General features: G+C 52.9%; 1 protein-coding gene across 2 annotated transcripts; it reads right to left on the minus strand.

Annotated features, from left to right (window-relative positions):
• Positions 1 to 1,273: 1,273 nt before the first annotated feature.
• Positions 1,274 to 58,559, minus strand: LRFN5 (leucine rich repeat and fibronectin type III domain containing 5). Of its 2 annotated transcripts, XM_055793649.1 has the most exons (4): positions 58,143 to 58,559; positions 9,811 to 11,218; positions 8,393 to 9,105; positions 1,274 to 1,703 (listed from the first exon to the last, which is right to left on the minus strand). In XM_055793649.1, exons 2-4 carry the CDS (start codon positions 11,196 to 11,198, stop codon positions 1,594 to 1,596), a joined length of 2,211 nt encoding a protein of 736 aa, XP_055649624.1. In that variant the 5' UTR covers positions 11,199 to 11,218; positions 58,143 to 58,559; the 3' UTR covers positions 1,274 to 1,593. The 2 variants fall into 2 exon arrangements, with proteins under 2 accessions (XP_055649624.1, XP_055649623.1); XM_055793648.1 differs by lacking the exon at positions 1,274 to 1,703 and having other exon boundaries at positions 7,566 to 9,105.
• Positions 58,560 to 71,246: the final 12,687 nt, after the last annotated feature.

Below are 71,246 nucleotides of genomic sequence, written 5' to 3' on the forward strand. Positions count from 1 at the left end.
GGTACCATGTTTTCTGCGCATACACAAGCTCTTGGGTGCGGGGCTCCACCAGCAAGTCTGGGGTCTGAATCACTGATGCCTTGGGGTGAACCCTGGCTGCCGCTCTCAGCTCTGCAGCCCTTGGCTCTGCAGCCATCAGGGCAGAAAGTGTAAGAGGAAACCCGAAGGGTGAGGTTCCTGGCTTAGCTCTGACCATCCTCCCATGGGCTGCCTTGTCCTGGGGAGATGCTGGTGTCTCTGCTGGTATGGGCAAACCACAGGCAAATTGCTCAGCCAGCTGCCGGGCTGAGGTCCATCATCTGCACAGCATGGCAGAAGCCACCGGTGGGACCAGCTCCCCCTTGCAGGGAGCAGCTGGGCTGAGGAGCCATGTCTGGGCAGCTCCATCTCCTGCCCTTCGCACAGCCGATGACAAGCCAGTCCCGCCAACAGTAAATATTTGTACTAGCTGTCATATGTTCTTCAGAAGTTACATTAAAGCTGGTTAATTCACTGTGGGTTTTGTAGAAGCTGTAATTATATCTGTAAGCCATATGGGATTCTTGACGAGGAAGAAAAGGAAAAAAACCCTAAGAAACCCACCCTTGGTCTTGTTTGAGAAGCAAGGCGCGACGGGGAGACCTGCTGTCACGCTGGGCTGGCAGCGTGGCCAGAGGTGCTGTTGGGGCCGTGGGAGGGCTACAGCCCCAGCTCCCCCTATGCCCCGGGCTCTCCCCTGTTAGAGCTGACAGTGCTAGTGGTGCTCAGTGACGGATGCTTTGCCTGTTTCACAGCACTCCTGGCACACGGAGCTGTAGCAGCCCATGGCGCCAGAACCTAGCATGTCCCAGGCTCCCTGCCTGGCACGGAGAGACGCAGCTGGCGGGGGGGCCACCGGGAGACCCACCCCGTCCCCAGCCTGGTCACAAGGGAGAGGGTTTTTGCAGAGCCAGCAGCCCTGGCACCCCAAGGACCACAACGGGCAGTGGCAGACAGGGCACTCCTTCTCCACTCAGAGCCCACGCTCTCGCCCAGCACCAAGGGGCAAAGCAGGTGGCTCTGCTGCAGCATCAGTGCCTGACCCGGCCGGTCGCCCTGGGCAGGCGGCACTGGGAGCTGTGGCCTGGGAGGGGGCACAGCTCTGCTCACGCTGGACACAGGTAGTCCTGCCGTCACGTGCCACAGTGCTGAGCCCAACCACAGGCAGCATGGGGCCCTTCCATGCCGAGAAACAGCCTCACGGTGACGGGCATGTCTGCTGCCCAGCAGAACCCTCCGGATCAACCAACATGCCCACACCATCATAGTAAAACATTTATTTGTTCAGGTGATATAAGCTACCATGTTTACAGTTTGTGAACTGACCACTGGCGACATTTAACATGATTTGGGACTGCAGCTGTTGCCACCAGATTTTTCATCATAATTTTTAGTTTTATAAAAACCTTGGACACCAGAAAAAAAAGGTATTTAGACTTAAAGTGGCAGATGGGAGATGGGCAATCTGTGAACGGGGGAAGACAGTTCCATCTGACGCAGCCAACCCCGACGGCCTCTTGGCTTCGGCTGCAGCTTCAAGTAAAGGTTTCGGTGGGGTGAGTGTGGTGCAACATGTTAATCTTCGGTGAGTTGGAATCGTATTGTTTTCTGCCGAGTAAGAACATTGGCAGCAACATTTTCAGGGAGCAGAGGAGGGCAGGTGTCCTGCAGATCGGCCCCAGCTTCTGCGTAAAGAGACAAAACAGAGACAGTGAGGGGACAAGGAACAGGATTTGGCCCTTCCCACAGCCGAAGCCAGCCTGCTGTGGTGCTCCACAGGGCCATCCCAGGCATGGCACCGCACTGGCAGCCCCAGAAGCACAGCAAGCGGGCAGCAGAGCCTGCCTTCACGCCCAGCACCCTGCCGGCTCGGGTGCCGCCAGCACAGCGGGGTCTGCAGCACGGCAGCAGAGCGTGGCAGCTACCAGGAGAAAGGGCTCATGGCACCTGGCATCCCCAGCCTGCGCTCAGCAAGCCACCGCCAGCTTCTACACCAGCTGGAAGTGCTGGCACAGCACGGCTGCTGCTGGGGGGAAATCAGACCACCAACAAAACCTCCCAAACTACCAAACCCAAAATGGAACCAGTAAAGCTCATTGTTCAAGAATCAGAGGATTTTCCAGTTTCTAGATTCACTTCTGCCCTCACGGAGGCCAAGCATTTTTCCCTGGCAGTGATTTCAACTCTTTGCACAGTTTCAGCGTTTTGCACAGGACTGAAAACACCAGAACGGAGCGGTGAGTGGGCACAAAGTCCGCCTTTGCCTTTGTGAGGGTTACATGCAAGAGAAAAAGTCACTGTGAAGAGAATGTGCAGATGTTTCATCGTCCTGCCCTGAGCTCCCACATTGGTTGCATCGATCCCTGGCGCCATGGACAGCCCCCAGGGTGGCCGTTTATCCGCAGGACCACTGCCTCGCCGGCGGTCCCACCGTGCCCGGCTTCGCTCCTGCCACCCCGGCACCGCTTCACTTACCTCAGGGGAATGCAAAGTTGCAGTTGCAGTATGTGAATACAAACTAGACAGCAGGTTTTAAACTCGTCCTCGCTTTGCTGTGGGTTACAGCTCCTGGCTTGCTACAGACTCGTTGGGTGAAGCCCAGGCTGCCGTCTGGCCCGGGTTCCCTGCGTGCCCACACCATGGGCAGGCTGGGGCTGCCCTCTGCCACCCCCTCCGAGGGCATCTGGGGAAACCAAGGGGGACGGGGCCACAACCCTTACTGGTTTTCCTCATTCTCCTATTCCAATAGAAATTTCCCCTGAGAAGGAGGTTGCATGGCTTGCATGCAAAACACAGTGGGCACCTCTGGAGAAGCAATACAGCATTCACACAGAAAACTGGTGGTCCAGGACAAAAAACAGCTCGGCACCAAGCTAGGCACACCAACCTGATCTCAGCTTCACGACAGGGATGCTTTCTAAAGTGCAGGGCTTGAAATGACTTGGGGTGAAACAGCTTGTTCCAGCACAACGAAAACAGGAGCTTACTCTGTTCATTTTCACACAGAAAGTTTCCAGCGTGGGGTCTCTCTGCAGCCAGTGATGTGCCATCACTGTGATGTTCCTTTTTTTCCCTTTTTAGTTTCCTTCCTTCCAAGCTAAGCTTCCTTCTTTCTACAGCAGCAGCCTTCATGCACAGATCTTGTGAATAAATCAATTATATTAAAGGTCTACAGTCAGCAAGACCAGTACAACTTGTCTTTTCCTGGTCTTGTGTTATTGATGCCGGTGTGTAAGTGCTGCAACCCGTACCACCTCAGCCCCACTAACCTGCACGCTTTTGTTTCGTGGATGTCTGCTCTGTTGTGAAAGCAACACCACAGACACAATCAATAGTAAAAGTCAGTATAGGGCACATGTATTCTTATTTACAGAGTGGATTTAATCTGACAATCTATGCCTAACAGGATGCACCTGCCTGCAGGCTCTGTGGCAGGAAAGACAAGGCTGCTGCCCATGCGGGGTGGGCTGGTGCCGGCCAGACCCCTCGGCGGGTGCCTGATGCCCAGAGGGACCGTTCAGCTCCAAGGGCACCACCGGCAGCAGGGGGGTGCAGCACTACAGAATGACTTGCAGGAGTTGGCACTTTGCTTCCAAGTACTGGATGGGCAGAGGTGCTGCAGGGGGTGACTTACCCAGCACGGGCCGGATCCGGCAGCACAGGCTCCAGCACCAGATCCTGACAGCCTGACACACAGCAAGGCATGCAGAAACACATTTGCAAAGGGAAAATATGGGATAGGTGTTTTCTGTAAGCAGGACCCTATTGACTTTGCCATGGTTTGCTTCTTTTCAACCCAAACCTTAAGCAACATTAACATTACTGTTACCAGGGGAAAGGCACTGTGTGATTTTGTGTCTGTTATTGCTGCTTTAGGACAATAGCACACCCCTGGTTGCAAGCAGCACCCTAGAACAGGACAGCAAATGTTCTTGAGCTACCGCGATGCTGACAGATGTTGCAACTCCATGAGTGGTAGGTACCTCTGAGACTTCAGTTCCTCTCGATTAATAGGGAGAGAATTGCTAGTAAGTGATAGCAGCTGTGACCATCACTTCTTCTGGCTGAATCAATTAGTGGGGGAAGAAAGGCACTCCCTTTACATGCAGGGTGCCTTCCACGGCTCTGGGTACAGTTTTGTAGTGGCACATGAAGGGCTGTGCTGAGACTGTTGGCCATCATAGCTCAGTGTCGCTCCACCAGTCCGGGATGCTCAATGCCAGGCGTCCACCTAGCTCAGCAACCACACTCAGGTGCCTAAGGAGTTACTAGGAGATGCTTTGTGCAGTCCCAACACAGTGACCAGTGGGGCTTTCAGGGTCCCCAGGAGTCAGGAGCATCCCTGTGCTGCTGGCAGCGAGCATCGAGCCTCCAGCAGCTTTGCAGCTGGTGGGGATGAGACAACCTCGCGGCAGCATCTCGGCGGGATCCCCTCGGGCTGGCAGCATGTCCCAGCATCAGCCACCCTGTGGCAGGGCATGCTGTGGGGCTGCCCCAGAGCAGCACATGCCCAGGAGCTATGCCCCGTCATGGGACACATGGCAGCCGTCACTTTTCAGTTCGTTCTTCGTTACTGCAGGGCTGTCCGGGTGTGTGGGGAGGGCTGTCAAACACAAGGGAACACGCTGGGAGAAATAAAGCCACATTGGCACCCAGAGCGGAGCAGTACCATATATTCACTGTAAAGAACATGCCCAGAACACAAGCGGAAAGGCAGCATAGAAAACAACTAACACAACAAACTTTTCACCCGACAAAGCCCTGGTTCTCCATTCAAACATCATTTGTACCAGCCCTCTTTAACACAACACGTATGCTCTGAGAAAAGGATTAGGAAAAGGTGTAAGAGGAAGCATGTGCCAGAAATTTTAATAAGAGTAAACAAATTTCTAAAGTAGTTTCTCCTTCTCCAGTGCTTGTGAAAAAAGACACCATCTCACTGCCAGAACCCCGGTTCATCTATTTTCAAGAAACATAGCCCGGAGCGGACCTGCAGGCGGGGCGATGCCCCAAGGGGCAGGTTTGCACTTGCTGGTCCAGGGCTCTGCAAGCTCCTGCCTGCAGCCAGGATGGCAGTGCCCAGTCAGCCACAGACTCACCGCACCCCCCGCTCCCCCAGTGCCCCCCCGGACCATCCTACGTGTCCACACCCACCACGGGGAACACTCTGTATGAGTTTATTGAGCTCATCTTCTCCTTTCTGAAGCATTAGGAAATGTTGGCATACTGCACGCTGAAGAAAGACGTACCAATGTTGTTTTGATCAAGGAATATCTCAGCACTTTTTCTGCCTTGAACTGTTGGCAACCTCTGGTTTTGCAGAACAGAAAGGACAGAGGATTTCCTCCTTGATAAGGCTTCCCACACTTTGACTGAATCAAGCCTGAATGAAATGCACACTTACTCCAGTGGAAACGGCAGATTTCATGCTCGGTGTATTCCCCAGGAACACTCCTCTCTGCCAAAGAGAGCGAGCTGCACGAGACAAACCCTCAGCTATCCAGGTCTAACCATTCCTACACTATTAGCAGAGAATTAAATCAAATGCAGGGACATATGGTCCTTCTAAGCTGCTTATACAGATGCACTGTGGACAGAACACTCGGCTTCAGTGCTTAGAAAATGATTCCTTTGAGTAAAAAATTAAAAATATAAAAATAAACCTCCCTAAACCACAAAAAGCTGTTAATATTTTAGCACTTTCACAAAATGTTAAGACACATTTACGTTCCATTTTAGACAACATATAAAGCATTTTCATTCGATGTTTTTAAAATGCACGATTAAAACAAAGACCTCAGCAGAAAACCTTTAAAGCTATCTCCGTACCCAAGCACAAAGTGGAAGTACTGTCTGCAGAGAGCAGCTCCTCGCTGGGGCACAAAGCACTTGTTTTTCCCAGGCTTGACAACGCCTCCATTGTCAGACTACCACAACTTGAACAAACACTCTGACGGCGCACTATTTTAATAGCTAGTTTCTGTGCGTACAGCCCCTTGAGAAGAATGGGGACTTCCAGAGAAATCTAAGGAGGGATTCTGTTGGTTTTTTTTTCCCCAGCAGGAAGTGGGTATTCTAATTTTGAGGCTTCCTTTCCTTTTTGGTCTCTGCATTTTGCAAGGGAAGTAAAAGGGCTTTCTAAAAAAGAAACAGCCTGTTCTTTTTATGTCCTTTACACCACCCCCACCTAGACACTGTTCTTCCACTACAGGCAGAAAAACCGCTGAGCAACCCACAACAAGGGCTGAAAGCAACCGGGGTCACCTGGCGTGTGCATCAGCCCCGAGCTGCAGGGCTCAGAGGCGGAGAGGGGGGGTTCCCTGCCACTGGGGGGTCCCTGCCACGGCTGCTCTCAGGCACACCTGCTGCCCTGGTCAGAGCCAGGGTGTCTTCAGGCATCGGCTTGGGTTACATTGCCCTCAAGAACAAGCACACAGGGTGTAAAATGTAAGTATTCTATCACTTTAAAGGCTGCGAAGCCCATATCAAACTTACTATTTGGCATCTGAGAATGCACTAATGTTGCAGAGATAAGCTGTCTCTCATTTCAACATGATGACCATACAAGCTTAATTAATATTAATTGTAGACTCCTCTTTCCGCACAACATGGGGTTTTCAATTGCTATCACCTACTGCCGTATGTTTATGTCCTTACATAGTGGCCTGAAATTACTCTATCCCACAGGCACCGCGATCAAACGGCAGGTTCAAGATGAGACCATCTTCCAGTCCCTTCATTGCGCACAAGGATTAAAGAGAACTGGATCTAACTGTAGAGTTTACACGATATATGCCCCCAAAAGTCTGGGAAAGGAGATGACCATCGTCATCACCATCACTGAATGGCTGGGTGCCTGCCTGCTGCAGCCCTGCCCTGCAGCACTGGGGTCGACTGGCCGGCCCCACTCGCTGCCCCTGCTCGCCTCTCTGTCCCACACCGAGGCACCTGGAGCTTGACAAGGTCACATCTCCCTGCCCCACAGGAGGTCTGCCACCATGCCTGCTGCTGTGGCTGGGGTGCAGGGCCGCTCCCGTTTCCCACAAGCTCCCCTTGCCCACAATTCATGGCACCGTGCACCTGCGCCGAGGGGAAGGGGACAGCCCCTGCTGCACTGACTGCCCAGGCAGGGCCAGCTCTGCAAACGGAGCAGCACACCGAGCCTTGCACCGGCTGGGAGCGACAGACAGATGCTTGCTCTGATCACTGATGCTGAACGGCAACATGTTTTTCCAGTGCTGCCACTAGGCAAAGCCATCACTGCGGCAGCCCCAGGCACTCAGGTGGCTGCGGGTGGGTGGCCCAGTGGCGCGGGATGAGGATGCTCAGGGACCGCGGGTTGGGTACCCTCTTGGGGGGACCCAGCAGCGGAGCCCTGCTGCTCTACCAGCATCCAACCCCAGTGAGCTGGACGCCAGTGGGAGTAAAGGGACCCCTCGCCCCAACATCCTCCTCCTCCTGCTCCAGGTCCCTGCGGTGGGACCCCCCGAGCGGCGCCTGCAGGCCCTGGGCACGGCTCCTGGGCAGGCAGTTACCGCGAGGCTGGCTGGTGTACGGAGTGAATATTTTATTTTACACAACATAACAACACAGCGTTGTTGTTTCTGTACAGCATCTGCCTAAAAACAAAGGCAACACCATTGTCACAGAAAAGAAATATACAGTATGACCGTTTTAAAAAATATTTTACTGATTGATCCAGAAGTGGTTATTTGTTAGCTTGGAGGAAATTTAATTTCCTTTATAAAAGGCTTTTTCCGTGAAAACTCTCTCTCTTGTTTTCTGCTACTGCAGAACCAGGAAGCCAGTCCTAGAGTAGGGAAGGCACTGGTGCTGTTTCATGCTTTTTTTCACCCCTTAATCTTTTTTTTTTCCTTTTTTTTTTTTTTTTTTAAATCTCTGAATGTTGCCTTCGGTTTTGCTATTAAATAAAATCAAATGAAAACTAAATAAAACCCTGTGTGCACTGGGTGGCTTACACAGAACCCTGCATGAACAAGCCATTAATCAGTGAGACAGCAGTGGACCTCCAAATCCAATTCCCCGAGAGAGGGAGTTTCACACAACGTTTGGTGTTTTGTTTTTCATTAAAATTAAAATTAAAATTAAAAAAAAAAAAAAAAAAAAGAAAAAAAAAAAGCAGGTCACACAGTGCTTTCCAATATCCACTCAGAACTGGAGAAAGTTGCTTTTCCACTATCCACATCAGAGCTGTCTGACTGGACTAGCATCCCGTTCATGGACATGCTCCTTTTGGACCGCAATCCGCCTGCACCCCAGGTGCTGCCGGGGCAGCGGGACTCCATCAGCTCGCCGCCCAGGGAGAGCCTGCGCTTGGCTCGGGATGCATCAGCTGGCAAAGTGAGGAACTTACTTGGCTTTGATTGTGCTCTTTTGTACGTGGGGGCCCCTTTGACAGAGTCGGGGGGACGGCTAGCTAACTGCAGGGCAGTGGAGTTATTTCTGTTAGTGTTTTGGGACTCGATACTGCTGACAGCTTCACTCTGCGGCTCGCTGCTTGGCTTTGGCCCCGGCTTTCGCTTCTGCTTCTGGGAGACAGAAGTGCTGGAAGTCCAGGCGGAAGGCAAAGCGGAGGTAGTGGTGGCCGAGTCCTGGCTGGAGCCAGTCTCTGGCGACTGCGTCACGCCGTCACTGGCAGCCTTGCAGCACTGGATGCCCTCTTCGTGCCCAACAGCCTGCTTGGACATCGACTGCGACAGCACCCCGCTGCAGCCCTGGATCTGAGCCCCATTCGTCTGCGAGTACACGTTGCTGACCTTGGTGGCCTTCTGCTGCCCGTTGTTGTTACACACCTTGTAGCGGATCATGAGGATGATGATGAACACAAGCACGGAGGCCACGATGATCCCACCAATGATGATAATCATGGTCCCACCCAGGAACTGGGACTGCATGAAGTGGCAACGCACGTAATCCTGCTCAGTGGTGAACTGCGTGCAGCCCACGACCCTGGTGGCCGTGAGCGAGGTGATCCCATCATCATAGATGGCCAAGACACACAGGTCGTACACAGTCCCAGCAGCCAGGTTGTTGACCAGGAAGGTTTTGCTTGTGGGAGGTATCATTCTGGGGGAGAAGAAAAGCAGTGTGAATGAATCCAGCCGACATGCAGGTCCCCCCCTGCCACGTGCTGCAGCCCCCAGCCATGGTGAGCATCACCACAGCTCGGCTCCCCCATCCCTGCCACTGCCCCTGCAGGACTGCTCACCATCCCCGCAGCAGCTGCTGCCCCATGTTTAGTGGCAAACGTGGGGCAGCAGTCACCACCAAGCCCCCTGGCATGGCTCGGCATGGCAGAGCCCCCCATGAGAGCAACCACGTCAAAAACATAACAGAAATTCCCAAGCAAAGGCAGTTTTGAGCAGTGTGACTGCTTTGCCTGGCGGCACAGAGCCTCTCCACGCTCTGCCCGCACACCAGCACAGACAGTGGCAGAAAGCGCCACCAGGGATGCATTTAGGGACACCTTTCTCCCCACATCTCCATAAAGCTGAGAGTGTTTAGATCCATTTAGCTCATCTAATTTTACAACCTTTCTGGCAATCAGATTAGTTCAGAGGATCAGAGGTCCATTTGGATCACCTAAAAATAACACCGTTTAAGGTAATTTCCCTATTTGTGAGTAGAAAACTGCACGCGCCTTTCCTAAGTCTCCCCCCACCTGGCGCCACAGGCAGGTGCCGGTGGAGGGGGCTGCCCGGAGCTGGGGGCAGCACGCCAGCGCCAAGCAGCCCAGCGGGGCCCCGCGCAGACAGGCTATGGCTGCCTTACCTGTAAACAAGGGAGTCATCGTAAGTACCATTGTACTGGATTTGGAACATACGTATCCCAGGTATATTCCTCTGAAAATTGAATTTCAGCAGAACGGTCGAGGATGTTGCTTCTGCAACAACCACCTTCTTATCTTGGCTGACTTTAGTATCCCCGTTGCTACTGCTCGCGTTGGAGCCCGACTTGGTGGATGTGGAGATATCTGAGGAGCCGGGGTCAGGCTCGTGGATGTGGTTCGTGCTGTTCAGCAAGTGGGGGAGTTTGATTATGTGCAGGTCCACCGTCTGTGTGGCCTCCCCAGCCGGATTGGAAGCAATGCAGGTGAAGGAGCCTGTATCCTTCACTGTTGTTATAAGGATGTCGAGCGTCCCGTTGTCATACACCACGGACCTCGTTGCATTTGAAATCAGTTTGCCCTCAGGTGAAATCCAATGGATCGCTGGTTCAGGGTCACCCCGAGCCTTACACCGCAGTGCTGCCCGCTGGCCCTCCAGCACCCGCAGCTCATGGGTGTGCCGGGTGATGAGAGGAGGCTCGCACAGGAACTCCTCCTCAGGGATTGACCAGAAGTACCGGCCAGACAAGAGCGTGGGAGAAGCACAGGTCTCCAGGTCATCTTCTCTCGAAAGACGCCTCAGCCACAAGAGCTCACAGTTGCAATGCAAAGGGTTCCCACCAAAGCTCAACGCGAAAGTCGAAGGGCTGATAATTCCTGAGGTTGCTAGTACCTGAGCTCGCTGGAAGAGAGGATCAGGCGGTAGCTTCTGCAGTTTGTTAGATGTGACATCCAACCTGGTCATCTTGTGGAGGTGGGAGAAGGTCCCCTTAGGAATATGATCAATCATGTTGTGGTCTAGACTGAGGGTGTGCAAACTAACCATCTTCTCCACTGCATCCCAGGGGATGGTTTCCAGATTGTTGTAAGACAAATCCAATTCCTCTAGAGCTAAAACATCATCAAAAGCTGTGGAAGAAATTGAAGTCAGCTGGTTGTTGTTAAGTATCAAGTGGTGAAGATTGGAGAGTCCACTGAACATGTCATTAGTAATCTTAGTCAATCGGTTGCTGTTCAAATGCAAAGCCCGCAAATTGCGCAAGTCGGCAAATGCGTGAGGTGTAATAAAACTGATTGTATTCCTGGACAGTGTCAGGTCCACCAGGCTGGTCATATTGGCAAAGTCTTTCCTTTTAATGTTTGTAACAAAGTTGTCTGCCAGCCGTAACTCCACGGTCCTCCTGTCAATGTTGGGAGGAACAAATAAGAGACCTTTCTTGGCACAAAGGGTGGCAAGGTTGGGAGACAAAATCTGACAGACACAGCGCTTCGGGCAGATCTGAGCTCTCACCGCTATGCCAATGAACAGCAGAAACAAAAGCAGTTTTTCCATTGTAGATCAGGTTCAAAAGCCTGTAAGGGAGAGCAAACGTCTGTTAGTCTCTGCAAGGTAAGCAAATGACATAATAAAAAAGCAAAGACAAACTATCCATGGTTAAATCATGAAACTGAGGTTCACGTAACTGTGTGTCATCCTCATCTTGTTACCTGATGTCTTGATCATCCTCTGTATCTTGACGTAAGTGTTCCTATACTACATTCCAGAAGAACAACTGAGAGATAGGTGTGTTTGCATATGCACAGATACACACCCAGATGCTTACATACAAATGACAAAGCAATTTGTTAGCAGCCAGTGGCTCCACACATGGCGTCAGCAGTGCCTCTCAGGCCCCTCATCCCCACCATGCAACGCATCCCCACTTCAGGCTCTCAGCCTCCCAACAGATGCTCCTGACCTCATGGTCTGCAGTGACTGCACCATAATGCCACTTATATATTGAAAATGAGGGATGTTTCATTGCTAAGCCAAAACTCTCAGCAGCCTCTAAATCATGGCAATTCAGTGGGTTTACAGTCATCTCCACCAAACGTTAAAGCTCTTAATGCTATTTTCAGAATAAACTCAGGAGCCAATTTTGTGTCGTTCAAAACCCAAAATGCAAATAGAACAAAAACTAAACAAACAAACAAACAAAAAAAAAACCACCAGAAAAGCCCCCACAACAACAGGGATCTAAAAAAAAAAAATGGAACATGGACTAATTTTAGATCATCACTGTTTTCCCAGCTGCCACAGCCAGCAGTGCTGCACTCTTCTCCCAGAAAGCCTGACAGTTCAATTAGCCTTATCTTTTACGTTGCCAGATTCAGGATCCATACAGAGTATGGAAACAAGGAAGATAACAACAGTGCCCACAGCAGCTAAATGAAATCATCTATCAGTGACTAAGCCAAAAGCTCCGTGAGAGCTGCAGTGCCGGTTTCTGCACAGCCCTGCGTCAGCATCCCCGCGCGGGCAGGCGGACACTCCTCCATGGAGCCGGCAGCAGGAGGGAGCACGGTCCTGAGGGGAAGCACCTACGTGTCTGAGAGGAAACTTGTGCAGTCGTAAGCAACAGAGCTCAGAGGGACTCCGCATCGGAGGTGAAGCATTCGGCTCCCTTTGGGACTGATAAAGTTATATGTGTACAGATCAGATTACTCAGATGCATTAACATCCCAGAAATGTACTAATGAAGCTCATCTAAAATAAAGTTTCACAGCTAGCCATAACCAGGAGTCTTGAATCATCATGGATATTTAAAGACATTTAACGTCAGAACAATTACTGCTCCTATTGTCCATCCATCACCCATCCATAGTGCCATTCAATCTTTTGCAGCAAGTTGCTAAGAGGGTAAGTGAAAATACCAGCCTCTAAACCCTGCTCTTCAGCAGCATCAGGTTTTTTGTTGGGGTTTTTTTCCTGATATTTCTGGGGACTATAGGTTTTCACGACTTCTGGCTCCAACACTTGAGTCTCCATTGGGAAAAAAAAAAAAAGAGTATGCTGCTGCAGTCTTCAACTGAGTGCTGCTGTGTGCACGGACTATCACCACTGTCGTGCTGTGAACCCTTAAAACCATTACTGTTACTGCTACCATTAATAGTGGCAGCAAGCAAACTTCCCAGGCAGCGTTCAAATATGTTTTGCTGGATTCAGTTTCGTCCAGCCTGTGCCAGCCCTGCAGGTCTGGGTTGTGCAAGCAGACTTGGAAGAGTGCAGAGATGCTCAGCCAGCAGTGGAGGACGAAGCATAGCAGAGCAAACCGCCTACTCCAACCCTCTGCTGCTGACACCTGGACAGCCACAGCCACAGCCACGGGCCGTCTCCCCCTCTTTCCCAGAGGGACTCTTCTCCTTTAGTCTAGACCTGGCACATACCAGTTCCAAACAGTCCCAGCGGCTCAGGGCATCCGCAGTGTGACTGCCGGGGTCCCCAGACAGTCTTGGCTGGGGATACCACGCTCATTTATATTTGCTAATTTAATGCTGCTAATTTAGATTTGTAGCTGTGATTAAAGTAATGTGCTTGGATTCAGCCAAGTTCATTTGAAGAGCTATACAAGATTAAACCCAAATCAGGAAGGTGCATTTACAAGTTTTGAAGTACTGTTACAAGATGAAATGCTGACATAAAGAGACAAAGACTTAAACCATAGCTGGAACAACAAGGTTATGATGAGGTGACTCACCAGTGGATGTGGGGGTTTTTTTGGATTTTAGGAGAGCTTTTGACACTGTCTCTGACAGTAACCTCACGACAAAAGGCTCAGTGCACGGCAAGAGCTGGACACGAGGCGACAGGCGAACAGCGGGCTCGAGGTCAGCAAACAACCCCGCCGAGCCCCAGTGCAGGCTCCCTTCAAGAGGGGCCAACCTGCCCACTGCTCTCCTACTGACCTGAGAGGAGAACCAAGGCACTGCCCCCGGACTGCTGCTTCTGTCTCAGAGCAGAGGAAGTCCTTCTGCTTACTCACTTTTCCCAGCTACAGAACAGGTCCCACAGCGGTTTGGCAGAGCCTGGGCTCAGGGGTGCAACAACCTGTCTTCCCTGTCCCCCCCTTCCCACATCTGCCCTGGCAGCTCTCAGGTGGGACATGCCGACATGATGGGCGACAATTCAGCGTTTCTTCCCCAGCTGGGCGTTTCTAATGTGGCCTCTGGTCTTTGCACAGGCTCCACCTCAGCCGTGCTCCCAGTGTGGGCCTCGGGCTCCTGCTGCCCCAAGTCCCGGCAGCTGTAAACCAGCTGTCCCAGCACGGGGAAAGCACCCTGAGGATGTCCAGGAGAAAGCCCACACCCAGGCAAGACGTAGGGACAGCTGGTGCAGACAGTCCGGCCTCACAGCGCTGCAGGTTGCTCTGCAAGACCCGCTGGAGGAGGACGGCTCCCATCACTTCTAAGAGGAGCCACACTGCTGCCGTCAGGAGATCATCCCCCTCCGAGGGTGGCAGCCCCTGACAGGCCCCCGTGCTCCTCTGGGACATGCAGACCCATCTGTTCAGGATTTCCTAAGGAGGCAGACCCAAATCTGACCCCCCTGCGGGGGTCTGCCAGGCGAGGTCCTGCCCCAGCGAAGCCTCCAGCCCAGCACTGCTGGGCACTGCGTCTGCAGGGCAAGCGGCACTGCCTGTGCACGCCGCGAAGTGGGGAAAAAAAAAGGGAAAATCATCAGCAGGCTATGAAAATAAATGACCACCCGCTGGATCTAGCATCAAATTGAGGTCATGTAAAGAGCTAATGAATTTGAAATTTCTGCCTGGAGTTGATCCAAGGGACATGGGAATGAAACGTCATGTAAGCCAGGCTGAGATTGCTTCTTTTTCCCTGATGTGCTGCTTGCAAGTTCACTTTTTTTTTTCCCCCATCTTCTTTGGGAGCAATAGGTTTTATGATACTTGGTACAGCACCTGCCAATGTGTCCAGTGCTACAAAGGTTCACTTGCATATTGTGGATTACTTAAAACATGGAAGCAGCGGGATCCAGGAGACAGTAATTAGCATCTGATTCTGTTTGGACGGTAGGTGCTACACAAAGTCAGCACGCCGGGGAGACCCAACGCGGCACACCAATAGCTGTTCAGAGGCAGCTGCTAATACAGTGCCTGGCTCAGACATAATCTGTCATCACTAAGGTCATGACAGAAGCTATCGACTGCCTTTCCTACCCCTCCTGGTCTCAGCAGAAGTTCTGATTTTCAAGGTCTTTGCAAATGCAATTTCATGGTAGGGAAAAAAACCACTATCTAGAAGCTGATGTTATTCACCTGCTGGGGATGAAGGATGGAGAAATAGCTGGCACCAGTCACCAAAGGATCCCGCAGTCATGCTAAAATGGGTGCACATAAATGAAGATGCTCTGATATATGGCATACCAGCTGCTAAAACTACTTAAACAGAACAAGGAGCTTCAGTTTCACAAAGGTCAATGGTTTGTGAACACACTTGAGTGTTTTGCTGAATTGGAAATGAAGCACCTAAGAAAAAAGGTACACTCAGATCAAAGAGCCTCACCCAGAGGTTTCCCTGGGGGCTCTCCTGGCTGCCCAGTGGTGCACAGGCCAGGACCGTGGGCCAGGACCACGGCCTCTTGCCCCAGTGCTGCACGCAGTGCTCCACCAGCTGCAAAGCCCTCACACTGGTGAGCAGCAACATCTCCTGATCCAGGCAGCAAGGAGCCCTCAGCTGAGGTCTTCCTTCCAAGGTCCAGCCTGCCTATTTGCTTTGCAGGGAGGACGTGCTGTTTTGGTTCTTCAGTGCTTGTAATACTTGCTGTAGGACTGAACAGGTTAATCACCACGGGGGAGGCATGCTATGGTGGAAACACTGCAGCCCAGTCTGGTTAAAGGGCTTCAAACACTGCAACAAATACTGCTGCACCCCCTCTAACCTGCGGGCATTTCAAAAGCTACAGGACATCAGCTTGTGCTTGCTCCAGGGCCTCCTTCAGTGCGCCTGATGCTGCCACAGAGGTGGTCAGGTGAGCTCCAGAGGTTATGTCCCCTGTAAATAACAAAGTACAGCCCAGCGCTGGAGGCAGGCTGGCTAATGAGCTGTTTCACATAGCTGCTCTCATTTTCCTCCAGCCTTAAGCTGCAAACAATACTCATGCAAAGCAATGCATTCTGGGAGGCAATTTTTCTCCCTGTAATGAGGTCTAAACTGGCAAGATTAAAGTGAACAATAACAATTATTTTAATTAAAGAGATTTCTAGAGAAAGCAGAACTGGTATCAGTAAGCCCTAGACCATGCCACGCGCCTGGCTGACATCTGAGAGGAAAGCTTCTGCTGTTTGTACAGCTGGCTGCAGGGCAGGGTGCCGAAAATAAAGGGTGAGGCAGCCCCTGCCCAAGAGCTCTGTGGGGGTCTGCACCCCCTCCCCACATCATGCAGAGAGGGGGGCAGGAGCTAGACGGGGGCACCAGCTAGGTGGGGGCACCTGGCAGCTGCTCCTCAGCCAGAGGTGGCTGGAGAAGCAACAGTGCTGGGGAGAAGTGCCACCCCTTCCAGGGAGGGGGTGCGGTGGGGGTCCACACAGCACTGCCACGGCAGGCTGGGACGGTGCTGGGCATCGCCCATGTGGGACTGGAAAGGTGCTCCTGAGGAAGAAGCACATCAGCGCATCCATCTGTAAGTGACCACCAACCTCTCATCTGAGCCACAAAGTCCCTCTTGGGTTCTGTCTGAGGCAGAAAATCAACCAGTTTTCTCCAGAAAGAAATAAAATGACCACAGTGCTGTGGTGTGAACAGCAAAACTGCAAACTAGAGCTTCCAGGCAGCAAAGGATGCTTGAGTCAGCAAGCAATGGCAGCAAGGAGGGCAAAGCAAGTCAGAAGATGGCAGGGGGGAGTGGAGGTGGGTCTCCCCACACTGTTTGGCCCAGTCAAGGGCCAGGGCAGGGGACACCTCTGCCTATCCATGCCAGGCTCCTTCACCCTGCCTTGGGCTGCAGAGGGGAGGGTGGGTGGATCTCCACGCAGCCCACCATGGCGCACGGAGCATCCCAGAATGGCCCAGGAGCCCTCCACGGGAGCGTTGCACCAAGCCACGGCTGTGCCTGCACCAGCAGCGGCTCTCCCACACCCGAGACCACCCCGGTCTGCGTTTCCCTGCCTGGGCACCTCTCAGCGAGGCCATTCTGGCAGCACCACCACGCAGCACTGGGCAGCCGCCAGCCAGGGTCCTGGCACAGTGGAGAGCAGCGCTGGCAGCCAGCACCCGGCTCTGGTACCCCAACTCCAGCACTGGCAGCCAGCACCCCGCTCTGGTAGCCCAACTCCAGCTACCCTCGGCTTCGGCTTGGGACTGGGCCAGCCAAAGGGCTGCAAGTAATGGAACAGTCCTTACTTATTAGCAGGACAGAATGCCCACTGTATATGAATTCCTTTAATAATCAGTTAACCATTTACTAAATTGGCACAGCTAAATTTCTGAGGAAGAGTGCAAATATTAACCTGCTGGAAAAAATACTGGCTGCTGCACAATGGCAATGATAGTATGTGCTGGTACATCCCCCAGGCCCTGCATGGCAAGCCCCTGGCGATACAGGGCAGCTGGGGCAGTGCTCCCCATCTCCCCTGCCCCAGGTCTCCCTCCACTGCGAGCTACCTGAACCAAAGATTCACACTAGAAGTGTTAGCACAACAACAGTAAAAAATAATGACATTATCCAGGGTACTGAGTATGGAGAGTAGCGTGAAACGACTGTGTGCAGCATCCACGGAAACAAGAGCATGAAACACCAAGTGATGAATGGAAACACCAACCATCTCCAAGCGATGAATGCTGTGATTCACAAACACAGCGCTTTTTCTGTATTCTCATGTGCACATGAAGAGATACACACCCTGAAGGAAGGAATGATGATGCAAACTATCAGGGGGTCCTTCGCTCAAGAGAGCACCACTGCCCTAAAGACAGTTTGCAAGAAAAACCTGTACCTTGAGAGCATTCGCCTGTGCCTGACCCAGACAGGCAGTGCTGGCTGCACCCGCAGCTGTGGCAGGTCAAGGTGCAGAGCAGCTGGTGACACAGCACGAGGGCACAGAGATGGGTTGTCCGGCTCAGGGGGAGCCAGGCTGAGCCGTAAGCCAGGAAAAGGCCATTGCCAGGGGAAGGGCCAGAGCTGGAAGGTAACCGACATGGAGCAAAGAGAGGCAAATGCATGCAAACTGGAACTTGGGGAGGGATGCAAGTGCTGTCAGGCAGGAGCCAGTTGCCAGCTACTGGGCACAACGGACATGTCCCCTAAAGCCAGGGGTGCCACCAGTGACTGGGGACCACAGCTCACATGGGACTAATGGAAACAACAGGTACCAGTGCAACTGTCACACCACCGCTGCTAGTACCAACAGACACCAGCCCTGCGCAGCCAGCACAGCCCCCAGAACAGCCCCGCTCCTCGTGCAGCCTTACCCATGGCTGACAAAGGGCTGAGTCACGGGAGCCCCCCTACACCTCGTCTGGAACGTGGTCTGAGTTCAGAATGCATCTGCATTTCCCCCCGCTGAGCCATGATGCTCAATAGCATCTGACGAGTGTTTGGCATGTCAGTGAGGTGGGACAGCTGAGGTACCCCAGCGCCTGGCTCTGGCGTATGGGCAATATACCATACCACATTTTAAGGTTTATGCTGAGGGTCTAAACCTTTCACTGAGTGGTTTGACCTCTCTGCTGAAGGACCACCAAAAGGAAGCGAGCCACGGGCACCCATGCAGACAAAGGGCTGACACAGACATGAGGGGAAGCGCTGGCTATTTTGGGTGTGCAGTTTCTCACCCCGCCAGGCATACGGCCGGCAGCCCAAAGCATCATCAGGGGTTTGCTGCAGTAGGACAGAGGCTGTGTCTTGGGCTGTATTAAAAGGATACTAAACTCATTATTACTGTTAATTTAAAATATTCCTCAGTTGTCCCCCTGCGCTGCAGACAGCCAAGCAGTAAGGAGCTATCACGTGCCAGAAGAGAACTAAGGTGGTGTAGCACTTTGTCTTTTTATTCCCCACAGTTCACCCGGTTTGTGAGCAACTCTGTTGCCTTCAATTCTTTGTAATCATCAACGTAATTCACAAATTGTTACTTGCACTTATTTTGCCTGCTGGATATAACCCATAAGATTGGAGTGTTTTGATACAACACTTGCCTTCAAAACCTCATCAGTGTAAAACAGACAGGTGACACACCAAGGGCACCAACTTCATCGCTAATTCCTGCTGCCTTGGGGCAGCCGCCCTGGCCTGCAGTCCGTTGTGCCTGAAGCTCCCTGGGAAACCAGCTGCTCCACATCTTTCTACAATCCTCCCAATGCACAGGCAACCCTTTAGAGCAGCAAGGAAGGCAAGTGGACATCTGTTTCAGTTTTAATCCAGCACTGAAGTCCCTTACCCTGGTCTTGGCACAGGGGGGCATAGCTATGCAGCAGGACCCCCCAGGTGCAGCTCCGGGGAGCACAGGCTATCCATCCCGCCTGGCCAGGGTACCTGTGTCCTGGCACAGCTCCTACACCCACTCTCGCTGCTGGCCACCTGTGTCCCTGTCCTCTCACCCAGCCGCTGCCCCACGAGCAGAGACAGAGATCCCCACCTGAAGCACCACAGCTGGGATGGGCACCCTGTGCCCCAGTGCATCCATGGAGGAGCACCAGGGACTGGGGGAGGGACGGGGACACTGGTGGTTTGCAGTATTAAGAGTTCAGTTGTTGCACTGGTGAGCACCAGTACCGCTAGTGGGGAACATGGGATTTGCTACACAAAATGAGAGCACTGGGACTTCCCAACCTGCACCATGCTGCTGGAAGTGACTGATCCTCACGCACGCCCACAAGGCAGCCCAGAGCAAATGCCACCCTTCCTGGGACTCCTGTGTACTTTTAACTCTCTCGCGCATGCCCTGCTACCTGGGATGAGGTTACCTCAGCCTGCAGTGCCACTAATGGTTTTAAAACTACTCATCCCTCCTTGATTCCTACACCCTGTTTGCTCACTGACCTCAAAGGACCTTCACATATATTGCACTACAGTTCTGCATCCTGGGTAATAAAACTCCCTTGCATCATCACAGCTGTCCAGCTTATTCAGGAAATAAGGGGAAACAACGTAAAGGAAACTCACGTCAGGTGAAGGCAGACCCCTCTGCAGAAGACAGAATCACTGAGATTGTCAGGACCTCTGGAGACCACCTCGTCCATCCCACCTTTGCTCAGGCAGGGTGGGCTGAGGCAAGCTGCCAGGGCTGTGTCCCACAGACAATGGGTATCTCCCAGTGCCACAAGGCTCGCTAAAGCAGGCTCTAAGTGAGGGCCCAGGGGTGGCACTGCCAGTTCACACAGGGATGCCGCCTCTCCTGGCATAATGTATGTTTCTTCCTCAAAAGCTCAGTTCCTGGATTTGTGCTGCTTCTCAACTGTCTTCTACACAACCAACAAAATGCTTCAGCTCTTGCCCTTGCAGAGTACAGCTTAAAAACATGCCTGTAAGGCTCAGAAATAGAGGAGAAAAATAGGGTAGTTATCCTTTACTTTAGAATTGTTTCGTATTGTCTGGAGCAGACAACAATCAAAAATGCCAAGTCCTCAGAAAGGTAACAGCTGTACTGGGTTCCCTGCACCAGTGCAAACAGAGCACGGCTCCCCAGTCGCAGCTGAAGAATTCCCAGCAGGAGCCGGGGAACACGGACACTTCCCAGGCACTCAGTTCCCTCAGTACTGCTGACACAGCTCTTGGTGTCCTGCAGTTCCACGGGAGTACCGAAGCCTCCCCGGGAGCCATGGGGAGGTTCAGGATCCCAAGCCTGAAGCTGGCCCCACGCTCAGGGGGATGCCCAGTGCTTGCCACCCCGGCCAGTGAGCCCTGCTCCGCCAGCACAGCTCGCTGCGGGCTCACAGCGGGCTCACCTCGAACGCATGCCACCGGCAGCAGGTGACCTGCTGACACCAGGGTGAGCACAGCTAATGCAGCAGGGACTTAGGCTTTTCCAGGAATTTGGTTTGTTTCCCTTTTTGCTCTGCTCGCTGCCACTCCCCGTGCTGACTGTGTCACACACACACACCAGGTCCCAGCAAGCTGCTTTGAACACACAGGGACCAGCACTCTCAGCACCAGCTGCCAGCCACGTGCACAGACAGCAGCGTGGCAGGGCTGTCACCGTGAGTGCCCCGCACTGGGCAGACAAGGCAACAGCACGCTTCCAGCACCTCCTGCACACTTCCTGCATGCTTCCTGCATGCTTCCTGCACGCTTCCTGCACGCTTCCTGCTGGTGTGGCCCCAAGCCCACGGGCTACATGTGAGAGCTATGCACAGTGCTGCTCAGCTACTGCCATTGCTGGCTAAAATGAATGCATTTGAAATGCAAGGAATTAAAAGCTGAACAAGTCACAGAGCAAGGGGAGCTCCGACACGCGGGGCTGCGGTGAAGACAGCTCATTAGGCATTTGTATCACAGACGAGGAGCCGAGAGTGATACATGGGATGAGTCAACGTGGCAGCGCAGGCACTGCAGCTCTGTAATTTATTAATAGCTGTGCCGTGAGAAAAATGAGCCAGGCGATCCCCCACGGCCCCCAGTACCCAGGGCTCGGGGGGGCACCTCTCACTGGCTGCACCATGGCTTGGGAAGATGGATACTTAAACAAGGACAAATAAAAGAAGCTTCTGAAAAAAACACTGGTTAAAACGTTGTGATAAAAATACACACTGAGGAGAATGGTAAGAAACATACCGTGGTGGCAGACAGGTGGTGGGAGCCCCGGGGGTGCACCCACACAAGCCCCCCCCCCTGCAGTGACTGCAGCTCCGTCCCACGGTGGGGCCCAGGTTTTGTAAGGGCTGCTCATGATGCTCTGCTACCAAAACACACCCAGCTGGGAAAGCACCTGGCCACACACACCCCAGCCCCTCCTGCACCACCATTCCTGGGTTTAGGTGTGCCTGTAGCCTCCTGGCTTCTTAGGGAGATGCTCACACTCCCATCTTGCCCTGTGTCAAACCCAATGAGCTATGTTTGTAGCGCTGTAATTACCCCAGGCTCAAGTAGGCACAGCTGAGAGCCTATTTTAGCTTTTTACATTGTATTTCCTCCTGGTCATTGAAACAGAAAGTCTCAGCAATACATCCTCCTGGTCCAGCAGTGGTGTTCCCTCCTACTGAAAGACCAAATTCCCAAGGCAACTCTAAACCAGTGTATGTTAGTAATCACCAGCAAGTGACAGACTTACCACCCAAATGGTCTGTCACCACTACACGTGATTTTCCTTTTGCACTTGTTGAAACAAGTGTGCACTAATACACCACAAGCAGCCAGGGCTGCCTGCTTGGGAGGGCTCTGCAAAGAGCACTCATCTTCCTAGGCTTCCCCTCCATAAAATGTGCATCATGAATTCCTTCCTTTTCTTTTCCTCAAGCCCCCCGTAATTATTCCTGTACCTGTATACAATGCAGGAAAGGCTGCACAACATTGTGCTTTAAACTCAGAAACACCAAGCTGTTGCATTTTCCAACTCCTAAGGTACTGCCATACGCAATACTATAAAATATGCTAAACGCTGACTGTAATACCAGCATCAATTGCGCAGCTTAAAAATGCAAGCAAGCCTAAGTGAATAAAGTGAATAATTGTTTAAACAAAACAGCTTTTAACTTATCAAAACATTTTTATTGAATCGGAATATCATGGCATTTTCAAAACTAAGTGTTTTTGCAACATCAAAACACAACACAAACGTGAAGGGATTTGCTTTGACACTTCTCTGTCACCGGTTTGCCAAAGGGGTGCGTTCTGGGGCAGCACGGGGAGGAAAATGTGCAAAATGCGCCCTGCACTCCGCTGGCCAGTGCAGTGCGCTGGGAGCAAGCGTGCTCCCCCCGGCCACCCGTAACAGAGGGGTCTGCAGATGGAGGGGTGAGTGGCAAGCCCTGATCTGGGAGGAAGAGGCTCCTCGGGGCCACCATCCTTACCCTGGACCCCTCCCTGTCGTGGACCCAGAGGCACCCGGGGCGACTGGGGCGGCCAGGTGCCAGGCGGGTGCACAGTACTTGCACAAGCATCCGGCACACCCGAATCACTGGCTAACTGCTGTGAAAGGATGCGGAGAGCCATGAGACTCACCTGCAACGCAGCACATTTCTGAACGGCAGGGAGCCAAAGAGCAGGGAGACTGCCACAGCCTAGGATTTCTGGCCAAGCAGCTGCCACTCTCCCAACAAAACAAGCGGCTCACACGGGTACGAGCAGCAGCGGGGCTGGCATAGCCACAGCCAGGTTAGGGCACGGCATCCCCTGACACTGCCTCATCCTAGAATGATCCCAGCATGTGCACTTCCAGTTTCCCCTTTCTCTTTTTACTTTTGTTTTAAAGGAATTGTAGGTTTAAAAACTCAACACAAACTGGTTGTCTCAGAACCATCTGCCCTAACTCCGAAGCCCAGAAAGCAGGGGTTGGAGCAAGGCTGCAGCGGTCGGATGCAGTGATCCTGGGGACACCAAGCTGGAGCCAGTGCTGCCACTTGGCTCCTCCCCTGCTGACCACCTTTGGCATGCTCCATACTTGCCAAAGGATCCTGTCCTGTCGAGGAATCGGGAGGGATGGTGCCCACCTGACAATTAGCCATTAAATAAGTTATCTGGATTGTCCACTTGTGGCATCAGGATTTATTTACTGCTCTCACTTGTGGCTTCATGATTTATTTACTGCTCACTGTTCAAGCCTTGCTCAGAAGAGAGTTGTCATATTATCCTTCGGCTTTTCTGAATGATGTCCAGTAACATTCACCTGTTTTCTCAGCTACCCTGAGAGGGAAGGCAATGCCATCCCTGTTTCACACGTAGGGCCTGGAATCACAGAGATGCAACACTCGCAACGTTTCTGCTCCCGGGACCCCTGCAGATGCCTGCCTTGGCCCTCTGCATCCCAGCTGCTAGGAAGAGAGGCAGGGGCATCTTCTGGTAGCACAGCAGAAGGTAGGGGTGGCCCCCCAAAGGGAAACCCTCACCCAAGACCTGGCCAGGTGGGATGGTGAGATTCACAGGGCATGCGACACAGATGATGTTTTTCCTCTTGGCAAAATCCCACCATGGATTGTTCATGGGAATTAAGCAATGAAGATGGCAAAGCCCTCCCCAGAACAAGTCACCAGTTTTCTGCTTACAAATAAAGTCATCTCAGAAACTGCTGAAATGCACTGTATCAGATTATGAGATGATCTTCAAAGGTCCCTTCCAACCTGACCCATTCTGTCATTCTATGTGTCCAGTAAGACAGACCTCAGCTGGAGTAGGCAATCGATACCCAACGCTTCAGCCCGAACCAAGCCTGAACACTTGATATATAATGTTGTCATAAACTAATGAAAATAAGGGCAAGATGTTGAAGCATCTGACAGTCCTACTAATAAGCACAGTCACAAGGCTTTTTACCAACAAGAGTTTATGAAATCAAAATATTAGAACTATTCTTAAGAAAGCAGACTATTGCCAAAGCTGCAGATACCCTTTGCTAAGTTTTACTCTCAGATTACGAATTTCCATAGAAAATTTAACCAACCCCCCCTCAAAATAAGCTACTCTGATTTTCTTTATTCACAAGCATCCTTTTACAAAGCCCCGGAGGGAGCCCCTGTGTGCCACACACCCCCGCGTACCATCGCCTCTCCCACCCTCGGTCACCACCACAGCAGCTGCAGGTGGCACAGGAGCCTTCCTGAGCACTGCAGCTGGGGGGCAGCTCCCACCGCGACACCTTTGGACAGCAAACGGCGTTTCCCAAATTCAATTTTCCCACAAGGAAAATCTTATTATTTCTATCAAAAAACCTGATTTGCCATTCAGTGAACCAAAATGAGATGCTTTGCTTCAGCTCATTTGGACACTAATTGGGATACTTCCCATTGCTAAATGACCCCAGAATTTTCACTGTCCCCCCACCCGCCCTCTGGGAGCCACAGGCAGCGCAGGGCTGGGCACACTGCTCCCAGACCAGGGACTGCCCACTCTGTGCAGAACCCCGCTCTGCAGGATGAGGGGCTGCCAGAGCCCCAGACTCGAGTGCTGCTGCTGCTGCCCCACTTCCCCTCCACCCCCTTGTGCACACAGGGGCAATGCGCCAGCAGCACCAGCAGTGCCAGCAGCACCAGCAGTGCCAGCAGCACCAACATCACCAAGGCCAGGCACCCACCCACCCCCGTCCTGGCACAGGCCTGCCCTCGCCTGTGCACACTCCCTGCAGTTCTGCCCACCGCTGCGACAGCCACGAGCCAGCACTCCATAGCAGCACCCCCCATGCTGGCGAGTCCCACTGTGGGGACAGCTACGACTTCATTATTCTTGTCAAACACCCACCAGCACCCAGCAAGTGTCAGCACTGGAGCTGCCACCCTGGCACCAGCAGCCCCCCCTGGGGAGCACGGCTCTGAGCGGTGGGGGCAGGAAGGGTGGCAGCTGCTCCTCAAGCCCAGACATCCACCAGCAGCATCCTGGTTGGGAACTTAAGCCCGTTCCCACTCCCAGGGCTCCTGTGCAGGCAGCCTCCCCGTCCGACCAGGCTGCTCCCAGTGTGGAGCCAGCAGCAGTGGCCGGTGCTGCCTGCAGCCGGTGCTGCTGCATGGGGCTGACACAGGGGCACAGGCACCTCCACCTCACTGCCAGCGTCATCTACATGTCCTTGTCACCACAGGGCAGGAATGAGCGCAGCAGCACAACCCACTCCACAGGAGAGGCTCGCAGGCATAAAGATGTGAAAAGTTCAAAGCAACGTGTCTCATCGTTTAACTCGGGCAACTTTGAAATTATACATTATATTAAATTGATCAGAGACTAAGAAAATGCCTTGACGCCTCCCAGGTTCAGCCAACTCAGCGTGCCCTTGTGCGATGCTCCGTGCCCTGGCACACTGGCAGATGGTGCCTCAGGCTCAGATTTCTCTTCCTCTCCCATCCACGTTCCAGAAGCTGAAGCCCAGTCCCAATGCCTGACTCAGAGGCTCTTGTTCTTGTCCCCTGTGCACATCGCAGTGCCACTGCCAGCGAGTGAGGTGGGGAAACCCCAGATGGCACATGAACACACACAGCGATCTGATCATGTATCTTCCAAAGAGTCAGGAGAGCTATTTTATTCAGGTACCCACATGGACCTGGCACAGCAAAAGAGATCATGAAACTATACATCCCAACAACAGGGACACCAGAATGTCCTTTCCTCCCTCTACACATGGACAAGCAGGAGGCTCAGCCGAAAATCATCTACAAGGATTATTCCATCCATGACTGGATCCTGACAAAATGCTAGCACCACTGCATGGTGAAACCCAGAACATTGTCCCAAACCCTGGCACACGCTGCTGTGAGCAGGCACACGAAGAGACGGTGCAAGCAGCAAAGCCAGAACAATGTCTGCCCATACCAGAGGCTCTGGGCAATAGGGTCCCACCAAAGAAGCGGGACCAAACATCTGTACACCTGGGTGCAGCCCCCCGCACCAGCTGCCCCACCAGCCCGGACACTGATGTTCAAAACAAGGTCACAGCAACAAAGAGAGCGAACGCACACCAAAGGTGCTGCGGCAGGCTCTGCTTCCCCAACTAAGCACTCCAGCTACTGGGATCCTCTCCTGAAAACAGCAAAGCAAACTCCTCCGTCAAGCTTTGAATCCACCTTGGACTCACTGGTTCACTCTTGGAAACTGCAAAAAACATACCGGATGGAGAATGTTTTACCTTACTCAGGGCTGTGTCATGTGAGGGCTCTTGGCACAGCGAAAGCTCAGATTTATCCACAGACAAAGACATCCATGTGCAAAGGCCCGGGGCATTTATGTGTTTTAAATGGGGCATTGACAGGAGCCGCTCTGGCTGCCCCAGCACAAGGACAAACTCAGTGCTGCAAAACTCTTGGCCTGCTTTCCCGATACAGCTCCACAAAGGCTCTGTGCCCTTCCCTCAAATTCAGGGGATTGATCTTTAATAAAAAGGCTGCTTTTTTTCAAAGATGTCTACATACTCCTAAGTTTAAATACAGCACTTCATCCACAAGTACAAGCATCACCTTTTTATCAGGACTCACTCCTTCATCCTTCCCCTGAGGATCATGCCAGCGCATGTTTGGGAAGGGACCCACTTTGCCACTGGCTGCAACCCCGAAACACTGCAGGAGTGCTCAGAGATATGTACTGGGGACATCCACAGGCTGGAAGCCCAAACTGTTCAGGTGCATAAGGCACTGGATTGCTCTCTGCCATGAACTGGCAGTGCATCACCAAACCCACTTCCAGCAGCCATGCTGCCTCCTGCAGCTATGTGCTTTGAGGGTCTCAGCTCTGCAATGGTGCCGCAGGGAGTGGATCTCTCTCGGGAGCGCTGGGGCACCGTGCACCCCTCCAAGCAAACAGCCGGGACACCTGCATCTCTACACCGAGAGGAGCTTCCTCCCTGTTGCCATTCAGATGTTTTTTTAAATTAATTGACAAGGAAGATCTGCAACCACAGAGTGCTCTTGCGGTGAAGGCATGAGTATCCATGAAGGCATGAAGAAACAGGTACAGCCAGGCTTTGCTATGAAATCTGGCAAGCAGGAATAGGAGAGTGATTTGGGGAGGGGAAGGAGCACTCACCAGCACCATGCCATGCTGCCCTGCAGCGGGAGGGACAGACCTGCAGCCGGAGCGGCTCTGTGCCAGCACAGCCCCCTAAGCATCGCTGGACATCATCTGCCTTCACCAGCCTCAACATCTTAGGGCACAACGCTACTCAGCGAGGCTGCCTTCACTCATCGCACAGGTTGGAAAGTTCTAGCCACGGAATCAACCCTGAGGTTTTCCCCAGGTCTGGTGTGATGCTGAACATCTACGGTCAACATGCTCTGACATGCCGTGGCTGACAAACAACTCTCCCCACAACAAGGCACGCTCCCACGGGCAGTGGGCATGGGCAGCTGCTGGCCGGGGGACGAGTCCGTGCGGGACCAGAAGGCACGGTGCTCAGTTTTACATGGGCTGGTGACCCCAAGGGCTCCTCCATCTGCTCCTCTCCAGCTACTTTTCTGAAAAATTTGGCCAGCATTAACAATCAATTTTGATTAATCAAAATGCATTCTGCAGGGATGAAAGTGCTCGCTAAGTGAAACAAACCCCACTAACTTCAATTCTCTTCATCCTACAATAGGTGAGCCAAAAAATGTCGTTTATAAAGCATTAAAATACTACATCGCTGGGTCTGTCAGAAGGACCCATGAGAAAGCAAGTACTTACACCTCAAAAAGAAGGTCTGAATAGTGTGCAGCTGCAGCCTGACAGCGAACAGTGAAAAGAAATGAAAATATTCCGTCTACCCCGACTGCGTGAGCTGTCCTGTCTGCACGCGCGGAATGAGGGAGCACGCTGCAGCACGCAGGCGAGGGGCAGGGTGCTAGCAGAGCCCCAGCCCCGCACTGGGCAAGCTCCTGACTGCTGCCAGGGAGCGCCCGGCCACGACTGCACAGGTCCACATTCAAACCCCAGGTCTGGCACAAATTCCACATCTGTCCTTAGGGTCAGCTTTGCAAGCGTGATTGGTTATTGCAGGACAGAGGAAGGCACCCAAGGAGATCCTCAGAGCAGCTAACTGCCTCTGAACCCATCTGTGTGCTTACACCCTGCGCCAGCACAGCCCCCCTTCTCCTTGGATCCCTGGGGAAGTGAGCAGTACCTGCCGTGCTGCCCAGCGGAGCAAGGAGGGCACGCACACACAAGTCGCTCCGAAATGGTGAACAAATGGGTTCCAGGACAGACAGCTGGATGTACAACCTGCCTGACAGCACCTGCCATGCAGCCGCCTTGAAGTCCCTGCAATTATCCATTCCTGACCACCATCGTACGTCAGTACAGGTTGCCCAATGTTGGCAATTTTGAACTTAATTGCTGTGAAACAAATGTAATACAATTATTCCTAAGCTTTCCTTTACCAAACACCGTGGTTTTCTAATGCACCAACACCTGTGTTCCCTGACGGCACCATCCCAGAGACTGAAAGGGGACAGGCACGAACTGGGACCCAGGTGCAGGGTGCTGTGGCCAAACCCAGTGTGCCTACCAAACACACCTGCTGTTTAATCGGAAGAAATCAAAAGCAGAGGGAACAGCACTACCAAAGAGGGAGATCATCAGTATGACAATCAAAGTAAAACTGGGGGGCTTAATCATAAGATTTCCAAGCCTAAACAGTCTGTAGGTTTTATCAAGCACTGTAACATTAACTCATTCCTTCCACTGCCCCACTTCTGCAGTCTACAAAATTAAAAGTAAACTAACAATGATTTACTCCAGATGGGCATTTATTATTGTAGTAATAATATCCTGCAAACACTGCAGGATTAACTGAGGCCAATTCTTTTCTTCGTCACTGTATTCTGACATAAACATATAGTAAAACAAATGATCTAAAACCAGACGTGCATTTATTAGGTTTGCCTCTACACTTGTCTGAACATCAGTTGTGGATGTGAGTCATGAAACGTAAGGTGGATTTTAAGTTCTAAAGTTTAAATTAACGTCAAGTAACACCAGGTACAACCTGTAGATCTCTCTCTTAAAGAATACCTATTTAGTATTTAGGTCTGGCCTGTTAACTGGTAAATCAAAACAGATGTGGCCAAATTAGCTGCTGAAATAATGTAAGATGTGCCATGTCTACAGCAGCCTTGACACTTCAAAGGCAAAACCAGGGAATCTCAAGGAGATAAAACATTTTCATCACAATAGCAAATTATGTGCTCTGTCAGAATACATGTAATAAAAGAAGGACAACAAGAGCTGAAATGGAAATTTGTTTTGCAGAAGCCAAGAATAGTAAATGATTTATATGCACTTATTTTAATTTATTTCAGGTTGAATGCAATTTATCTAAAGTCATCAAAAATTAATAGGCCATACAGAAAGGAGTTTTAATAAATTCAAACTTCAGGCATACAGCAAGTACATCTCTTCTTAATTGCTATTAGCACATAACTATCTAATTAATCCACCTTGTTATCTTGCCTGGAAGCCCAAGCAATTCCACTTCACAGGAAGGGGATTGGATGCCATGGCCCCAGCTGGGATCCCGGCACAGCCCTTAGCATGGGGAGGTCACCAGGCGAGGATGGAGTGTCCTCACAGGGCTCTCTCCATGCAGGCAGCACCTGAAGGAGCCTGGAAGGGCTGTGCTCTGCGCCCCTGCCCACAGCCACCGGCTGCACCCAGAGCAGAGCCCCCGGCACTGCTCCACCTCCATCCCTCCCCAGCTCTGACAGCTCCACTCCTCGCTGTCCTGGAGGAAGAATCAATCCGAATGCAGGTCAGAGTCGGAGCTGCCTTGGGGCGCAGGTTGAGGCAGGGACAGAATGCTCCGGAGCACTGGGGAGACCCAGGCTGAGACCCAGACCGCCCTGGCTGCCCAGAGGGATGTGCAGTCCAGCAGCAGTGCCAGCCTGCTGCAAAATACCCCACAACAGACCCCCAGAGCCTTGAGGTGACGGCACTGGTTTTTCCCAGCCTGCCTTAAGCCACGGTTGAGAAAGAGCATCACGAAGTGGGGCAGCAGTGCTGATGCTGGCACATGAGTGCCAGGGTGCTCGGCTGGACAGCCCCAACCTGTCCTGAGGAGCCCTGCACATCCTCAGACATGCTGAAGATTCTGTCAAGGTCCCAGCACAGGATCCCATCTTCCAGGAACAATGGGATAGATGGCACCAAAAGTCAAAGAGGAGCTGCACAATCAGAGGAATGAAGCCCAAGGAAGAGGATGGCAGGGACAGGAGACAGAGCACTGGGGGCGATGCTCCTGCACCAGCTGGATACCTCTGTGCCTGTGCCCGGCAGGAAGGGCAGCCCCAGCAGGGACCGGCTCTCTGAGAGCTGCCGGCCCCAAAGCTGCTTCTTCGGTTGTTGATTGCCCCAAGCCGTGATGCTGCAGTCCAGCACTCCATGCCCCAGGGAAAGAAAGTCCCCATAGGGAAGACTGGAGGTGACACTGCCCCAGCAGGCAAGTCCCCTGCAGAGACTGACCAACCCTGGAGTAAATTCTGAGCACTTCCAGCAGATGGGAAATTCCTGGGATGTGGGAGTGCCCCATGTCTCAGCAAACACCCAGTGTCTGAAAACCCTGCGACAATGACATATGGTACCATCACCACGTATGGCTTGTGTTTAGCATCAACAGGGCAGTGCCAGGCCAGGGGGAGTGCCAGGCCAGCCCGCAGCCCCCAGGACAGGTTCCCATGCACTGGTGATGCAGCCGGGGCAGAAAGGCAGTGTATGTCCCATCCCAGCACCCCTGCTTGTTGGGGACCCTGGGGACACAGGTGAGGCTGGGAGCAGTGGCTGCCACCTCTTGGCTGAAGGTCAGAGAAGAAATGGAGGTGATTCCATCCCCAACAAAAATCCAGCACTGAGCAGAAAACCCTGCCTTTCCCTGCGCTGATTCAGAGGGCATGCACCAAAGGGGCTCGGGGCTGCGACGCAGGCAGCTGATGCCCAGATCTCTGAACGGGCTCAAGCAGCCAGAAAGGGGACAGAGCCCTCAGCAATCCCTCTGGCTACACATGGAAACTCAGAGCAGAGCAGAGTTTTGACCACGGAGCAAGCCTGCAAGAGCTCTACTCGAAACACACACACAAGAGCTCACTGACCACAGATGCAGCTGCAGCAGGAAACTGATGGCTCTTAGTCTGTATTTAGATCCAAAGGAAACCAATGAGCATACTAAAAGGAGTATTTTCCTTTACCTACCAAGGATGACAGTTTCAATGAAATACTGGGACCCATATTCTTCAAAACTTCAGATACATCTGTCAGGGTTAGGCAATTTTGCCTAAAAGAGAAACCTTCAGTGTGCCATAAGGGAGAAACTATTTTTACAATCTTCCCTTTGGCTCAAAATCTGCTGCTGGGATTTTTTTCAGGAGGTAGTGCTCCGCATACTTGAAAAAACTGATGGCTCTAAAATACATATTTATGGTTTCCTGATACAGGGAAAAACAACAGAAGAAAGTAATGATAAGCTGCACGAAATGTTATCAGAGCTCTGGAAGGAGGATAGACAGCAAACGGGGAATCAGTGACAGTCAGGGGAAAGGCAGAAATGAAAGGGTTGCTCGGGCAGAGGTGGCGAACCCCAGCCACTGCCCCAGTGCTGTCTGCTAGGAGCAGGTCAGACGAGCACAGGGATGCTCAGCTGCAGGGATGCTCAGTGACAGGGGTGCTCAGCCACAGGGATGCTCGGCCGCAGGGATGCTCGGCTGCAGGGATGCTCGGCTGCAGGGATGCTCACCTGGCTCTGGGAGGGAGACCTCGGGCATGGCAGCCTGCACCAGCTCTGGCTGCATTGGTGACCAACAACCACTGCCAGTGGCCCCATCGTGGTGGCACCCAGCAAGTCGCTCCCTCAGGTGGCACACAACATAACTCATTTTGCCTCCACCGGATTAAAAAATCAGGGAGTTGACCCTCCTAGAAAGAGTGAAAAGTAAATTTGCAGAGGACACAGTAGAAGATAACACACTGCAGAAAGTCATTAAAGCCTATCTCTGCAGTGCAATCAGAAAATTATACACCAAGCCTGTACTATCAGTTCATATCAGTTCTTGCCATAATTGCTGGCTTACTATTTAGAGGCAACAGAATAATGATGCCAAAGGGCTTAAAAACCCAGGATGCTCTGGAGACTATATGAGGTCCCTGGGTACAAGGAAATGCATAAGGAAAGCTGTGTTGGGCAGGATGGAGACAGGAGAACCTGCAGAAGCCTGTGAAATGTAAAGCCTTGCTCTTGAGTGAAGGTCTGTAAGCAGAGATGAGGGCACGTCAGAACCACCGAACTGGCCTCGGATGTACTTATGTGTAGGGACAGGGACTTGTCGCTATGCCATGTCAGTACCTGTGACGGCACCATCACACGGTCACGTCAAACAGACGCCCAGTCGGCTCATACCAGGCTCAGGACACCAGAACTCATTTGGTGTGGCAGCGGGCTGCAGGGCTGCAACAGGGCCAGCGTTCGGGGATTAAGGACCTGGCATCCACCATACAGCCTCTGACATCATCAGTTAAACAACTGCCAATCGATCAAATGTGCAACTCTCCAAAAGCTACGGCAGCGGGAAGCTTGCCATGAAGGTTACCAGGTCTGGAGTGGCTCCCCTGCCCCGGCCCCCACCACTCACCTGGAGCAGAGCTCAGGGGGGTCCCCCACCACCAGCTGGGATTTTGTGTAGCTGACAACTGAAAATCACCCTTCCTATCTTTGTGAAGGTACAGTAAAATCTAACGGTACCTAACAAAGACAAGAAACAATGAGAGATGCACGCTAGTTAAAGCCTCCAAGCCCTGAGAGCACAGATTGGGACACCATGGGTACCAGAGGGGCAATCGCCACCCCTGAGAAATACAGACTGCTGAGAGACAGGCTTTGGAAAGAGATGGGAGAGGAGACAACTCAACTCCTACATCTGATGTGGAAAGGGAAGCCATGAGACTGAAGTCCCAGGGATAATCCTGGAGAGGAATGAGGAGCTGGGCTGGACAGCGAGAGGCCCTGAGCCCCTGCAAAACTGGGAATGGTCCTGAAACAGCACCACAAAACATGGAGCACCTTGAGAGCATCTCTAGCTGCCAGGGGCATCCATACAAGGGGCAGGCACTCACCCTGGAAGAGCCACATTCCAACAAAACATGCCAGTTTGAGCTGTCAAGGCTGGGGAGGGGGTCCTGGAAGGCTGGTGTCTGCAACACCACATCCAGAGCTCTGGGCATTTTCGTCTGCTCCTGCTCCTGCTCATGGGCACTCTGCACCCCGGCCAGTGACAGCCACAATCAGCACAGCGACCCGCAGAGAAAAGGCTGGCTGGGCTGGGTTGCCTCACGCCGATGCTGACAAGGGGGGGCTGCAGGGCTGCAGCACCACACTCTGCTGGCACAGACGGGATGGCAAGTGTGGCCAACTGGGAACTGCTGCCCAGCGGTGGGCATGCAGCCTGGGTGGCTCTGGCTGCCCCAAGGGTGCTTTGGGGAAAGCAAGCACTGAAGCCCAGAAATCTTGCACCCACCCACAACTGCATCGCCAGCAAAGGGCAGGGCTGCTGAGACAGAGGAGCTGGGGATGGCAGAGCACCCAGGAGGACCGGCTGCCAGGACAGGGTGCGGGACAGGGGGCTGAGCACGGGTGGTGCATCCCAATAGCCAGCCTTCCAGGAGCAAGAAGGGCAGGAGAAGCCACTGCTTCGCATCACCAGGTCTGCAGGAAAAGCTTGTGGTGGGAATTGTGAGGGCATGTGAGTGGGAGGAAGGCAAAGCCAGTGGGAGGCTGGCAGTGAGAGGAGAGGGATCTGGCCCAGGAGGAGCTGACAGCGTAATTCCCCCTGAACTCAATCATATTTAATTTTTCTATCAATTTTCATTAGCCTTTTCCCATTCCTCTAGTTCGTCCACAGTCTTCCAGGATTTGTTAAAAATAAACCATTACTGTCTTGGGATGCTCCTTGGCCAATTATTTTAATACTCCTGGGTACCAGTTATCCAGTTCTGCCACTTTTAAAATGCCTTACTTAAACTGTCACTTTTTAACCTTTTTCTTAGTTCCTGTAGAAGTAGAAAATACCTCAGTGTCTCCATGAGTTTGCATTTCTCTGCTGCTTTGCCAATGGCAAACAAAAATAATCACTGAAAACATCTTTCTCTTCTACATCACCCTTGATGGTATTTCTGTCTTTGCCTACAGATAGGTCCAGTCCTGTGACAGCCTTTTATTTGTATCTAAAACCTAATTCTCCTTCTGCACCTGGTACCTGACCCAAGGATATTTAATATTTTAATTAGAAAACTCCCACTGACCTTGGAAGACAGATATTCAGGCACAAAAAAAGACCCTCACCATGCACAAATTTTTCTGGGGAGCAGGGCCAGGAATTAATATGTGGTCTGGCAGAAATGTGGCTCACAAAAGGGTGGCGAGAAGGGCAGCTCCAGCAGCAACCGCTGCCCTTCACCCCCTGCAAGGGACAGCCTGTGCCCACCAGCCCCGTGCACCTCCAAGGGTTGGGGCAGCGGGGGTCCCACAAGCACCCCGGTCCTCCAGCACCCCAGTCCTCTGGCACCCCAAAAGCACCCTGGCTTCTCTGGCACCCCAAAAGCACCCTAGTCTTCCAGCACCCCTCTGGCACCCCAGCTCTCCCAGCACCCCAGCAGCATCCCCAGCTCCCAGACTGCTGCTCTGAACCTGCAGTTTTAAACAAGTAGTCACCTAAGCAAGTGTGTTATTATTTCATGTGTTAATTGGCCATTTCTGCATGCTCTGTTGCTTTGCATTAATAAACAACCTTGTTTGGGCTACTTGGGACAGTGTCGACACAAGTGTTTACTGGTCATTAAGCACTGAACTTTGGCTAATAAATACAGCTACAGCTTAATGTGAGGCTATTTCTACAGTTCAGAACTTGCAAAGACACTGGATTACTGATGAACAGCATTGCTGAAACATGAAGAAGCTGTATGGTGATTATTTTTATGACCTTACCACATCTCTGAGCTACAGTTTTGAACAGTTTCTGATTCTAACTACCAGAGACCATTTCAGTTAATCGGGGAAGGGCTGACAGAACAGTGCTGTATCTTTTTGTCCTCTTCCAAAAGGAAGATCAAACATTTTGTAGGATGGAAAAAGTAAAACAAGCAAATAAAGTGGGTTTCCCTTCAGCTGGACAAGATCAAAAATATTCTACACAGATTTTTTGAGAAAGAAAAAAGAAATCCTTAGCCACCTTCAAAACTTCCAGCCCAGAGGAATTATTCTGAAAGGTCTTATCCCTCCTTTGCTACATCTTAGTGTATAAAGAAGATACCATCAAATCTGCAGTGTGAGATCCAGTCAGTTTGCAGGTTTTATAACTCTCTCTCCTGTGCCAGATAATTTAATGGGTCTCTTGGTCCTAATGTTCTTAACTCAGCAATGTTGTCTGAGCATTTTAGATAAGAGACATACTTAAGGCTTTGGCAAAGAAGTTTAGTTTTTAATTGCTGCTTCAAAAATTGATCAGCTGTGCTGCTGTTGCAAGATTTCTGTTGAACTTGTGAAACAAACACTAATAGATGGACACTTACACCCCCACAAATGCATCCATACAGCAACTTCAGGCCGATGCTGGCTTGTATCACCAGGCAGCAAGTGCTGCGCGCCTGGAACCACTGGTTTTACACCATAGTTCAGCTACTTCCAGCTGTGGGCCAGCTGTGCAGGAGCCTGTGCAGCAGCTGCCAAGGACCACAGCAGGCTTGGATCATGGTGCCACATGCCCTGCAGGGGGTTTCTCCAGCTTGCAGCCCATCACCGCTTGTGATAGTAGTTTGGAGAAGACAGAGGTTTTGGGAGATCTTGATGACCTGTTCCTGCATCTTCCCACCCAAGCCGTATTTCCATTGCTTGCAGGAGTGCTCCAGACCGACAGTAAAAGGCAGCTCTTGTGTTACATCAGGTATGAACAAAACTAGCCGGAACTGCACTGCAATCTGCAGCTTGCCAGCTGAGAAGACCAAAATCCGTCACTAATTTGCAAAAGGGAATTCAGCACATCGAGCATGTCCTTGGGCACTGCCCACCCCACCACACAGGCTCCCAGGGAGCAGAGCTTGCACGGTGTCAAGTGGGACCCCCCGCTCTAGCATTTCACGCCAGGTCCCGGTGGGCACCAGGTGGAACTAGCCCTGGCACACACACCACTGGCGCCCCAACACCACTTCGCACACCAGGGCCCGCAGCTGGGAGTGCCGCGGGATGCGCACCGTCAGGAGAGCTGGCTGCCCACAGGGGTGCCCCACGGAGAAGGTGCAGCGAGGGGCAGTGCACCAAGCCCCTCACAGCTCTGCACCACGCTGCGGAGCTGGCAGCGTCAGCACAGACATAGTTCAACTCCCGGTGGCCATAGCATGGTTGCTCCCTGTTGCATCTCTTCCCTGCATGAGTTCTCCCTGCTCTTCACAGTTTTCAAAGAAAAATGAAAACAAAGCGCACGCAGACCCCAAGTGGCTCCGCAGCCTGCACCGCTGGCTATGGCACCGTATCAGCTAACCACAGAACCCTGTTGGTCCGAGTACCTGGGCTCACTCAGTGACCAGGCCAGTGACTTTAATCTGGAGTTCAGGCATGTTTAAAACTTATTTATTTTCTGTTTAATACATTTAGGCATAATTCTCTCTTATCTTAATTAATATCAGGAAAATTACACAGTTCCTTTTTCACGAAAGGAGAAAGAGCAGCATTATGCAGTAAAATGCTTGTAGAAACAAGAAACCTCAAACTTTTACCTCAGGTAAATTAGAATGACTTTACTGAAGCTAATTGAGTTATCCTTAAATTATGCACAGGAATCAAAGGAGGTACTTTGCTCTCCCCAGAATGTCCTCCTTAATAATGCATTACTTTCCCTGATTTCTAGGCTTCTAGGCAGAGGAGTGCATTTTTCTGTGATGTGCTTCATGTCACATCCTACTCACTGTCCACAGCAGGTTCATTAGAAAAGGAGCTTAACGAGAGGGAGGAAGGGGAGGATGCGGGAAAGACCATCAGCCAAGCCCCCACAGGGTGGACGTGGCCCTGGGTATCACCAGCACAGGGAGCAGTGCCCAGCTGCGACTCCCATCTACTCCAGGTCTCCCACACCTTCCTCCTGTGGCTCAGACACCCACAGATTTACATGGTGAAGTGAGAGATGGTGAGAACCAAACCCAAATGGGGCTGTTGGCCCTGTGCAGCACCCTGCTCGCCAGCTAAATAACAACTGCCCCGGGACTGCAGCGGAGGCGGGGGCAGAGCCAACCTGCCCAGAGGGACCCTTTGCAGCACTTCAGGATGGACTATGAGACTTTCTGACCCTTTGCTGCTGCAGGGGATCGAGAGGGGTGAGGGGATAGTCCACGCTTGCAGATTCAGTAGTTTTCTCACAGTTTTTCATCTGTTTGTGTTTGCTGCAGCAAAAAAAAGAGACTAGCGTGCCCCCACCTGCAAACCAGCTGAGGCAGATGTGGCAACAGTGGATTTTTCTACGAGTTTTTTAACTTTTGTTTCACTCTGAACTAGAATCAAACTTTTTAGTTTGAAATTATCAATTGGGAGCCACAGACTGCCAGAGGGTCATATCACCGGCAGTCTCCACAGTGCCAGAGGCAGCAATGGAATGGCGCAGCCATCCTCAGCATCCGCAGAGGGTGGCCAGAGCCCCCAGCTTCACACAGCAGGCACGGAATGCCTGGCACAACACCACACGCTCCAGGTCCCCACCAAACCCATAATCCTGGGGCAGGTCCTTCCAAAACTTGTCCTAAAAGTAAGGAAAAGTCATCAAATTTGAAACATTGTGAGTGGAGCATTTTCTATTCCAAAAAATGGCATTTTTTTAGCAGGAAAGTATAATCAGAAAACTTTTGAGGTATTTCCTGACACAGAGCCTGCCCGTTAGTTACAACTGCAGGAAACAGCCAGAGGCTCAAGCCCAGCTAAAATATGGATTCTGTATCCCCAGGGATGGGGATGGAAGGACAGGTCCCAGTGCTGGCGAAGCGGACAGTGGGCAGGTCCCAAAGGAGAGAGCAGGCAGGTCCCGGTGCGGTGGAGGTGATGGAGGGGCAGGTCCCGGTGCGGTGGGTCCCAGCTATGCCCACCAAAGGACTGACAGGGCAAGTTGTTGAGCAGAAGCTGGGCCCAGCTCCCACCCCACCACGCAGAAGGCAACCCAGGTTTTGGGGCACCAGCAGTGTGGCCGCTGAGCGGAGCGCCCTGCCCACCACCAGCCATGCTGGCAACGCATGGGCAGCTGCCTGCGCCTCCCACAGCCCCTACACCAGCCAAGGCCAGGAGAGGATTAGTCAGGGAACAGACCCTAGAAAGCCAATGACTTCAAACCACCTTGAATAAACCATGCAGGAGAGGAGAGGTTTCTGCACCCCCTCTGCAACAGGGGCAAGAGCCACCTGCTCCTCCGTGGCAGGGATGCAAACCGCCGCTTTGGAAACACTGAATGCAGCACTTTCTGCGGCTACTGTAAATGTACCACCGTCATTTGCCAACATTTCAACTTGTGTTGCTGATTGTTGGGTTTTTTTGACGTTTTATTATACTGAAGAAAAGAACGGAAAAGCAAAAGCAACTTACTCTGCCCGTTGCAAATAAGGCTCTGAGGTACGCAAATGCTTTCTCATACACTTCATTTCTGCTGCAAAGTACTGATGCTAATTTAATTTCTTTTAATAAGAAAGCCTTTTACTAAAAATAAAATTTTAAGGAAATCAAAACTTTTTTAAAAAAATTTTTAGCTTTGATATAAAATTTTTCCCTTTTCCATCTCTTCTGCTTTCTGATCCTGTTATTTGATTTTGTAACTAAAAATGTGGTGGGGAGATGGAGAAAAATAAAGTATTTCGTTTTTCTAGCATGTGGGCAGAGAAGAGCAGAGCAATGCTGTGGGCTGCACTTTATTTTCAAGTTAGTTTGCCACTCAGCAGTTCAAGCATCACTGATTCTGTGAGCATGCAAATGTTACATCTCTCCCAGAAACGGGACCTTTAAGTCTTTTGAAAGATATATGACTTCTATATATTGCACTTATTCCTTATTGTCAAAATTGCACGTTTTACTCATCAAAAAGACTTTTTGTGGTAACAATGCCGCTATACTTGTTTCACACATACTAGCCAAGTGTTGCAGTAGGGGAGGCAGGTTAGCTCCTTCTCCAGCTGGGATGAGCCTTCTCAGCCGGTGCTTTATCCCTGGCTGCCACAGACACCTCTGAAACGCTTTGCAAGACACTGAACTGCTGAAGAGCTCACTTCCTTCTTTAAAATTCCTCTTCTGCCAGTTTTATCTATCTGGCTGCAAGCTCTTGAGAGCTGCACTTACGTGTGCAGCACGTGTGGGACCAAGCATCCATCCCTGCTCCCAGAACAGGCAGGGCAAATGCAGATCACAGGCACAGCCCTGCCAAAGCTCCGTGTCACAAGCCTGAAAAACCATCACCTGGGGAGGTCTGTCTGTCTGCAGGGGCTGCTGCATCCATCCCCAGCTGCTGCTCTTCACTCTACCTCCCTCTCCATCACATGAGGGGAGGAAGAGGGCTTCTCTTGCACAGACACAACTGTGCGCTGCCTCCTCTCTTCAAACAACTGGCATGCGCTCCTTTGTGCTTCACCATCCAAGGAGCTGGCTTGATGGCAAAGGGAAAGCCATCCTCCTCTTCCCTCCTACAGCAGCTGCAGCACACTTTCTCTGCCCCACGGTGCCAGACGAGCTCTGCCTCAAGTCCCACTGCTGCACTGAAGGTGTTAACAAGCTGGAAGTTAATACTGGAACTGGCCCAGCACTACAGATGAGACTGTCACATGGGGATCCATCAGAAGCTGCTGCTTCAGAGAGGAGAGACCAGAGGCTGGCGGCCGAGGCCATCTCGCAGCCTCTGCTGGCCCCACGGCATGGGGCCTGGTTTGGCATTGACCATTCCCAGCCAGGTGTGCACAGACCCCACAGGTCTGAAATGACCTGGGATGCCCCTGAAACAGCCACACCTGACTCTGCCGTGGGCCAGGGCAGAGAGGTGATCTGTCTCCTCTGACCCCTGCCTTCATCTTGCGTACTGCTTTGGGGGCAAGGGCTGTGACTGTGCTCCAAATACAGCCTGTGCATGGGAGCACTGCTCATGGCTGGGCTGAGGCCCAGGGTGGAGGGGGAACCCCAGGGTGGAGAGGCTGAACCCTGGGATGGAGGGGGAACCCATGGTGGAGGGGAACCCCAGGATGGAGAGGCTAAACCTGGGGTGGAGAGGCTGAACCCCACGATGGAGAGGGGGAAACCCAGGGTGGAGAGACTGAACCCTGGGGGTGGATGCCCACCTAGGGACCTCCCCCAGCATCTGCTTGCCCTGCAGGGAAGGGAGAGCCATGCTGGCCATGTGCCAGGGCACATGTACCCAGCACAGCATAGAGTAGCCGGAACAACGCACATGCCTGCTGTAGGTGGCTGCCAAAAAATAACTCTTGCCATGCACCCCCAGTTCCCACTGCAAATGAATGAGGCGGGGACCCAGGAAAGCTCGCTGGATGCCAGCTGCAGCCCCCTGCTGCGACTTGCTGATCACCTGCAACCCGCACCCGCTCTGGGCAGAGGTGCCACCTGTGCGCCCATTGCCTGCAAGCAGGGCGAAGCCCATCACCGTGCTCCCCCCTGGCACCGGCAGCACTGTGTGCCACACTCACCTGGGTGCCAGGATCACTCTGTGCTGCACTCAGCTGGGTGCCAGCACCACACCAAGCTCACCTGGGCACCCAGTGGGTGACCAGCATCTGCAGGGGGGCCACCCCCACCAGCAGCAGCTCTCTGCCTGGTTTGGACACCTCCACGCCAGACACCTCTTGGTGCTGCCCCCTCGCCATGCCCCAGCTCACCAGCAGCAGACCCCTAAGATGCCTCTCCTCCCTTTGGAGCCAGGCTGCCGGCCCCTTCTCCATTCAGTGTCCAAGCCCCTCCCAAGGGGATGCTGAATCAGCACCTCCCCTCTGCCAGCACTACGGGGAACCACCCAGCGCTCCCCCCCAACCTCTGGCAGCACCTGCTAATTATAAACTTTCCAGAATAAACTTCCTTGAAGTGTTGGAGAAAAAAGTATTTTTTAAAAAGGCACAATTGGTAACAATATATAATAATATATATAATATAATAAAAATATCATTTTTAAAAGAAACCCACAGTGCTGTTGCTCTGGCAGATGGAGGCAGTAACCTCCATCCTCTTTGCTCTCCGCTTTTCACAACGAGGGACAAGCAGCATGGAGACATAAAAGACAAAAAAATAAAGGGATAGTTGTGTATGAGGGGAGGGAAGCAGTAAATAAATGGTCTCTATAGCCAAGGAAAGCTGTAGGCCAGGCAGCACCTGCAGGCAGGAGGCAAGCCTGCAGGCAGAGCCCCAGTCTCTCACTGCTGATGATCTGCCACCCCAGCAGAGGCAAGCCCTCGTCTTGTGCAGAGATGGGTGCTGAGCCCCCACGCCCCCCAGCTGAGATCTGCCACAAGGACAGAACTGCCCAGGCTGAGCAACACTGACTCAGAAACATGACAGGGCAGGAGCTGACCCTTGGGTTTGCTTTTATCCAGTCACTGAAAAAACATCACAAAACATCATGGAGACATGCAAAAATCCAGCAGCAGCAGATCAGCATCTCTCGACCGTCACTGAGAGCAGCCACAGTGCTCCCAGGACCCCACCAGGAGCAGCAGCAACAGATCGGGCAGCTCGCAGGGTGAAACCTGGACACTGCAGCAGCCAGTATGTCCCTGCTCCAGCACCAGGACCTGCTCGGCTTTGACAGCGACAGGCCATGGACCGACACCAGAGAGCAGCAGCAATCCAGCATCACCCTGCCACTCTCAGAACAACTGTGACCAGGGGAAGCACCTGGAGGCATCAGCAACAGGTCCACTGCTGCCCAAACAACACTGGTACCACCCAGGAGCTGCTGGGAGGGAAGCAGCCACAAACTGGCTGCGTTATAAGCAGCAGGCAGGAGAACTGCCAGGAACACTGCCTAGTAAAATAGGCACCCTTCTGCTCCCAGGAGCGATGCCCTTAGGCATGAAATCGCTCTCTTTGAACTGAAAGAGAGGAAGGAAGCAAATGCCTTAGATATTCGTTCCAGCAATCTGCCTTGGGTGCCACCCCTGGGCAACCCCATCTCCAGCCCTGCCCAGGGAGGGTGCCCTGGCTCCAGCCAGACTGCCATGAGGTGCCCACCCCAGCCCCCTGAAGAAGCAGTCACGAACTGACTGGCTGCACCCCAGCGCAGCAGAACAGAGGAAACAGGCTGCAGGAGACGAGAACTCCTACCAAGCAGCACAAGCGCAGTCTTACCTGCCAGGCTCTGGCATTTAGAGATGACATAGGGGAAATGAGCTTCTCAGCCAGCAATGCAGCACAGCCACAGCGTAAGACGGCTCACACTGCTAGAAAGGGATATTGCAATGCTTCACTCTGCTTCACCCATTTACACTGGGGGAATGTGCTACTTTGCTATTTGCAATCATTCAGTTAAACTCTCATTTACATATGCACACAGAAAAATAAACAAACAAATCCTCAAAGCAGTGAGCAACATCTCCTAGTGATACCACGGCAGCCTCTCTTTCACCAAAGCTCTGAACGAGATCTGACTGTCCCTACTCCATCTTCCCCACATAAAGAGCTGGTTCTATGTGCAATTTCCCTCCGGCATATTGACACTCAGCACATGTACCCACCATGGCACAGCTGGAAATGTACTGGAAAAGACTTTTTGCAAAGCAAAGTGTCTCCATTTGGAAGCCTGGTGCCCCTCAGTAACCAAATGTAGTGAAACAGCAGTGGCCCACACTTGCAGCGGAAGGATTCAGCCATCAGCTCCATCCTCTGTGATAACACACAGCAATACATTGATATAATGTGAAAAATGGGTGCTGCATGGGACACAGGCATCGTAGCCCCTGCAGAAGTGACGAGACATCACAGCCTGACAAACAGGAGGTATGCGGCAGTGGGATGCATCCCACTGTCTCACTGTCTGCAGGGAGGCATGGGAGCGCAGAGCCCCAGCAGGCACCGCCTCGCTCTGGGGTGCTCCCACCGCACTCACCCTCCTTCCCACAGCATCAGCCTCTCCACATTCAGAAGGAAGCCCAGCAAGGCTGCAAGCCAGTTCGGGCCATGCAACACCCGGTCCTCCCCTCTCGTCCCGGAAGCCTGCACCATCCACTAGCTGAAACCCACTGGCCAGCACTGCCTGCTGCTCCAGCCCTGCCCTGGCGTGGCCGCAGCAGCAACTGGCCACCATCACTCGATGAGACGGTGCCATGAGGGGTGAGATGTACCAAGCAGAGCACTGCAGAGCACGAATCTGGGAGTCCTGGGTGCTGCCCCGGGTTTGCTGCTCCAAGCATGTGCAGCTGCTGCGTGAGAAGGCACACCGGCTCGCCACACTGCCTGCCCAGCTGCCCGCAGCCCCTGCCAGCACTGCCTCCTGGCATGGTGCCCACTGGCTGCTGGGCTCACCGTGCCCCACACAAATGCAGCCTGTGTGGGACGGCTGCTGGTGCGAGCCCTCTGCCATGGCCGGGGGTGGGGGGAACACTCCACAGCACCCCACCGCGCGGGACCATCCTGCAACCCCCATCAGTGCACTCCTGTGCGGGGAGCAGCCCAGGCCTTGGGATCCTGCTGCCATCCCGGATGAAATCCCACTCTGGGCTCCTGCTCACCCTCTGGGATCCCATGCCCTCTCCTGACCCGAAGCCTTGGCCACGTTAACCCTTTGGGGTGGGCGTGCAGGTGCTGCGGCCAAATGCCAGGCATCGGCCATGCGCCCCTGCGGCAGCAGACACAGGGCTGCCGTCCGGGCACCTGATGGGACTGCCCTCCCCAGGAACTGCCCCAGTTTTGGGATCCCCCCAGGGCCGGCAGGTGCAGCATGGCAGGTACACAGCTGTTGCTGTGGAGGTTGATGCTCCCCAGCAGCCCCTGGTTACCGGAGCTGGCTGCGGGCAGGTGGGGAGCCAGAGCCTGGGTCAGTTCCCATTCCTGTCCTCCTCTGCTGCGGAACTGACTTCCCTCCATTGTGTTTTTCCCCTTTAACTGGTAACAGGTATCCTCCTCTCTCAGCCCCTCCAACTACCATTAACTCATTCATACACCGTTATCTTCACTGCGCGAGTGTTGGCTGATAATTGGGAGCGCTGTGGAGATAGTTGTTCTCTGATGCCCTGAGGTGGTATATTTGCAATTAATTTCAGGATGAAACACCATTCCTGCATCCACACAAACTGACATTTGCACGTAGCTAGATACCATCCTCCTACAACACGACTGTACTGCATTCATGTAGAAACTTCTTTGTGGGAGCGAATGCCAGGTCAAAGTTACAGCCTTAACCAACTGCTCTTTTTAGCAGAAGCAGCAGGACACAGGTAAATACAAAATAAGAGATTACATCACACAAGGACGGGAAAAGGACAAACGTCAGGAGAGCTGGCCACTGCCAGCACGTGGAAACTCACATCAAGCATCATCAGAGGGCTGCTGGGCTGCGACTGACCACTTGGGTCCCAAGCTTTTGCCTTTGCCTGCCAAGGAAATGGGCTCAAATTGTGTGATTTTGTGAAGGATCTGAAGAATTTGCTTGAGCTTCACGGAGAGAAGCAGCACCTGGGAGATTTAGAGCATTACAAACAGTGCAGCAGAAGGCAGAAGTCCCAGGAAAATACGGCTGCTGTGAAGGGGGCCAGCTGGGCAGCATTGGTGCCCACAGTGCCAGTGCCGGCGCGCCCTGGGATGGGGGACAGCCACACATCCCTCCCACCCCCTGAACCCCCATCTTCCTGGGAAAATGCATGTAAAGGACGTCTCCTCTGCTGATACCAAAGTTGGGAAACCTGTATTTTAACCCCTTGTCTTTGAAGCCCAGTTGCCATGGTTACTGCAGACCAGCCTCACTGCAACTGGGAAAACAGCATTAATTTCCCCCTGAGCCCAAAAAAGTACATGCCTTTCTCCTGAGATGGGTCTCCTACAAGGAGAGTCAGGATTTTATGACCTAGCATCTCATACAGTCAGGATGGAAATAAAAGCTTTATTCCCCAAGGAAGGCAGGAATCGCTCTGCTGAGGGCTTGGGCTTTCCCCTGCCCTGCAGTGGGCAAGGGCAGCAGTGAAGGAGGGCACTGAGGGCATCAGGGGCCAGTGCATCATCAGCAAGGGCACTGAGGGGCAAAGGCACCAGGGGCGAGGGCAGCAAGGGCGAGGGCAGCTTCTTCTCAGCAGCATCCCCAGCTGCTCCCCCCCACACCTGCAGCCCGGGGCCGCCCTCCCGCCCTCCTCTGCCTTTCACTTTTTTTGGCAGGGGAACGGTTTACTGCCAGGCCCTTGTTTGTTTTACCTTCTGTGCCTAGTTTACTGTAAAGACAGCTGCCAGACTACTGGCAGTTTGGGGTTTTCCTTCTGACGAACAGTAACTGGCAGACAAGCAAACTCCCTGCAAAGTGCAACCGAGAAAGTAAGTGCTACAAAATAAGAGCAATTTATTCCAGGGTTTACAAGTCAGTCTTTGGTCCTCGGAGAGAATTCTCTTCCACTGTCAGGTGTTTATATTACTCCAGCACTGCCAGGCTACATCAGCAGCTTTCATGTCTATATTTGCACACACATGTGCAGATATCCCCTTTTTTCGCATTATATTTGTATTCAACATGTAAGGAGGGAGGCACTGCTTGATCTGTGCTGCAAACTAAGTGTAATTTTGTCATTGGAATTGCATGGAAAACCACAGCATGCTTCTGACCAGTTTTGATTATTTTGGACAGTGAAACCTACTGGTCTTTCTGGAAAGTTCTGGTAGTCCCGAAATGCCTTTTGCACCCACCTGGTCCCAGCTGCATGCTGGAGCTGTGCTGGCCATTTCATGGTAAGCCTCTCACCTGGGAGCAAATCACCTCACTGAGATTTAAATTCTAATCTAACCTCCGAATCCACTGAACTAGTTACGTTCTACTCTTGAGTTATTCCTGTACAGTCTTACTGACATAAAGGGTTTTTTTCCATTTCTATTTCTTCACCCCTATTTGCTGGCAGAGGTGTGCCCAGCCTGTGTTCTGCTCTGGCGCCAAGGCACCACAAGTCACAGACCAAGATCCCCTTTCCAGAGCAAGGCCACCCAATCCCTATGGAAAACCTCCACAGCCCTCTGCCCTCCAGGGACTTCTGGGCTGCCTGCAGTCACACAGCCAGACCTGACGAACCTCCCTGCACACAGGACTCACAGCATTTAGGACCCCACCGAAGGGCGATGTTTTAGCCCCCATTTACACCTCCGTTCACACTGTGGCAGGCGAGCAGGGGTTCCCAAGCCCACACCATGGTGCCACAGGCTGCTGGACACACAGTGCAGCTCCGATGGCAAAGTCTGAGCTGGGGACACGGATGGGACTGCAGTCACCCGCATGGAGGCCACACGCCATGCCCTCAGACAGACCATGATTTGGACACCATTTGGTGCTTTCTGAGCCATGCTGAACATCAAATATACAGCCCACCTTGAAACCATTTCATAAAGGAACATGGTAGTAAAAGCTTTAACAAAATCTCCTGGTTTAACTAGTGCCCAGCAGTAACCCAGGGCAGCTATTCCAGCGAAGCCATGCAGGTGCATGGGCTGGACATCGGGAAGCCCAGATAAGCCAGGTCGTGCTCTTCCCCCTGCCACTCCATGCACCCATGGCCCATGCCTGGAGCAGCCCCGTCTGCAGCTCCTCAGCCCAGCAAAGGCACCAGGGCCACTGCCGCTGCACATGCACCTCCCCGGCAGGCAGCGCCAGGGGGGCCGCAGGTTGATGCGGTGGCTAAGACATGGTTATGGTGGGTATCACTGCTGCTCCCGCGCCCTGCAGCACGGCCTCCCTCGGGAAGGCAGTAAGCGAGCATGGGTGCAGGGGAAGGGGACGGTTGCACAGGATCAGACCAAAGAAAGCTTCACCCTGCTACGAGCTGCAGTCGTCAGGGCAGACATTAGAGAGCGGGTATGGCAGAGGCAGCATCTGGCACAGTCCCCCGCCCCTGGCTTCCCCCCAGCTCTGTGCAAGGCAGGGAGAGCTAGCAGAGGGGTGGCTGCTCCCTTCAGCTACTGCCGTTCTGGTTCGGAGGGCAGTCACGAGCAAGCTGCCATGCTGGAAAGCAGAGCTCAAGACTGACCTGGCTGGCATCCACATCTTGACATCAGCAGGTCAGCCTGTCACTAATTGAATTATACCTGCATTACTTAATAAACAAAGAATACTCTCCACATTATAACGATGTAATCCTTTAATTGGTTTTATGAGCGCAGAGTCCCACGGGGAGTGCCACAAATCCATCAGGATGCCCCTGAGCACTCTATTTCTGAGCTGGCGAGATAAGGAGTGTCATATGCCGGCGTTCGGCACTGGGCTGAGCCAGCAAGGGAGCCAAGTCAGCCCTCTGCTCTGCTCTGTGCCGCACCACCCAGCACCAGCACTGCTCCCGTGGGCTGCGGAGACACCACTGGCATGAGCCAGCGAGTCAGACCCCATCCCCCCAGCACAGCGGCCCTGCCCATGGACACAGCACCCAAGGCAGGCAGTCTGCCTGCCCCAGTGTGCCTGGGGGTGACCCCACCGCTTCGGTGCGCACCGCACAGCGTCCCAGGGCAGGTACACGGGGCCTCTTCCAGGCGAAAGGCAACTGGCAGAGGTGAGTGCTTCAACCTCGTGGGTGCACTCCAGCCCCTGGTCCGCACTCAGTCCATCAGACCTTGTGCCACGTAACTTCCCAAACACATGGTGGGGACATTGGGTCCTCCTCACCCACCATCTCACCCCAGAATCATAGAATCATGGAATGGTTTGAGTTGGAAGGGGCCTTAACAATCATCTAGTTCCAGCCAAATTCATCTTCTTGCACCACACAACTTACTAGCATAGAAGTAAACCAGGACTACGTCCATGCAACTTAGCATGGTCTGAAAAGTCAGCGAAGCCTTGGCAGAGGGAAACCACACTTAGCAGAACTCAGATATCCTGCTCCATGACACCTCATGCACGCAAATGTCAGCTCAGGATGAAGCCTCTAGGGTAAAATACCCACTTCCACATCTTAATACTCAGCACTACTTCCAAAGTTTGCCCTGCTGGTCAAACCAGGGGTCGAGGAGGAGGAGGAGACAGGGCTCGGGGCAATGCAGCCACAGCTGGAAGCCCACACCACCCTCCCTGTGTTACCCTGCGTGTGCCATGCCACACGGGTGCCATCTGCTCACAGGAGGACCTGGGCTCTGCCCCACCGAGATGTTTAGTTTAGATTTTCTGTGTCCAGCATTACAGGAGAAGCACACTGCACCCTCACAGTACCAGCGATTCTCCTGATTCATGTGGTAATTGTAATGCTGTTGCCCTTCCCTCTCCTCTTTTATCCTTTGCCTCTCTTCACATTCTCAATATAAATCAAGGAAGCATTACTGACCATCAGGGAACCATTTGGGTATCTGATTTCATGTACGGCCTGAATTGCAGCTGGCAATGAGAAGGAAGCCTCTCCACAGCACTCTGACTCTTGCATCCTGCTGGCCACGATTTTGCTCCTCATTATTGTTATTTATTTATTGTTATTATTTTGACATTCCAGATGCAGTTTAAATACAGTCACGTGGTCTGTACATAGGCTTCTTTAAAGCTTCTTAGAAGAAATTAAGCTTATTCAGTTCAGCACTTTGTACCCTTCAGTGAAACCACTGAAGACAATAATACAGCCCGTATGTGAGCAGCAAGGGGCTGCGATGCTCGAACAGAGCTACTGCGGATCACGTGGCTGAGCAATAGAAGCAATCAAAGGGCATTTACCTAAGCAGTTTATCTTTTACTCATTTGTATATACTGCACAATGATACACTAGTAAAGCTCATTTAAAAATATATTTTCCTGATTTGTTCCCTTAGAAATTAATACAATCTTCATTTGAACCTAGCAGGCAGCCGTAACTATCCATCCTGACCTACTGTGTCTTTTTCCAGTGTATTTACTGTGTTTTCCTTCTACAAACAGGGAAGGACACAGGGATTACTTCAGTCCACAGAAAGTGTTTGTTTGCAGAATGCTTCTTAAATAAACCAAGTTAGAAACAGAGTGTTTGACCCAGGGCAGTAATGGGCAATAATGAATACAACAGAAATGTGAGCCCTGGGGAAGTAACCTCCCATTTCAACCACCCCATCGAAACGTCTATAGGTCAGGCTGCTGGAACACAAGCAGCAAGACGGGAATGTGCTCTGCTTGCTTACTTACAGCCGAGCAAACAGAGCCTCTATGCGGGATGGCAGGGAGAGACAAACACCACATCATACCGCCTGCCACTGTCCCCGTGCCCACAGGGCAGGCACAGCATCAGCCAGGGGGTCCCTGGTCCCCGGCAGGTTCCCTGGTGCCCAGCACTTTGCTGTGGATCAGAGGGATTGTCCCAAGACCCTGTGCTCGCAGCAAGGCAGGGCGTGAACCCTGGAAGGGAGCTCAGTGCCAGGCAGCCTGACATCCCGCAGCCGGGTCTGGAGGTGCTCTGGGATGGGGCAAAATGGGAGGTGGGGGGCAGCCAGCTCTGCTCTCAGGGCTCTGGGCTGCTCCCCCTCCAACACCCATGCCCCAGGGTTCGCCCAGGGAGCAGCACCCCCAGGCCCCTCTTCACACCCCCAAGAGCATGGCAGAGGGGCAAGCACCACCCCAGTTCTGGGCAGAGCCTGATGGGTGACCCCACAAGCAGCGCCCAGGATGAGCAGGCAGCAGGGCAGGCCACCAGCAAGCCACTGCTCAGGGTCCGCGCCAGGGCACTGGCACCACCTGGATCGGCTGAATAACATCTTGTCAGGCTGGGGACCACGTTATGACTCCTCAAGACTCAGTGCTAATTGCCAACGCTTTCTGAAGACCACCAAAGAAACACAAACCTCCTCCTGAGCTGGTGGTAGCCTCTGCAAAGATGTACTTTACTGTAAACCTCCCACCCCACACAGAGAACTGCTAGGCACTGTGACTTTTTATGGCTTTCTATTAAGTTTTTTAAAGCCAGCGTTTTACATGTACAACTCCTCTACTATTTACAGGAGCTTCTTCATGCCAAGCAGTTTCAGAGAACACCCTGTGCCCGCCACCCCGGGCAGCACCGTCCCGCAGCGGGGACATGGCCATGCAGGCAAACACGTCCTGCACACATGGTGCTGCCCCATGATAGACATTAAGTGTCACCCTACACACAAGGGTAACGGCGAGGGCCCGGAGCCAGGAACACCCTGAGGTGCATGGACAGTCCTACTGACTGCAGAAGGATTACTCACATAAAGAATTAAGCCTACATAAGTATGTTAAGTGCTGGTCTGGCAGAAGGTCTACGCCACCCATGCACTGGGCACTCACCATGGATGCAGCAAAACAAGAAGCTACACTCAGCTCCTGCACCCACGGAGCTTTGAAATGGCTCCAGTGGAAGTGCTCCACTCTAAAGGTGCTGGAGGTACAAGAATTACACTCTGAGGCGCTGAAGTTTTCTGAAGAAACTATTAAAAAAACCAAAAGACTGGTTTATACTGCCAGGATAAGACAAAAGCATTGCTCCGCAACTTTAATGGCAAGAACAGCGGCGAGGGCAATGGCTGGGCTGAACAGTCATTACACCGAGTCGCTCAGTGTGGGAGCAGAGCGTTCACCACCACCACACACATACACAGCTACACACATACTTCTGTCTGCCAAACCATGAGCTGAAGTATCTCATTTCTGCCTGGAACAGGAGCAAACCTCCTCATCTCTGACAATCAGAGAGATGCCGTAGGGCACTAACCACATCCCCATGGGTATTTCCAACATGCACTAGACCCTGATGGGAGGGCTCCCCGCTGCTTGGTGACACGGGGGTGCAGAGAGGGGAGGCGTGAGTGGTGCATCTGTGGTGCCCAACTGCGGTAAGAGGGGGGCCTTGTGCAAGGGAACAAGGAGTACTGGAAAGCAGACTGCACCCTCAAAACTGGTCACTAAGGGCAATCCTTGCCACATGCTTGGGGACAAGGACACATCTGTTTGGAGCAGCCCAGCCCATTGCTGCTAAGGCCAGGGCACCAAGTGATGAGCAGCTCAAGGAGTCCTTGCTCAGGTGCTCTGCTTGCAACTGCCTGGCAGGTGCTCTGCTTGCAACTGCCTGGCAGGGCCTCTGCAGCAACACATCATCCAGAGAGCCACTCCTCTCCATGTACACCCCACAGCCCTGGTCCCCAGCACAGCACATCACAGCTCTTCCCAGCCTGTGTGCCAGCTCCCTTCCCATTGCTTCCCCCAGCAGCAGGGCATGCACACACAGCTCCAATGCAGGGAAGTCCTGGAGGTGCAGCACGGAGCTGGGATGTACAAGAAAACCTCTTCAGGATCCAAAGCCAGAACCTATGGGGCCCGAGTGCTGCCAGACCCACACGACACCACCCGGAAAAGTCATCAGCTGGATCTACCTGCAGCACATCCCCAGCCCCACTGCAGGCAGTGCCAGAGGACCCCTGCCCAGTGCCTGCCAGGACACTCTGCTGCCGCACGCTGGCAAGCGCCGCTGGAGCCTGAACCAGGGCTTGCACTGTTCTCGTCTTGCTTCTTTACACCATAGCGGGAGAAGACGCTCAATTTTCTGTGTCGGCTTGCCCGGGTTTGGTCATGGCATCCAGTGCCCCACCGCTCTCCTGAGCGGCGTGCCATGAGTCTGCAGATCCCTTCCAGTTTGCCTGCAGAACAGCAGGCTGTCTCCAACAGAAGCCACAGCCAAGGCTTGGCTGGCAGGAGAGCGGCAGTCACTGCTCTGGAGCTGCAGTTCAGAGCCTGGCCCCGACTCACGAGAGCAGCATCGCTGCATCCAGGCTCCAGTGGAGATGAGATGAGATGCAATGCTGACGTGTCAGGAGGAGCCCTGAGCACAGCAAATCTGCCCACAGCACAGCAAAAACAGCTTCGTACAGCACGGCAGAGCTGAATCACAGTCCCAAATAGAAGGCTCTCCTGTGAAACACCACGTACCGGCAGAACCACTGAGTCACAGCTGACAAGGCGACAAATCCTGCTTGCCTTACTCAGACCTGTTCCCACAGAGCCATATCAGGGAGTCTTTACATAAAGTATTTTAAAAGTGCGTTGGTGAAAACAAAAACAATGCAGCTACCAGAGCACCGGCAGTGCTGCTGACTGACTGTATGTGCCTTTCTTTGCTGGGGCAGAGACTCCACATAACAGGTAAACACTTCACTCTGGTTAAAGCCCAGATAAGTTTAACCCACACCTCACCCACGTGCAGCAGAACATCCCTGCATTACTTCTCAAGTGTTGTTAAAGAAATCCTGTCCCAAATCCTGGGGCCAGCAGCACTATCACAGCCTACTGAAAACAGAATCTGGGGCTTCCTCTCCATGTGACTTCTTCTACTGTGCTTTTTCTCCCTTGTACATGTTTTTCTTGTACATCTGCTGTATTGCAGCTGGTAGTCTGTCTTTCTCCTATAGCGGGCATAGAGCTGCCACAGCTCACTGCTGTGGGCTTCTGTGTCAGGCTCAGTCCTCCTGCTTCTCTGTCCCCCTTGGCCAAGTACAGAGACTAGGCAGTACATAGAATTAGAAATATATACCCAGAGAATATCAGATATCTGGCAATGTAACAATGCTGAGGCAATGAAAGCTGAAGAGTTTTATCTGTCTCCAATCCAAAAGAAGTCCAACAAGATCTTGACAGAGAAGCCTAAACAAAAACTTCCATGGGAAAAAAAAAGATAACACACTTTAAAGTAAAGCTAGCTAATCATGTGTTCTCATGAAAATGTTTTGCTAAGAGACACTTCCTAGTGAGAAACTTCATCTAGAAGAACAACCTCAAAAGCAAGGCATTGGACATGGGGTTTGCAGCATTGGGAAGCAGCTTCAAACATTCCCAAGTCATGGCTCGCCACATGCTACGCAATTAGAGAGGCATTCACCGAGGTTCCCACTATCGCTTGAATTAGCCATTTGACAAATCACCTTCTGCATTATTCCGCCTGCTCAGGGCAAATATTATTTGCAGAGCTATTTATTCCATGGGAATACGAGAGCTGCTGCCCAGCTTATGCCACAGGCACGGTGTGCCCAGCGAGCCGCCCCGAAGCAGGGCACAGCAGGGCAGCCAGGATGGGGGCACACAGGAGGCCTTCGGACACCACAGACTTCCTTACACCCATTGAACAGGACAACTGGGCAGTTAAAGCAGCTGCCACATAAATCTGTGCCTGCTGCTCTGTGGCAGGGCATGGCTCCTGGCACCACAGTTTCACCACGCTCCATACCTCTGGCTAGTGGAGCCTGGACCAAGGGGCCAGAAGTAGCCTGGGGGCCACAGCACCTGTCCTCGGGCTGCCCAGGGCATGCAGCGACCAGGCTGAAGGATCTGGGCCAGGACCTCCCCTGAGAGCCCTGCCTTCACCCTCTCCTCACCAGGTCTCCTCTGCCATGAATACCAATCCCTCTCCCTTCCTCTGTAGCCTCCCTTAGTTCTCCAAGAACAGTGAGTGAGAGCTGCCACAGAATATGAAATGATTGTCATTACTGCTTCATGATGGGCCACAGGCTAGTCAGACAGCCATTACTATAATCACCACAATCAAGCAATCCTGTTTGTTATCCGGGAATATATCAGAGGTCTCCATCCCTCCTCAGAAGCCCCACAAGACCAGAAGCTCCAGAGAAAGGCAAACACGGACACAGACTTGCCCCTCTGCAGCAAGGACATGAGGGAATACTTATGACAACCTGGAATTAGGGCACCATCTTTCACCCCTGGGTCTGTAACATCACTTCCAAAGCACGACCTGGACGGCCATCAGCACCCCTCTGCCCCAGCACGCAGTGAGACCACTGCTCAGGTCAGCTCCTCCGCAAGCCGTTCCCCACTGTGCCACTGTGCAGGGATGCAGCATGCAGCAGGCTGCCCAGCACCAAGACCCACAGCTCTACAGCAATGGACTGTTGAGTTTATCCCTGAAGGAGAATCCTGCTCCCTTCTCTATGAACTCCTCCCATTTCCATCGCAGCATGGGTTCCACCGAAGAGCTCCCACAGGATGGGGCTGCCCTGCAGCAGCACTGACACCCAGGGCACCTGCTGGCTCCCCAACCCGCCACGCACCCCAAGCAAATGAGAAGTTATTCTTCAGTGTCTGTCATTTTGTTTTCAAAATGACGTCTCCAACTTCAGGTACCAGAAGGTATATCTGACTAATTAGAAGCAAATCTTTGTTTTGTTGCAAAGAACACGATTATTTGATATATAGTTCTAGAAAGAATGGCTCACTCTGAAGCAACAAAACCTTATACTGGTCTGGTTTCGGCTTCCAGGCTTGATCATGTCTCCAGTATTGCTTCTGTTTGACCACATTTCTTTCTGCTATCCATCTACATGGACAACATGCTTTTATTTCCAAAGCATTTTAGATAACTGCCCTGAAAATAGCTTTTGTTTAAAACACACACACCACACACACACACCTCCCTTAGCACAAAACTCATAAAACAGTGTCAGTAAGTACATTTTAATAGCACGATATCAAAAAGTAATTTTACTACTAGCTAGAGAAGTCTGAAAACTGCAGAGGATATATTTAGATGTGTATAAATAGACAACACTCAGTGATGTCTGGTCAAAGGAGTACAAATCTTCCCTAATGCATGGACTATGCCCGGCCCAAAATGCTTCAGCAGCACTTAGACAAGCCTTTTCTATTTGGCTCAAGTTCTGCAGGCCCATTAATAGCAAAGCTATTAGAACGATTTTCTGGACCGGTTGCTTGCTCAGAGAATATTCAAAAGATTGCTCTATAAAACTGAACCTGTTACCACATCTGAAAGCATAGGCAATATTGATCAGCAATGGAAAGCCATTAGCTCTCCAGTGTCTGAAATACCTCCACGTGCCCCAGCAGACAGACAAGCATTCCAGGCACCTCGGGGCACTCCATCTTTCCACAGTGCTTTCAGCTTGCAGGCACCCTTGCTGGTCAAGCCTGTCCCTCCTGGCACATCTGCCTTTGTGTCTCCTCAACTCCGGGGAAGAAACCACACACTCAGCCATCGTGGCAGCAGCAGCCCACTGGAGGTCGTCTGTTTGGAGAAGACCTGGCTCCTTCTTGCCACACTGCTCTGCCACGTCTCTTCTTGGGTTCCCCCTCTTCTTTCCCGCACACCCAGCCAGCCCAGTTCCCAGGTTGGGCAGCCACCCCTTACCCTGCCCCTGTATTACAACTGCAGCCTGGCACCATTCATACCTTTGGTGGAAAACAGGAGCCTCTCCAGAAAACAAAAGCTGTATGAAAAATGCAACCCAAGCCCCCAGGACACCCCACCCCACCCCCAGCAGAACTGCATCTCACAGCCCGGCCCTTCCCCTGCTCCCGAGCAGGACCGGAGTGCTCAGCCCAGCAATTCCCACTGCAATGGGACAATGTGGAGTCCACTCCTACAGCTGCCTGTGTTTGGGTAAGCAGATGACCTAGTTCAGCTTTGAACTTGTACTAGGCACCTGAAATATCTAATTTTTACTTCCATGGACTGCACTGCCATGATAAAACCAGTAATTACTCTTTCTGAAAGCAGAAAGGCAAGCTAATATACCAGGAGAAGCTTCTTAGCGAGGCTTGTGACTCGAGGCCTAACTGGCAAGCTCTGGTATGCATTTTGATACAGTCTTACACATTTAAATGCATTTATTATGCATTTAAACAAACGTGTAATCCCTTGAGTACAGTATATATTTAGAAACATAGATGGGGAAGGTGTTTGGGCACCAAGAACACCCGGGCTACAGTATGGCTCTTTGTGTGAAGAACCAAACTCCCCAGGCAGCAGCAAAACCGCCAGGCCTCGCTCCAGTGCCCATGGCACACCTCCACCTGCCAGGATAGCCCACAGCAGCGACACGGCACCCAGGGGCTGGCCCTGAGGTGAGGCCCACCCGTACGCAACTCACAGCATCTGGGGAATGTCTCCAAGGCACTGGGGAGCTCAGCTGGAGTCCCTGTGGCAGTACAGGGTGTGCACAGCCCCAAATGACCAGGTCCAGGGCGGCCCCTGTGTGCCAGGACACAGCCCCGCTGCACTGCAGCAGAGCCAGTCCCAGGATGCGCGGTCCATTTGGGCATCACCACATCACTCTCCTGGGCACATCTACGGCCAGGATCTGCGCTGCCAGAGCCAGGCAGGGCCCCTCCACACCAGAAGCCACCTGCAGACGCGCAGTGGTAAGCAAAAAGGCTCTAAGGACCTGGGATGGATGCATCTTGTATCTCACTAGCTTGTTGCCAGGCTGTGCTGACTTGAACAGGCCTGGACACGCCACCACACACCCGAGGATGCTCAGAAGGAATGAACCCACATCACGTTGCTTTGGGAACATGTGAAATGTAAGCATGGGTGATCTTCACAGATCACTACCAAGACAAGCACAGTGATCACGGTGTAGGGACTCCTGGCCTGCCTGGCTCTGGGATGGTCAGCTGGAGGCTGTGAAGGGCTGGGCACCCAGCTCTCTGGGGGACTGGTGAGGTTATGTGCATACCCACAACTGAGAGTAAGCCATCCTGCTCTAGGCAACGCAATGGGAGACAGTCCCTGACCCAGAGACACAACAGACCGGGTAAGAAGGCAAAGGTGCAGGAGAGGAAACACCACGGCCCAGTGCCACGGATAAAATGAGGGAGCGCAGCGCTCATGTTAGCTCCACGGCAGACCCCGTCGGGCTGCAGACCCTGCGCTGGCAAACAGCAGCACTGGAAGGGGCTTCCCTAAGTGCTTCAAGCCCAGCCGTGCCAGTGCCTCCCCCGGCGCGACGCCCCCCTAACTCTGCCTGTGGCTGGGCACGCTGCCCCTCCAAGGGCCTCTCCCCGGCTGGGGCTGCTCCAAGAACCAGGTCTGTGTGCTCCCGACATCAACATGGCTGCGAGGCTTCTGCTGGCTCCTCTACAACTGCTCTGCCATCTCCCCTAACGGGGACCTTCCAGCGGGAAGAAAAGGTTTCGCTTGTCCTACATTTGCTTTCCCGCAGATGAGGAGCATTCACTGCACAGAGGACGGCGGGGAGGGGAGGGGGGCGCGGCGCGCATCCCGGGGTGCCGGGGCCAAGCGCAGCCCTCCCGGACGGAGCAGCGAGCCGAGAGCGGCGCGCCCGGGCGGGGGCTGCAGGACGGGGCGGCCGCCAGCAGGGCAGCGGCCGGTGGGGGGAGGAAGACGGCGAGACGCAGGTCTCCCGCTCCCTCCGGGGCAGCTCCGCGCCCCGCCGCAGCCAGAAGAGCCAAGCGCCCGCCGGGGCGCCCCGGGCTGGTTCCGCGCTCCAGCGCCCGGCCCAGGCCCCGGCCAGCGCCTGCCGCTCCCGCAGCCGGTCCCACCGCGCTCCCGCCCCGGCCCGGCCCGGCCCTGCTGGCGCTCCCCGGGCGGCGGCAGCAGCGCGCCGCGGCGCGGAGGGGGCGGCGGCCGCCGCGGCACACGCGGCCCTGCAGCACCCCCAGCCGCGGCCGGCCGCCGGCGCCGTCCCGCGGGCAGCGGCGGCAGCGGCGGGAGCGGCGGCAGCGCGGCCCGGCCCGGCCGCGGGCAGCGGCCCCGCCGCGCTGCCTCCGCGCCCCACCGCCACCAGCGCACCCGCGGCCGCCGCCCTCCCGGGAGGGGCGTCCCACCGCCGCCGCCCGCCGCCGGCCATGTCCCGCCGCGTCGCGGGGCTGGCTCTGCCCGGGCCGGCTCCGGACCCCGCCGCCGCCCCCCCGCCCCCGCGCCCCGTCCTCCGCGCCCCCGCGCCCCGTCCCCCGCGAATAAGCAGCGCGGGCTGCAATGCAGATGGAGCCGGGCACGGCAGCCCCCCGCGATTACCTGGCGCCTCCCGGGGAAGGACGGCGTCCGGAGCGCTTCCCCTGCAGGTGCGGCCGCGGCCGGGCTCCGGCGGGCTCCGCGGGCTGGCGGCAGGCAGGCTGGCCGCCTCTCCGCCCTGTGCCGGCGCTCACCAGCCGCATCCTAGAGCGGCTTCGCGGCGGCGGCGGCGGCCCGCGGCCGGGGCGGGCAGGGCAGCCCGCGCGGACGGCCCCATGCGGCGCGGCGGCGCGGCTCCGGCGGGCGGCGGGCAGCACATGCACACACGCACCGGCGGCGGCGGGAGGCGGGGGGACGGCGCGGGGCACGCAGCGGCGCAGCCCGCCGAGCCCGCTCGCATCGCCCCGCCGCGGGCAGCCCCGCTCCGCGCCCGCCGGCCGGTGACCTTGCCGTGTACCTGCGCCAGGTTAATCCTCGACAAGCGCTCCCGCTCCGCGCCCCGCTGCGGAATCCTGCGCACCGGGGCGCTGCCGCTTGGACGGACGGGCGGACGGGGCGAGGAGCGCGGCCGCGGTCAGCCCCGCCGCCGGGCCGGCGCCCCCCCGGGATGGGACGGGGGGTGTGTGGGGGTGTGGGGAGGAGGGGGCGCGGGGGGGTGTGCAGCTACAGCGGAGCGGCCGCGCAGCGCGCAGGGGCGGCCGGCGGCAGGGCCATGCGGCTCCGCGCCGCTCCGCGCCGGGCGCGCTCAGGCGGAGCAGCCGCGGTGCCGGGCGCTGCGGCGGGGCAGGGCGGGGTGCTCGGTGCCCGCGGCTCGCCCCTGCGCGGCCGCCGCTGCTGCTGCTGCTGCTGCGCCCATCCTCCGCGCCGCCGGCTACCGCCCGGCCCCAGCCCCGGGCAGCCGCACCGCTCGCTGCAGCATGGAGGCAGCCGCCGCCTCCCCCGCAGCCGCGCCGCGCCGGGGCGGGCTGGAGGAGCCGGGCGCCTCCCCGCCCCGCCGCACGCACGGCTGAGCCGCAGCCGCCCGGCCGCCACGCAGACGTGCCGCCGGGCCGCCCCCTGCTGCGCCGGGCACGGGGCTCCGCTCCGCCGGGCGGGCAGCGGGCGGGGACCGGGCACGGGCACGGCAGCGCCGTGGGGCAGGCCCGCGCCCGGGGCTCGCTCGACCCGCGCGTGTATCGGCAGCTGCACCGGCGGAGCCGGCCCGTGGAGGCAGGAGCACGGACACGAGGGTAAGGGACGGCGCGGGGGCTCGGCTCTGACCTGCATGGTGACTCTGCTGCTGCGCACCCTGCCCGCGCCCTGCCCGCCCTAGCCGCCCGACCAGCGCCCGGTGCCAGGATGCGGGCAGTAACACCTGACGTGTAGGAGGGGATGATCCGGGCAGGAGAGGGAGAGGCTGGGTTGTCTTTGGGGGTCAATAAATTTGAGAGCTTTTAGGGATTCAGCGATCGTTTTCTGCCTCCGGGATTCCCTGGTAGGGAGGAGAGTACATTTCACTACAAAACACTGACGACTAATGCTCTTTTGCGAGAAGATGTCGGTGGTGGTGCAGGACCCGGAGCGGAGCAGCGAGAGGAGCACTGCCGTGAAGAGGAGCTAAGGGACCCCGTTGGCCGCCGTTGATCCTGGATCTGGAGGCAGGCGCTGGCACATGCCCTGTGCCCGCTGGCAGCAGGCCCTGTCTCCTTGGACTCCCTCCTGGTGGAATGGCCAGCTCTGCTGGGGCTGCCTAGGTCTGCTTGGCCTCTCCAGCCAAAGTGCCCAGGATGCTGCCTGTAGCCAGACTGGCACGCAGGGCAGTCGCTGCTGCAGGATGCAGGGCAGAACGCATCGACTGCTCTGCGCGCTCGGAGGCAATGGAAGCCACCCTGCTGGGATACACTGGCATTTTGCTGGGGGGATGTGCTGTCAGGGAGCCCCATCCCAGAAAAGGAAAGATGCAGTAACAGTCCTCACAGCTCCTCTGCTGATGCTGTGCAAAAGATGTTTGTGCCTTGGGATGCAATGGCTGTTGTCACTGCGGGTGGGGAAAGGGAACACGGCAGTGCTCCTAGTGCTCAGGTCTGTCAGCGTGACCCAAGAAAATCGCTCTCCTTCCAAACTCTGAAGTGGAAAGGGAGTTTGTTTTTGTGGTCTCTGCAGCAACCTGTGACCCTGTTCTAGGGAGGAGTGCAGCACTTCCCAGAGCAGCAGCCGTCCTCTGCCCTTCCAGCAGCCTCTGAAACTGCCCAGGGCCTGGCAGCCAGGCTGGGTCTCCTAAGTTACCTCCAAGTCCCAGCTGCTACTTCATGAAGCTGGTTTGAGTTGTTACGGAGGCAGAGAGGCTAAAGTGCGCATGGGAGGGAATGAGACTAAATCTTTTACTCCCTTCAGGGAAAACTCATGTCAGTAAGCTGATTTTGCAAGGATTGGCTCTGCGGTTACTTTCCCTAACACTCGTTTCTAGCACAGTTGTCCTTTGGAGCTGGAGAAAGTCTCATGCTCGGCCCTGACTCGTTTTCACAGCGTGCTCTCCTTTAGAGAGAGCAGAGAGACAAGAAGATGCTCCGTGGTAAAATGTCTGTTATCTTGGCTGTTGTCTACCATATTAGACAATCTTCTTTGACTTCACATTCAAGTGTTTGCTGCTCTGTCAGTTCTCTGCTGCCCCGAGAGCAGGATGGCTGGCATGACGGTGACACCAGCTGTGCAGCTGGCATCAGGAAAGGAAGGAAGTGTCTGGGTGCGGCTTCTCTGGTGGAAGGGAGATGAAAAAGCCTAGTGGGAACTTGGTGGAAGTTTGCACTCAGAGCATTGGGTATACTGGAGGGTGTATTGGTTTGCTGCTGCCAGCACAAACCCACCGTGAGGACTTGTTCAGGACCACTCTGAACTGGTACCGTTACAGCACAGTCCAGAAACTCCATATCCTTGCAGACAGCTACAATAATGTCCCACACTCTGGCCTCAGCGGTCTGAACAAGGGCTGATGTGGCTTCTTTGCCAGACTGAATTCATTGTTGGATGTGGGACTGCCTTGTTAACTTACCCAGTGGAAAAACTACTCCTCCCCGGAGTGTCTGGGAGCGTGGGGAGCTGTGGATGTTCTGGGGAGGTTCACTCCCTGATGGGTGAACAGCCAGTCTGTCATGTCACTGGATGTGTCTACTGTGATGGCTCTGACCTTGTGTACTTACAACACGTCTCTTCCAGCCACTTCCCACTCCCTTGGCCATGTCGTCAGGCTGCCTCGCAGGCACTGTCCCATGGCAGCAACAGTGCAGGTGCTCGTGTCTTCATCTTAAGACAGGGCAGCCCTGGTGGGATGCTCTTAGTTGCAGCCTGCTTGCAGAAGGAAAGTCTCTGCAGCTGCAGGAGATCACGTGTGTGCCTTCCTTGGAACACAGCATTGGTGGCACACATGGACTCTGGATGTGGAGGACCAGTGGCTATATGGTGACTTGCCTTCAGCTCAGCTGCTTAGTGCGTGATGCTTCTGGCTCTGCCCAGCTGCCCCTGTCCTGGAGGCTCTGTACTGGTGTAACTGGGCACTTACCAACTGCCAGGTGTAGCTCCGTGGCTGGTTAGAAGTGGAGTGAAACCCCAGCAGCTTTCAAACAGGAGCAGTCAAACGCCACGTTTGATTCCATGTCTGAGCGTGGAAGTCAAAGTGAATCTGGGACCCAGACCTGACTGACAACATGTAACTGTTGTGCTGTTGCAGGTCTTGTCCTGAAACCATTCCCCTCTCTCTTGTTCACCCCTCCACTGTGGTCTTTCTCTGGGGTTCTTCCGGGCTCTGCATGGGGTGACACTGGGGGGTGTCTGTGCCTGAGTGCTCCCTTCAAGGCCCAGGTGTGGGCTGTTTCAGGAGGGACCTCAGTGCCCTAGGAAGGGGCAGGTCTGTGTGCTGGGGGAGCCACATGTGCGAGGCAGTGTACCCTGAGTGCCTGGCAGTGCACCCCCATAGGTGGTGGTGTCCTACATGGCCCCTAGGGCTGGGGATGCTCAGGATTGCTCAGCTGAGCTCCCACATAGCTCTGGTCAGGACCCACGCAGCCTCAGGGACCCCTCACCGCCTCTGGGGTTCAACCACCTCACCCATTATCCTTCCTAACAATTACTTACTGTGGGTTTTGTCTTATTCTAGCCTCCAAGCACAGTGTTAATGCCTTTTACCTGCTAGAGCTCCTAGGTTACTCCATAACCTGATATCTTTTCCCCCCTCTTAGCCATCATTTAGAAATTATTTCATAATTTCTTTTTTTTGGCTGAAATAAGGTGAGCTTCTTGAGGAAAATGCTTTGTACAAATAATACATAGAGCTGCTTTTATGCACTCTTTCTAACCTTTAATCACCTCATGAAGGAGGGACTTCAAGCCTGGGCACAGTGCCACTTCACTGCAGCTGGCTCGTTATGGAGTGCTATGTTCACCAAGCTGGCTCCCCAGACCTTCCAAACTCATGCATCCGCCCAATGTGGTGATCACAGAGGCTGCTTGTCCCTCACCAGACCCCCTCCCAGCCCCACCTGATAAACCAGAGCTGTCCTTCCAGCTGCGCTGAGGTGGGTAGCATCCTTGGCATCACTGCCAAACTGCTGGGCAGGCAAGACTGTGTGCTGTCATTGGGGCAACAAGGGAGAAATGCCTCTTTTCTGAAGCGGCGATGGCTGTGCAGAGGTCTGAAGGAGTGACTGTTTAGGCATACATCACTCCGCACCAAGCAAAGGGCTTTACATTTGCATAAACGGTCCTTTGTCATTAGGCAGCACTGAGCGTTAGTACCGCGTGCTGCGTGTACACCCTAACGGAGAGCGGCAGCAGTGCAGCATCGCCGCGAGAGCGGCAGGCAGGAGCCTGCAAGTTGTAGCATCCACGCTAAATCTCTACGGCAAGAGGCAGTAAACATTACTCTAAGATAGACTGTTGTAGCTCATCAGAAAGTATTTGGAAACTGCAATGTTTACTCATCCTTACAAGATGAAAATTCAATGCCTTAATCACTGAAATGTCAAGTGCCGTGCTGTGTGGAGTGGATCCCCCTCCTCCAGAGCACCTGGGAAATGGGAAACACTGCAGGCACGAGTGTGGCACCAGCCTCTCCCTCCAGAAGCAGCAGTGAATCATGTCGAGGTACCCTGGTACTCGTTTTGTGGGGATTTTTTTTCAATCTTAAATTATTTCATCTGTAAGATGGGGGAGCTGTTGCATTGTACAAAAAACGGCAGAGGCTGTTCATACTAGTTCCTAGGTGTTATGTCTCCTTGTAAGCAAGCTGCAGCAGGCAGGAGCAGAGAAGCCTCCCCAGCTGTACCATGAGGCTACAGCAAGTGCCGGCACTTTCCAGAGCTGTAGTGCACCCCGTTACTGCCCTTGCCAGCCGGGAGGCACAGAGCTAGCAGTGGGTAAACCTGGCCCAGGCAAACAGCCTGTGAAGAGGCCCCTTCCTCATCATTACTTGTAATTTGATTTAAGGTGAGCTGGTGTGGCGTTTCTATCCAGGGTGCGTTGGTGAGCAGTAAAGAGCCAGCACTGATCAACTCACCGTCCCAGCCGGCTGGTGCTGCCAACGAATCAGAGCTTGTACCTGAAATCACTGCGGGGAGCAGGGAGCTGGCACCAGGTTTGTCTTCACATGGACACAGTTCATCTATTGAAACCAAACCAAGTGAAGAGATACTTAATAGTTGAAGTGCATCCTTTTTTATTTTTTTTAAACTATTAAAAAAACCTCCAGTTCAATTTAGATTTAAATTCGTGATTGCAGTAATTTCACCGTCTGTTTGCTTGATATTTTAACAGATTTGTTTTCTGAGGTATAAAATAAGGCACTGATATACTTTGGATTTTTTTGAAATCTCCTGCATGATTATATGAAGATTTCTTCCTGTTGGTACCTGGCTTTCAAAAAAGTGGCTTATACCTTTCAATACTTTTTAGTCGGTAGGTATAAGCTGGAAGACTAACACAATGCTGCATGTCTGGTAGTGATCTAGCAATAGCTTTGCATCACATGAGCACAAATTTGCCTGGGAAGGACCTTGAGGCACAACTGAGAAAACATGCCATGCCATCTGAGAGCCCAAATCTCCCGGGCAGGGCTTTGCCCACCCTCTGAGCTGGCACACGAGCTCCGGGCATGAGGGCAGTGTCTGGCCAAAGCACCGCATCTGCCTTCGGCGAACTTTGTGCTCCACGCGATTGCTCACCCCATGGCTGTCTGGCCACATCCAGCCCCCTGGCCAAGAGGCTGCTTCGTGGCAGGGAACTGAGCTCGACCAAAGCACAGCTTGTTTAATCTGCTGTGCACAGACACAGGAGTGGAAGGAAATACAGCAGATGGAGACCTTGCACAAGAAATGGGAAGAAAGAGATTTATTGCAGGGCTGTAAATCAAAAATAGAGAATAATCCCAGTCATAATTTTAAAAAAACAGCCTACCCCAGAAAAAAAAAAATGGTTACCTGCGAAAAGCTGTTTCCTTCTGCCAGGTTTCATTGTCATCTCCAGGGCTTGGGACAAGTGTTCCCAAGGCAAGCAGGGACCAAAGCAGTCAGGAACTGCCACAGGTCCGTGGAGGTTAAATGGAGGGAGCTGCCAACACACTGGCAACCCCATTTTTCCAGCTGTAAACAGATATACAGGTACTTGGGGTTTTGAGGGGACCCACCCAGCCTTCAGTCCATGAAGCCCTTGACACAGGAGTGCTTTTTACTTTCCTGTCCCAGCTAACTACAGTAGGAGGGAGCCAAATGGCCCAGCGGCCCCAGGAAAGCACTCAGAGCTGCAGAGCAATGCTGCTCTTTGACGAGCATGTCTGGGGGAAAAACAGCTCTCCATTTCTTCCTCAGAAGTTAACCCTGCTGGATTCAAGGGCAGTGATTGCCCATCACTGAATGAGGACTTCTGATCGGTGTTCTGCCAATTCTCTCAAACCAACACAGGCACAGAAGGATAGGGAGGATGATGGAGAAATGGCAAAATACCACTGGAGATGCTTTCGATCCAAGTTGGCAATCATTCAAGCCCATGTACCGTCAATTGAGCAGGCTTCTGCTGCATCTAGGGACATGGTTTAGTGATGGATGTGGTAGTGTTAGGTTAGAGGTAGAACTCGATCTCATAGGTCTTTTCCAACCTAAATGATTCTATGATTTAAGCAGTGTTGGCTGCCGTGCAGGTGGGATAGGCTTTACACGGCAGATAGCACAGCTGCCTTGTCCTGCTTCACCAGGGCTCAGCATCCCGCACCATGGCTATTTAACAGAATGGAGCAGCCGAGATAAAGGTGCACTCCATTGCTTGTCTCCTCCTCCCTTCTTCTGGTAGTATTTAGGTGTGCCCTTGATATTTTAATAGCACACTCCCTTAACACTTGCACTCTCTTCGTGTTGGGTTTTTGGGTTTTGGTCTTTTAAAGTTCTTTCTTATTCACATTTCTTTCTTATGCAATTTATTCCTACTTTGTTGAGGTGATTTCTCAGTAGAAAATAGCAAAATCACCATCACCGGCCTGCTCAAATTCCCTTAGCATGCTTGCTGCTCTGTAAGAGCCACATGGAGAGCTTGTTTCCATAATAGACTGGAAAACTGTTTGCTCTTCAACCAGTTGCTGACTCAAGTGTTCTTAAGCCAAATCTTGCATGGAGAAGAGTATCCAATAATTCAAGCCATTTGCACTGTCTTCCTTCTTCTGCACGTCCCATCTCCTCTCTTATATCCAGGCAACAAGCTGAGGGCTCGTGTTCAACTGACTGGGATGGAGGATGAAGAACTACCAGAGATTTCATTTATGCACATAAGAAAAAGAAAATAGATTTTTTTTACAGTCTTTATGGTTTTGAATTTACACTCCTTACAGTCACAGTTTAAAGCCTACAGAAACTCACCACTGCCATAACCACATCAAAGCGAAAAAGCAATACCAAAAATGAGTCAATTGTCCTACAAAATTTTATTCCTGAATGCAGACTGCTGTTTTGCTCCCCAGACAAGGAACGCAATATTGCATTGGAACAGGAAGAGAAAGCAGATTTAATGATTATGAGGCATAAGCATCCCAAACTAGCAGAACTGGAAAAATAATAAGGTAACTAATATTTTTAGGAAGTTGCTAATTGGGAAAAAAATACATAGACACACAGGCAAAATAAGTCGAGTAATAACTCTTCAAAAGAAAGTGAGCTGGAGTCTGGCATGGATCCCCACAGCTTCTGAGCTTGTTCAATTAAAATCAACACTGAATGGGTTTTCTTTCACTTTCATTACTCAAGCTGCATTTTTCAAAGAGATAGCAAATGAGTGATATGCATATGAAAGAACCATGGAGTATGAAATTACAAAATGATACAGGGTTTGGATATTTGCACTTTGAGATATTAAATCTTCTGAAGGAAAATATTTGAGCAAAGTCTGAATAAAGAACCCTATGGAGGAGGAAGGAAAAGCTGCGAGATAAATCTAATAAGGAAGAGACTAAGCAGTTTCCAAGCGCTATTGAATTACTTGGTTTAACCATGACACGGTATTTTCACTCAAGGATTTACTCCTCCATCTGGTCAAGGCAGCGAGCCCTTTGTAATGGCCTTTCAGACCCATCTTTCTGTGCACACCCGTCTTGTCCGTGGGCAGCACCTCTGTCCCTCCCATGCAGTTTCTCCTGCCACGACAGTGCCACTGAGGCAAGGGAGTTGCCAGCTGGAGCTCTGAGACATGGTTTGGGGAGGGCAGGGTCTCTGGTTCCGTCTGCTGGGACTCAGGATCGTTCACTGCCCACCACATCCCCCCTCCCTGACACCTCCTTCCTTGTCACTGCCTTCGGGCAGCCAGAGCAGGGTTCCATCTGGCAGCGGTGCTGAGGGGCCATGCACGGAGCAGGACTCTCCACGTGGGTCTCCCCACGGCTGCCCAGGCATGTGGGGTTTGTATGGGCTTGTCTGCAGGTGAGTTGCAATAGCTGACTTTGGCTATCTGGGTCTCATTTATGTTTGTAACACAAAGTGAGTTCAAGATCCTGAGTCAGGCATGGATTTAACCCTTTCCAGAGATCTAGAGGTGCTAAAAATCATTTCCTTTCTGGCTGGTGCTCACCCTCCTTTCCTTTTTGCAGATGCCGCATTGCTGCAGCACCTCTCTGGGCAGATCAGAGCTGTACCTTCTCACTGTCCTGCACAGCTCCACAGCATGACACAGAAGGCAACCAGTGGCAGTCCTTACCCTGCCGCAGCCACTGCCGCCCCGTGGAGTACATCTCTGCGTTGGCCTTCCTAACTTTTGCCCTGCGTGGCCAAAGACATGCTTCATTACAGCTGGCATCTCATAAGGAGACCGTGTGTCACAATTCATTTGGATTTCTCAAATTTACAGGACAAAGTCCCTGTAAATTAAGCTTAATTTTATGAGCTCATTAAGACATACAACAAACAAACATGACAAACAAGGGCTCAACCCCCTTTTGCCCAAACTAGTCTTTTCACATGAATTCACTTATTCACCACTCAAGTCATGACGTTCATAACTTGTAACATGTAAATCTTAACTCATGCACCTGTGAGCAAACTAGTTCCCTAGCCAAGGGTGAGAGTGCTTGTCCTTCCTCCTCCACCGCGGTGCGGGCATCCCCTGTGTCACACTGGGAAGCACAAAAGCATTTTAGGTAAGCTGATGGTTTATGTCTTCCAGCTTGGAGGTTTGGTATATACTGTTTCCAGGAGTTAGCAGATTTAGATGAAACTGCCTGACACTTGATACACAAAGGTGCTGGCTGCAGGGGACAGCAGCTGCATCACGGCTCTTTCTGGCCACTCTCCTGCCTACCTGGTGCTCTGGCCTTGACCCAAGTGGTGCTACTCCCAGCTCACATCAGGCCTTGGCATGAGCTGTGTTAGCCAAAATCTGAGCAGGAGCCCTGTGAGCAGTCACAAGGTGCCAGGTATTCCCATCATTTCTTTCTTTTTGAGGGAGCACAAGGGGAGGGTTCAGGCTACCTGCTGTGTGGCTGTGCACTTTCTTGGTCTCAGTCTGCCAGCCTGCTTTATTTGTAATATTCTGTATAGATTAAAAGGCATTAAAAGTCTCCTGATTCATCTTGTGTTTTCGTGAACATGCTGCATGGAAAACACTTAGACAGTTGCCTTAGAAAACTATCCCTGATGGTCTCTTTAATCACATAAGACTTCCATGCTGTGTTTAAAAATCTCAGAATGCCGTGGCTTGATGGTAATTAGTGATAATTGTTTCACACATAGGCTCTGTATTTGACTAATAACTCCCTTTACAAGAGTCAGGGAGATCAGGGATGCCTGGGTCAAGAACTGTCATTGTTAATTACCCTTTTACTCCTCCTGTTGCTAACACAAGCTTCTCTGCAGCTTCTGCTGGCGTTGACCTTTCAAGGACAGGATGCTCAGTCCTGTGAGGCCTTGGGCACCACAGTACCACACTCAGACAGCAGAAGCAGGTTCAAGTGCTGCATACCAGGACCCCTTCAAAGGTGGCAAGCATGGATTTTCATTTCTTAAGGAAAAAGAGGCAGGTGTATCACCCCTAGTCTGACCTGCTGCAGAGTGCAGGCCAAGCACCATGTGCTCATGCTTTTTGCTGCTGTTTGAAGTTCTTCTGGAGATGAACCCAAGCTGGGTTAAAGAAAAACAACTTCAATAGACAAAACTCAAATGGTCCCTTGGGTAAGTTGCTCCAATGACTTACTATCCTTATTGTTAAAAATGTGCATCTTACTTCTACTTTTAAGTTTCCTACTGTAGCTTCCAGGCATGGATTTATTATTTTTTTCTTTCTCTTTTTAATGTCTATTCCCTAAAGAGAAATGTTTCTCAGGCACTGGGTAATGTTTGCTGGTGTGCTGTGAATGGCCATAGGGTAACAGGAAGGGGTCAGGGGATATTAAGAGCTGTGCTGTGACCTCCAGCCAAAAACCTCTCTCTTCCCACTCACGAGCCATCCTGCCCTGCAAGGTCACACATCTGCTGGTGCTTGAAATTCACCTAAGGGAAGATGGAGAATGAAGGTGGTTGCTGATAATGCCACACAGACTTGAGAAAATGTGGCTGCAGAAAAGGGGTTGATTGCCTGAAAAGGTTGAGAAACTCTGCAAATCAGAAGAAATTAATTATCAGATGGTTTTCCCCTGTTGCAGCACAAACAAGCTATCAGGCTGCAACAAGGCTTTACCATCAGTCAGATTCTACTGTCCATGCTATTTCTCCTTCCTCCAGAGGCCAGACCACACCACTCTTCCTCTGTCCAGCCACCCCTCCCCCACAAGCCTCGGTGCTATTTAACTACGTAGTGGGAACGAGCTACAGCTGCACATCATTGATATCAATCAACCCACCGCCCCTGAAGCAAGCCTACAGCTGCATTTTATCAATGTTAATTAACCCACTGCATTCATTCCTTTACATTCCACCGGTGTCGGTACTGCCAGACCGTGCTGGGGTTGCACCGCTGTCTCCTCTGGGAAATGTGTTTCTTCTGTACGGCCAGATGCCACCCTGGGGTGCTTCAGCCCCTCTAAAGGGCATGGTGTCTGCGGCTGGGAGGGTGGCCCCAGCCCTCTGGAGGGCTGACAAGGGCTCAGTCACTGCATCCCCCTTGAAAAGGCTCCTTGGGGACTGCTGCCCAAGCTCAGGGTGAAACCAGGGGTTTCTAGGCTTGGCCTCACTGTGATGAACAGACCTCACAGGGCATGGTGAGCGCCCAGCCCTGCAGCTAGGTGCCTGCACTGGCGTCAGCCTGGCTCCCCGCAAGGTCCAGACCTGCCACCCACTCCTGAGCATCCTCTGCTCACATGCCTGTTTCCCTGTCTGCCCAGCAAAGCTTGTCTCACTCAGCTCTGCTCTCCAGAAGGAGGTGTGTGAATATCCATTAATCAGATGCTCTGACCTTAAAAGAAACAAACCCCACCACTGTTATTTTACAGACTCAGAAAGCAAGATTGCATAGATACAGCGCCCTTATGAAGTCAGTAAGCAATATGAATATGCAATATGAGTATGCATTCAGTGTGTACGGCAACATGAAATTGTACAGGAAATAGGAACTGTATCTCCCTAATATGTCCTTTATGCAGCAGTGACCAAGCACTTCAGATAGCTGCATGGAACAGCAGGTTTTTCCTATGCACCGAGTAAAAAGCAGCTCTGGAAACACTCTGCTCTGCGTTGGAGATAGTACCCATCAGAAATGCCTTTCCCATTACTGAAAGAGTGCCCTGCTATAGGGGGGGTCTCCCCACCTCAGCCTCCCCACTTGCAGAGATCTGTACATGTTTCTGCAGCTCAGTGTGAATTCTGCATTGCCAATGGCAGACATCTTAATGAAAAGCGTCTTCCCATCAGCAGCAGCTCCGGCCTGCTCTCAGCAGTCCTCCTGATTAGCCTGCGCAGGAGCTGTCGCTTGGCGCTGACCTGAAAATCTGCTTACCTGATTTCTGGGTAGGAGGGAGCTCAGGGCTGCTGGCAGCTGAAAAGCAAACACTCAGCACAAAAATCTCTGCTCAGCTTAACACCTTGCTAGCCTTACGCAGCTCAGGGCAGATCGGTGGTCAAGGTGTGGGAGCAGGCAGAGGTCTGCCAACGTTTCAGACCACTGACAGGGCGGCAGTAGAGCAGTGGGTGCTGAAGGGAAGCATTTTGGGTTCTTCTGCTTTGAGAAGATGCATCCTTGGATTTCCCCTAAATTTCTCTTTTTAGTAAAGATGCACAGGTGCCCACTGCGCCCAGGTTTCCAGATACTGCAGAGATGACACTGGAGCATCTGAGGCAGGCTGACTTTCGGCTGTGGTAGCACTTTTCCATATATCCCCACCAAGAGACTTACCTGGTGCTCACCTGTTTGATCACTCAGCGAAAAAATCTGCAAGTGCTTTTTTTGTGTCAGTATTACAAGTCCCTGCCTGCCCTGCAGTGGAATGCAGAGATGCCACCAAGCACCCCATGGCTCGGTGCTGGGCAAGCATGGCAGAGGAGAGAGAATCACCGAGTTTAGCTCCCAGTCCACCAGACAAAGTTGCCAGGGAGCAAAAAGGTACCAAGACTGGGAGGTGCTTTTACAGTAAGGCTAGTTTCCACTCATGCTACTATTCCATATTGTAAACGGAAACCATTTTTCTGTGTTAGGACCTTTGTCTCTATTGAGAGTTCCTCCCCACCGCTGTCCTCTCCA

This window comes from Falco peregrinus, chromosome 1, assembly GCF_023634155.1.
Source record: "Falco peregrinus isolate bFalPer1 chromosome 1, bFalPer1.pri, whole genome shotgun sequence".
Classification (NCBI taxonomy): domain Eukaryota; kingdom Metazoa; phylum Chordata; class Aves; order Falconiformes; family Falconidae; genus Falco; species Falco peregrinus.

Excerpts from the sequence above, each read along its gene's own strand:
- LRFN5 (XM_055793648.1), bottom strand. The coding sequence starts at position 11,198 with ATGGAAAAACTGCTTTTGTTTCTGCTGTTCATTGGCATAGCGGTGAGA. Across the intron at positions 9,106-9,810 it reads GATGACTCCCTTGTTTACAG|AATGATACCTCCCACAAGCA; the intron begins GTAAGGCAGCCA and ends CTTCTCCCCCAG.